This window comes from Arachis ipaensis, chromosome B1 (genome assembly GCF_059453495.1).
Source record: "Arachis ipaensis isolate K30076 ecotype BB chromosome B1, ASM5945349v1, whole genome shotgun sequence".
Lineage (NCBI taxonomy): Eukaryota > Viridiplantae > Streptophyta > Magnoliopsida > Fabales > Fabaceae > Arachis > Arachis ipaensis.
Genome location: NC_142436.1, coordinates 132,490,981 through 132,563,069, shown reverse-complemented (window position 1 = coordinate 132,563,069; position 72,089 = coordinate 132,490,981). Strand labels below are relative to the sequence as shown.

Here is a 72,089-nt window from a genome sequence, read left to right as displayed (position 1 = left end):
ATCTTCTTCCAGGATTTCTTCATTTGCAAGGGTAACTGCCTTACACTCTTCCCATCTCACCTTCTTCATTTTCCTTCTTGGATTTTTCTCAATGTCGCTTGGGAAACTATCAGTGGACTTCAAAATCTGCTGTGAAAGATGTCCTACTTGAGATTTGAGATTCTTAATAACCTCTCCTCGGCTTTTTATACTCCCTCTCACTTCTTCCTTGAATTTTTTCATGTCTTCTGACTCTTTGCAAAGATTTGCAAGCATAGCTTCTATTTCGGCCATTCTGTCCTCATCATGTGGTGATGGTTGGTTGAAATTGGAGTATTGAGAGTGGTTGTTGTGGCTTTGGTATGGTGGCTGTGAATAAGTGTTTTGTATGGTCTGATATGGTCTTTGGTTGGAGTTTTGGTGAGTGGAGTTGTTATACTGGTTTGGATTATGGGGTCTGTGGTCTTGGCCTTGGTTTTGTTAGTTTTCCCACCCAAAGTTTGGGTGGTTCCTCCAACCAGAGTTATAAGTTTTAGAATATGGATCATGAGTTTGCCTAGATGAATTTCCAAGGTAATTAGCTTCCTCCCAGTTAACTCCTTTTTCTGTGTCCAACTCTCCTTGAGATGATGGTTGAGTGTGGATGGCCGCAGCCTGATTCTTCTCCATCTTCTTGGTCAATTCAGCCAGTTGCTTGGTGATCATCTTATTCTGGGCCAAGATTGCATCCATATGGTTTAATTCCAAGACTCTCCTGTTGTTGCTTCTGTCTGAGGCATAAAAATACTCATTGTCAGCCACTGTCTCTATAACATCAATGGCTTCTTCAATGATCTTCTTCTTGTTAAGGGAATCTCCAGATGAGTGGTCTACAGCTTTCTTTGATTCACAATTCAGCCTTTCATAAAAGATATGAAGTTGCACCCACTCATTAAATATAGCAGGGGGCATTTCCTTGTCAAATCTTTGAATCTCTCCCAGGCTTCATAAATAGTCTCACCATCCTATTGTCTGAATGTCTGCACTTCAATTCTCAGCCTGTTTACATTTTGTGGTGGGTAGAACCTTGTTAAGAATCTATTCACTACATCCTCCCAAGTTGTCAAGCTTTCCTTGGGAAATAATTCCAGCCATTTTGATGCTTTGTCCCTCAAAGAAAATGGAAACAGTAGCAATCTATAGGTATCAGGATGAACACCATTAGATTTAACCGTGTCACATATCCTTTGGAATTTAGTGAGATGCTCATTAGGGTCCTCTTGGGCACTTCCTCCAAAAGAACAGTTGTTTTGTACAAGAGTTATGAGCTGAGGCTTCAATTCGAAATTATTAGCATGGATAGTTGGCTTTTGAATGCTGCTACCACAGTTTCCTGGATTTGGATTGATGTATGATCCAAGAATTCTCCTCTCTTGTTCAGCAGGGTTGGCTCCACCTCTTCTGGCATGATTGTTCACCTCTCTTTCATGATGGTTTTTCATATCATCCTCCATGGCTATATCCAAGTCGTCCTCCTCTTCTTCTGTACCAACAACTCTCTTTCCTCTTGCTTCCTTTCTTAATCTCAGTAAGGTTCTTTCCAGTTCACTATCAAAGGAGGTTGAAACCTCTCTTTTACCTGTCATACAAGTAGCACAACAAGCAGTAACAAGCAAGTGAAAATTTTCACAATTAATGAAAAAGTATGGTGAGAGCAATTGAGGCAATTAATCAAATAGTTAATGAGTTAGTGGGTTAATTTTGCTGAAAAGTAAAGAGGTAAGAGAAATTAAAGAGAAACAACTAAAATTGCAGAAAAACAAAAATGAACATTTGAAATTAAAATTCAATTAATCAAAAGATAAGAAAAGTTCTCAATCTAGTTATCCTCCAATTTAGTAATTGTCAATACAAACCAATCCCCGGCAATGACGCCATAAACTTGATTCACTCGAAAACTGTCTCTCAACAATTTCCTACCGACAAGTGTACCGGATTGTCGTCAAGTAAAAACTCACTGTAGAGTGAGGTCGAATCCCACAGGGATTGGTTGGTTGATCAATGTTAATTGGAGAATTGTTCTAGTTGAGCGAAATCAGATCTGGTTGAGAATTGGGATTGTAGAAAGTAAAATTGGCGGGAAACTTAAATTGCAAGAACTTAAATGACAGAAATTAAATTGCGGGAAATTAACTGACAGAAGCTTAAATTGCAGGAAATGTTTAAATGGGAATGGGGGTTTAGCATGAAATTTAAAGAAGCAGAATATAAAAGAATGGGTAGATCAGAGATGGGGAAGCTTATTGGGGTCAGGAGATGTGATAATTCTCCAAATTAAGTTCATTTTTATCTCTTCCTCAATCAATGCATTCATTGATCTCCTTGGAAATCTTAAGTGATTAGATCCCAATTCCTTGGCAATCTAATCTCTCTAAGCATGAACAATTATCTAATTCCTTGATTTAAGTGCTCATGGGAAGAGATAAAGTTTGGTTACTGATTATACCATACAAATTCATAGATCAAAGTGTTGGTAGGATTACATGTCACTATATCTATCCAAATCCCAACCTAATCCAATATGAGAAAGTAATTTTAGCATGATCTCCTCATTCCTCTTCCAAGGTTCAGAGGAGATCCAATTATGAATAGCTTCTTTCCCAAGACAACTATCCAATAGGATGAAGAACGAAAGCTTTCTAGCAAAATCAAGAGAAAAGAAAGAAGAAGTTGAATGAAAACTAATATTGATCCATTGAATTACACAGAGCTCCCTAACCCAATGAAAGGGGTTTAGTTGTTCATAGCTCTCAAAATGAAAATTGGAATTGAAAGATACATTGCTAGAAATTAAAATGAACCGAAAAGTAAAAAAAAGTGAAGTAAAAGTCCCTGCTAACTTAAATTCTAAGCTATTTATACACTTTCTTCCATTGATCTTCAATCTCTGAATTGGGCTTTTGGCTATGATGGAATTGGGTTGAAGTTGCTCCAATTAGTTTCCCTTGCTATTGAAAAGAGATCTGTTTGAATTGCAAGGTTCTGGTGCTCAAGTTGGAGTCAACGTTTGATGGCCAACGTTGACTCAAACGCCCTTCTTAAAAACCAAATAGATTTGCTGTCATTGGTATTGACTCAATGTTGGAGTGCCAACGTTCTTCTACCCACGCGTATGCGTGCCTTGCGCGTTTGCACCCTTGGGATCAGAATGTGTATCCACGCATGCGCGTGCTGCACGCGTGCGCGTGGATGCAAAAATCCCATTTCCAGTTTTCAAAACATGTAGAAGAGTGTTGGCCTCAACGTTGGCCTATCCACGCGTGCGCGTGGATTCTCAAAAGTTAAGCCTGCGCGTACACACCATATACGCGTGCACGTCGTTGCGTGTTTTCAAATTCAGAATTTTGAGATTACAATCGCGCACGTTGGCCACCAATGTTGGAGATAGCGTTTGGGGTCCAACATTACCCATCCACGCGTACGCGTGTAGCACGCGTGCGCGTCACTGCATTTTTTCAAAATCTCCAGAAAGCATATTTTATTACAACGTTGGGGGTAACGTTGGCTTTCCAACGTTCCCTCAAATGTGAGCACCAGCAAATTATGCAGAGAATTGCTCTGCCTTCATTTGAATGTTTGAGGCAACGTTGGTGGTCCAACTTGGCTTCCTTTTCATGCTCCTTCTTCAACTTCCTTCCATGCCTTCCTTCACCTATCATCAACCAATACATGCATTGATGAGCAGATAATTTATACGCTTTTTGGCATTATTTTTAGTATGTTTTTAGTAGGATCTAGTTACTTTTAGGGATGTTTTTATTAGTTTTTATGTTAAATTCACATTTCTGGACTTTACTATGAGTTTGTGTGTTTTTCTGTGATTTCAGGTATTTTCTGGCTGAAATTGAGGGACTTGAGCAAAAATCATATTCAGAGGTTGAAGAAGGACTGCTGATGCTGTTGGATTCTAACCTCCCTACACTCAAAGTGGATTTTCTGGAGCTACAGAAATCAAAATGGCGCGCTTCCAATTGCGTTAGAAAGTAGACATCCAGGGCTTTCCAGCAATATATAATAGTATATACTTTGGCCGAGTTTAGATGATGCAAAAGGGCGTTGAATGCCAGTCTACGCTACAGTCTGCAGTTAAACGCCAGAAACACGTCACGAACCAGAGTTGAACGCCAGAAACACATTACAAACTGGCGTTCAACTCCAAGAATGACCTCTCCACGTGTAAACTTCAAGCTCAGCCCAAGCACACACCAAGTGGGCCTCGGAAGTGGATTTATGCATCAATTACTTACTTCTGTAAACCCTAGTGACTAGTTTAGTATATATAGGACATTTTACTATTGTATTAAACATCTTAGGATTTTTAGTTCATCTTTGAATCATATTGATCACGTTTGGGGGCTGGCCTCTCGGCCATGCCTGAACCTTCATCACTTATGTATTTTCAACGGTAGAGTTTCTACACTCCATAGATTAAGGTGTGGAGCTCTGCTGTTCCTCATGATTTAATGCAAAGTACTACTGTTTTCTATTCAATTCAACTTATTCTGCTTCTAAGATATCCATTCGCACCCAAGAACATGATGAATGTGATGATTATGTGACGTTCATCATCATTCTCACTTATGAACGCGTGCCTGACAAACACTTTCGTTCTACATGCAACAAGCTAGAATGAATCTCTCTTAGATATCTAATACAGGGGACCGAGTCCGAGTTATTAGTATCTTCGTGGTATAAGTTAGAACCCATGGATGGCCATTCCTGAGATCCAGAAAGTCTAAACCTTGTCTGTGGTATTCCGAGTAGGATCTGGGAAGGGATGGCTGTGACGAACTTCAAACTCGCGAGTGCTGGGCGTAGTGACAGACGCAAAAGGATAGTAAATCCTATTCCAGTATGATCGAGAACCTCCAGATGATTAGTCATGCCGTGACAGAGCATTTGGACCATTTTCACAAAGAGGATGGGATGTAGCCATTGACAACGGTGATGCCCTTACAGAAAGCTTGCCATGGAGAGGAGTAGGATTGATTGGATGCAGACAGCAGGAAAGCAGAGGTTCAGAGAAACGAAAGCATCTCTATACGCTTATCTGAAATTCTCACCAATGAATTACATAAGTATTTCTATCTTTATTTTCTGTTTATTTATTATTATTTTCGAAAACTCCATAACTATTTGATATCCGCCTGACTGAGATTTACAAGATGACCATAGCTTGCTTCATACTAACAATCTCCGTGGGATCGACCCTTACTCACGTAAGGTTTTATTACTTGGACGACCCAGGCACTTGCTGGTTAGTTGTGCGAAGTTGTGAAGTTATGTTTGGACTATGGTATTGTGCACCAGTTATTGGCGCCATTGCCAGGGAGAGAACGAACAAGAAATTTTACAACCTCAGAGTAACAATTTCGCATACCAAGTTTTTGGCGCCGTTGCCGGGGATTGTTTGAGTTTGGACAACTGACGGTTCATCTTATTGCTCAGATTAGGTAATTTTCTTCTTGTTTCAACTTTTATTTGGTTTTCAAAAACTTTTTTTAAAAAAATTTTTCTTTGTTTTCGTTTTTCTTCAAATAAATTTTCGAAAAAAAATATATATAAAAATAAATCTTTTCAAAAAAATTTTATATTTTTCTTCAGAATTTTTAAGAATGAATTCTAGTGTTTCATAAAGCATGTTGAAGCCTGGCTGGCTGTAAAGCCATGTCTAAAATCTTTTGGACTAAGGCTTCCAAACCATCAGCATAGAGGCAAGTTAATTTGATAACTAATGAGCAGTATATCTGAGTTACATACTAAAGCTTGACTGGCTATTAAGCCATGTCCAACCCTTTGATTGGAGCTTTGGGCTAATATTGAAAGATTCCTGGAATTCTTCTTAAAGATTTTGGAATTCTTATTTTCTTTTTCACATTAATTTTCGAAAAAAAAATCCAAAAAAATCATAAAATCATAAAAATCAAAAATATTTTTTGTTTCTTGTTTGAGTCTTGAGTAAATTTTAAGTTTGGTGTCAATCGCATGTTTTAAAGTTTGCATAAAATTTTCGAAAAATTCATGCATTCATATTGTTCTTCATGATCTTCAAGTTGTTCTTGGCCAGTCTTCTTGTTTGATCTTCATATTTTCTTGTTTTGTGTCTTTTCTTGTTTTTCATATGAATTCTTGCATTCATAGTGTCTGAACATGAAAGATTTCTAAGTTTGGTGTCTTGCATGTTTTCTTTGCATTGAAAATTTTTCAAAAATATGTTCTTGATGTTCATCATGATCTTCAAAGTGTTCTTGGTGTTCATCTTGACATTCATAATGTTCTTGCATGCATCATGTGTTTTGATTCATAATTTTCATGTTGTGAGTCATTTTTTTTATTTTTCTCTTTCATCATTAAAAATTCAAAAAATCAAAAAAATATCTTTCCCTTTTTCTCTCATAAATTTCGAAAATTTGGATTGACTTTTTCAAAAAAATTTTAAAATCTAGTTGTTTTTATGAGTCAAATCAAATTTTCAATTTGAAAATCTTATCTTTTCAAAATCTTTTTCAAAAAAATCAAATCTTTTTCCTTTTTCTTATTTATTTTCGAAAATTTTAAAAATATTTTTCAAAAATCTTTTTCATAATTTCATCTCATAATTTTCGAAAATATCTTCAACAATTAATGTTTTTATTCAAAAATTTCAAGTTTGTTACTTACTTGTTAAGAAAGATTCAAACTTTAAGTTCTAGAATCATATCTTGTGATTTCTTGTGAATCAAGTCATTAATTGTGATTTTAAAAATCAAATCTTTTTCAAAACTAATTTCAATCATATCTTTTCAAAAATATCTTTTTATCTTATCTTTTTCAAATCATATCTTTTTAATCATATCTTTTTAAAACATATCTTTTTCAAAATTTTGATTTTAAAATATCTTTTCTAACTTCTTATCTTCTTATCTTTTCAAAATTGATTTTCAAATTTGTTTCAACTAACTAACTAACCTTTTGTTTGTTTCTTATCTCTTTCAAAACTACCTAACTAACTAACCCTCTCTAATTTTCAAAAATTATCTCCCTCCTTTTTCAAAATTCTTTTAATTAACTAATTATTTCAAATTTTGATTTTAATTTTATTCCCCCTTTAATTTTCGAAAATCACTAACTCTTTTTCAAAATTTATTTTCGAAATTCTCCCTCTCTCATCTTATTCTATTTATTTATTCATCTACTAACACTTCATCTCACCCAAATTCGAACCCTCTCTGCCATCTGTGTTCGAATTTTCTCTTCTCCCTTCTTTACATTACATTCTTTTCTTCTTCTACTCACACAAGAGAACCTCTATACCTGGGTAAAAAGGATCCCTATTATTATTATTTTTCTGTTCCCTCTTTTTCATATGAGCAGGAGCAAGGACAAGAACATTCTTGTTGAAGCAGACCCTGAACCTGAAAGGACTCTGAAAAGAAAACTAAGAGAAGTTAAAATACAACAATCCAGAGACAACCTTACAGGAATTTTCGAACAAGAAGAGGAGATGGCAGCCAAAAATGATAATGCAAGGAGGATGCTTGGTGACTTTACTGCACCTAATTCCAATTTACATGGAAGAAGCATCTCCATCCCTACCATTGGAGCAAACAATCTTGAGCTGAAACCTCAATTAGTTTCTCTGATGCAACAAAACTGCAAGTTTCATGGACTTCCATCTGAAGATCCTTTTCAGTTCTTAACTGAATTCTTGCAGATCTTTGATACTGTTAAGACTAATGGAGTAGATCCTAAAGTCTACAGGCTCATGATTTTCCCATTTGCTGTAAGAGACAGAGCTAGAGTGTGGTTGGACTCTCAACCCAAAGATAGCATGAACTCTTGGGATAAGCTGGTCACGGCTTTCTTAGCCAAGTTCTTTCCTCCTCAAAAGCTGAGTAAGCTTAGAGTGGATGTTCAAACCTTCAGACAGAAGGAAGGTGAATCCCTCTATGAAGCTTGGGAGAGATACAAGCAACTGACCAAAAAGTGTCCTTCTGACATGCTTTCAGAATGGACCATCTTGGATATATTCTATGATGGTCTATCTGAATTAGCTAAAATGTCATTGGATACTTCTGCAGGTGGATCCATTCACCTAAAGAAAACGCCTGCAGAAGCTCAAGAACTCATTGACATGGTTGCTAACAACCAGTTTATGTACACTTCTGAGAGGAATCCTGTGAGTAATGGGACGCCTCAGAAGAAGGGAGTTCTTGAAATTGATACTCTGAATGCCATATTGGCTCAGAATAAAATATTGACTCAGCAAGTCAATATGATTTCTCAGAGTCTGAATGGAATGCAAGCTGCATCCAACAGTACTCAAGAGGCATCTTCTGAAGAAGAAGCTTATGATCCTGAGAACCCTAAAATAGCAGAGGTAAATTACATGGGTGAACCCTATGGAAACACCTATAACCCCTCATGGAGAAATCACCCAAATTTCTCATGGAAGGATCAACAAAAGCCTCAACAAGGCTTTAATAATGGTGGAAGAAACAGGTTTAACAATAGTAAACCTTTTCCATCATCCACTCAGCAACAGACAAAGAATTTTGAGCAGAATCCATCTAACTTAGCAAGTTTAGTCTCTGATCTATCTAAGGCCACTGTGAGTTTCATGAATGAAACAAGGTCTTCCATTAGAAATTTGGAAACACAAGTGGGCCAGCTGAGTAAGAAGATCACTGAAACTCCTCCTAGTACTCTCCCAAGCAATACAGAAGAAAATCCAAAAGGAGAGTGCAAGGCCATTGAATTGACTATCATGGCCGAACCCACAAGAGAGGAGGAGGACGTGAATCCCAGTGAGGAAGACCTCCTGGGACGTCCAGTGATCAATAAGGAGTTTCCCTCTGAGGAACCAAAAGAATCTGAGACTCATCTAGAGACCATAGAGATTCCATTGAACCTCCTTATGCCATTCATGAGCTCTGATGAGTATTCCTCTTCTGAAGAGAATGAGGATGTTACTGAAGAGCAAGTTGCCAAGTTCCTTGGTGCAATCATGAAGCTGAATACCAATTTATTTGGTAATAAGACTTGGGGAGATGAACCTCCCCTGTTCACCAATGAACTAAATGCATTGGATCAACTGAGATTGCCTCAGAAGAAACAGGATCCCGGAAAGTTCCTAATACCTTGCACCATAGGCACCATGACCTTTGAAAAGGCTCTATGTGACCTTGGGTCAGGAATAAACCTCATGCCACTCTTTGTAATGGAGAAACTTGGAATCTTTGAGGTGCAAGCTGCTAAAATCTCATTAGAGATGGCAGATAATTCCAGAAAACAGGCTTATGGACAAGTAGAGGACATGTTAGTAAAGGTTGAAGGCCTTTACATCCCTGCTGATTTCATAATCCTGGATACTGGGAAGGATGAGGATGAATCCATCATTCTTGGAAGACCCTTTCTAGCCATAGCAAGAGCTGTGATTGATGTAGACAGAGGAGAATTGATCCTTTAACTGAATGAGGACAACCTTGTGTTTAAAACTCAAGAATCTCCTTCTGTAACAATGGAGAGGAAGCATGAAAAGCTTCTCTCAGTACAGAGTCAACTAAAGCCCCCACAGTCAAACTCTAAGTTTGGTGTTGGGAGGCCTCAGCCAAACTCTAAGTTTGGTGTTGAACTCCCATATCCAAACTCTAAGTTTGGTGTTGGGAGTCTATAAAATTGACCTGATCACCTGTGTGGAGCCATAAGAGCCCACTGTCAAGCTATTGACATTAAAGAAGCGCTTGTTGGGAGGCAACCCAATTTTTATTTATCTAACTTGATTTTCATTCTTATTGTTCTTTCATGTTTTATTAGGTTCATGATCATGTGGAGTCACAAAATAAATAGAAAAATCAAAAACAGAATCAAAAACAGCAGAAGAAAAATCACACCCTGGAGGAAGGACTTACTGGCGTTTAAACGCCAGTAAAAAGCATCTGGCTGGCGTTCAACGCCAGAGCAGAGCATGGATCTGGCGCCGAACGCCAGAAACAAGCATAGAACTGGCGTTCAACACCAGAAACATACTGCATCTGGGCGTTGAAAGCCCAGAACAAGCATCAGTTCGGCGTTTAAACGCCAGAATTGCATGCAAAGGCATTTTACATGCCTAATTGGTGCAGGGATGCAAATCCTTGATACCTCAAGATCTGTGGACCTCACAGGATCATCTCAGGATCTGTGGACCCCACAGGATCCCCACCTTCCCTCCTCATAATCCTAGATTCTTCCACATCTTCTTCTTCTACTATTCTTTCTTCTTTTGCTCGAGGGCGAGCAATATTCTATGTTTGGTGTGGTAAAAGCATAGTTTTTTGTTTTTTCATAACCATTGATGGCACCTAAGGCCAGAGAAACCTCTAGAAAGAGGAAAGGGAAGACAAAAGCTTCCATCAAGGGTCTATAGCTCAGTGGTAGGACATTTGACTGCAAATCAAGAGATCCATGAGATACCTCAGGGGATACATTTTCCTCCACATAATTATTGGGAGCAACTAAGGATAGGAGCACCAAGAGAACTCCATCATCCTCCATGAAATTAGAGAAGATCAAAGAGCAATGAAGGAGGAGCAACAAAGACAAGGAAGAGACATAGAAGAGCTCAAGGACATCATTGGTTCCTCAAGAAGGAAACGCCACCATCACTAAGGTGGACTCATTCCTTGTTCTTAAATTTTCTGTTTTTCATTTTCTTATGTTAAATGTTTATCTATGTTTGTGTCTTTATTACATGATCATTAGTGTCTAAGTATCTATGCCTTAAAGTAGTGAATATGAATCCATCACCTCTCTTAAATGAAAAATGTTTTTAATTCAAAAGAACAAGAAGTACATCAGTTTCGAATTTATCCTTGAACTTAGTTTAATTATATTGATGTGGTGACAATACTTTTTGTTTTCTGAATGAATGCTTGAACAGTGCATATGTCTTTTGAAGTTGTTGTTTAAGAATGTTAAATATGTTGGCTCTTGAAAGAATGATGACAAAGAGACATGTTATTTGATAATCTAAAAAATCATAAAAATGATTCTTGAAGCAATAAAAAGCAGTGAATACAAAGCTTGCAGAAAAAAAAATGGCGAAAAAAAAATAGAAAAAGAAAAGCAAGCAGAAAAAGCCAAAAGCTCTTAAAACCAAAAGGCAAGAGCAAAAAGCCAATAGCCCTTAAAACCAAAAGGCAAGGGTAATAAGAAGGATCCCAAGGCTTTGAGCATCAGTGGATAGGAGGGCCTAAAGGAATAAAATCCTGGCCTAAGCGGCTAAACCAAGCTGTCCCTAACCATGTGCTTGTAGCGTGAACGTGTCAAGTGAAAACTTGAGACTGAGCGGTTAAAGTCAAGGTCCAAAGCAAAAGAAGAGTGTGCTTAAGAACCCTGGACACCTCTAATTGGGGACTTTAGCAAATCTGAGTCACAATCTGAAAAGGTTCACCCAATTATGTGTCTGTGGCATTTATATATCCGGTGGTAATACTGGAAAACAAAGTGTTTAGGGCCACGGCCAAGACTCATAAAGTAGCTGTGTTCAAGAATCAACATACTGAACTAGGAGAATCAATAACACTATCTGAACTCTGAGTTCCTATAGATGCCAATCATTCTGAACCTCAATGGAAAAGTGAGATGCCAAAACTATTCAAGAGGCAAAAAGCTACAAGTCCCGCTCATCTGATTGGAGCTATGTTTCATTGATAGTTTGAAATTTATAGTATATTCTCTTCTTTTTATCCTATTTGATTTTCAGTTGCTTGGGGACAAGCAACAATTTAAGTTTGGTGTTGTGATGAGCGGATAATTTATACGCTTTTTGGCATTGTTTTTAGTATGTTTTTAGTAGGATCTAGTTACTTTTAGGGATGTTTTTATTAGTTTTTATGTTAAATTCACATTTCTGGACTTTACTATGATTTTGTGTATTTTTCTGTGATTTCATGTATTTTCTGACTGAAATTGAGGGACTTGAGCAAAAATCAGATTCAGAGGTTGAAGAAGGACTGCTGATGCTGTTGGATTCTGACCTCTCTGCACTCAAAGTGGATTTTCTGGAGCTACAGAACTCAAAATGGCGCGCTTCCGATTGCGTTGGAAAATAGACATCTAGGGCTTTCCATCAATATATAATAGTCCATACTTTGGCCGAGTTTAGACGATGCAAAAGGGCGTTGAACGCCAGTTCTATGCTGCAGTTTGGAGTTAAACGCCAGAAACACGTCACGAACCAGAGTTGAACGTCAGAAACACGTTACAAACTGGCGTTCAACTCCAAGAATGACCTCTCCACGTGTAAACTTCAAGCTCAGCCCAAGCACACACCAAGTGGGCCTTGGAAGTGGATTTATGCATCAATTACTTACTTCTGTAAACCCTAGTGACTAGTTTAGTATATATAGGACTTTTTACTATTGTATTAGACATCTTAGGATTTTTAGTTCATCTTTGAATCATATTGATCACGTTTGGGGGCTGGCCTCTCAGCCATGCCTGAACTTTCATCACTTATGTATTTTCAACGATAGAGTTTTTACACTCCATAGATTAAGGTGTGGAGCTCTGCTGTTCCTCATGATTTAATGCAAAGTACTACTGTTTTCTATTCAATTCAACTTATTCTGCTTCTAAGATATCCATTCGCACCCAAGAACATGATGAATGTGATGATTATGTGACGCTCATCATCATTCTCACTTATGAACGCGTGCTTGACAAACACTTCCGTTCTACATGCAACAAGCTAGAATGAATATATCTTAGATATCTAATACAGGGGATCGAGTCCGAGTTATTAGTATCTTCGTGGTATAAGTTAGAACCCATGGATGGCCATTCCTGAGATCCGGAAAGTATAAACCTTGTCTGTGGTATTCCGAGTAGGATCTGGGAAGGGATGGCTGTGACGAACTTCAAACTTGCGAGTGCTGGGTGTAGTGACAGACGCAAAAGGATAGTAAATCCTATTCCAGTATGATCGAGAACCTCCAGATGATTAGCCATGCTGTGACAGAGCATTTGGACCATTTTCACAGAGAGGATGGGATGTAGCCATTGACAACGGTGATGCCCTTACAAAAAGCTTACCATGGAGAGGAGTAGGATTGATTGGATGCAGACAGCAGGAAAGCAGAGGTTCAGAGGAACGAAAGCATCTCTATACGCTTATCTGAAATTCTCACCAATGAATTACATAAGTATTTCTATCTTTGTTTTCTGTTTATTTATTATTATTTTTGAAAACTCCATAACTATTTGATATCCGCCTGACTGAGATTTACAAGATGACCATAGCTTGCTTCATACCAACAATCTCCGTGGGATCGACCCTTACTCACGTAAGGTTTTATTACTTGGACGACCCAGTGCACTTGCTGGTTAGTTGTGCGAAGTTGTGAAGTTATGTTTGGACCATGGTATTGTGCACCAGTTATTGGCGCCATTGCCAGGGAGAGAATGAACAACAATTTTTACAACCTCAGATTAATAATTTCGCATACCATGCATCAAAGCCTTACTAAAGTCATGAGAATTCTCATCATTTTTAGCATACAAGTAATTATAGCATAACTCTTATGAAATTACATCAAATTAACCATGGTTAGGTGATTCTAGGCATGCATGAATTTTTACCCCAATTGCTTACTTATAACTCAAGAAAGTGCATAAAACCTATTAAAAACAAAGAAAAAGGCTAGTGAAACTAGCCTAAGATGCCCTGGCATCAAATACCTCTCCCTAGCATGACGTGTTTTGGCGAGTGAGTGTGGAGGGTTTCGGCTATCATCCCTATCATCAAAGGCAAAACCGTGAGGCCTTGTGTGCCAAAGCGGACAATATCATGCTAGTGGGTGGTCTGGGCTGTTACAGAATTGTAAGGTCCCACATCGGTTGGGGAGGGGAACGAAGCATGCCTTATAAGGGTGTGGATACCTCTCCCTAGCATGACGCGTTTTGACGAGTGAGTGTGGGGGGCTTTGGCTATCATCCCTATCGTCAAAGGAAAAACCGTGAGGCCTTGTGTGCCAAAGCGGACAATATCATGCTAGAGGATGGTCTGGGCTGTTAGACTTTCTAGGCGTGAAGCTCAGACTTTCTCAAGGCTCATAGATTGGCATCGAAGATAACAACTCGGCGCCGACTTCTAGAAGCCGAGCTCCCCTCCAAGTATCCACACAAGAACACCCGTAATAACATTTTGGGAATATAAATCTTTTGAAGTTATGTCGGTTTTATCCTGACATTATAGATTATGTTAGAAAAAAATTATAGAATCAAACTACTTTTACAAAAAGGTTGTACATGACAAAAGTTCCTATCAACTAAGAAAATTAGAATCTTCATACATAAAAAAAATTAAATAATAAACTTTTTTGTTATTATTTTCATGTGAAAAGAGTTTAATTTTTTAATAATAATTAATTTTAACATTCATTATCTAAAATTTGAAAGAATTTAATGTGTATATTTTTACATTTGATTAGGTGTTGAATCTGTTGCACAAATAAAAATAATTAATTTTCATATTTGTTATTTAAAATAATTTCTCTCTCTCTCTCTCTCTCTCTCTCTCTCTCTCTCTCTCTCTCTCTCTCTCTCTCTCTCTCTCTCTCTCTCTCTCTCTCTCTCTCTCTCTCTCTCTCTCTATATATATATATATATATATATATATATATATATATATATATATATATATATATATATATATATATATATATGTATGTATTAGATATTAATATAAAAAAATATTTTAATAGTTATAAAATTAACTCAAAATTAATTTTTTTTAAAATATTTTGAATCTTGATTCTAATTATTAATCACAATATTAGTATTCTTTCTAGGTTATATATTATATATAATAAATATTTGAAGGAAGAGATGTAAAAATATAGATTGAAAAGATAAGCGATAAAATTTTAAAACTAAATAAATAAACTAAAAAATATAATAATAGTAATAATAATATATTTTTATGTGAATAATATTATGGAATATTTTTAATTATATTTAATTATAAATTAAATGTATTTTTTATAATTTTTATGAATTTATTTGAATTATATTATTTTATTAATTTTATTTTTTGTAGAATAGAAAAGTAGAAAAAAATAGAGCATGAGAGAGAAAAGAGAGGGAAATATAAAGAAGAAGGAGACAAAGAGTTTGTTTATTTTAGAGAGAAATATTTTATTTTATTTGTAATGAAATAATATCTCATGACACATTTTAATTCGTCAAATTAGTAATATAAAATATAAATTATAAGTTATATATAGAGTGGGAAGGATGGAGAGAAATAGAGAATGAGAGATAGATAGATAAAAGGATGGAGGAAGGAAGTTAATTCATTTTGGAGGAAAATATTTCATTTCAATTTTGATCAGAGAGTATCATATGACACATTTCGGTTGTTAACTTAGTAATATAAATATAGTTATATTTTAATTTTAATTTCAATTTTAATTGTAATTAGAAAATGTCATGTTGTACACTTGATTGTTAAATTTGTAATTAGTCATTAATAGTGATATATATATATATATATATAAGAGATAGAGTGGATGAATAAAATGAGAGAAATAGAAAAAAAAAAGAGAGAGAGGAGGAAGAGTGAACTCTTTAATTTTGAAAGAAAATATTTGATTTTGTAACACCCTACCACCTAAAGGTTTATGTTTAAGCTGTAAAACAGAGGTGGTGTGGTATTGCGACCTATATGTAATATTGAAAAGGATGCAGTATACGAGGAGTCTTGAAAACGGGTAAAGCAAAAACGCGAAATAAAAAGCGGAATACTCCAGAAATAAGATTACTTGGGTGCGAAGAAAAACTAAAGTTCATAAGTATAATTAAACAGAAAGTAGGAATAGAGGGTTAAAAGTACAAAATTACAAGCTCCTAACTCAGCCTGCGAAGCTAAGACTGGCCGGAGAATATTTACATATATATGTATATAACCCAAAGTTCAAAATACATTTATAAAACCCTAGTTCTCCATAAACCTCTAAGAGGTACAAAATAAAACAAGTTGCTCGGAGAGTTAAGTACAAAAGATTATATAAAAAAAACTATACACCAAACTAAAATCCCAAAAACCAGTTCGCTGCAGAACTCTAAACGTCTAGCGAAGTGCCTCTCGACCTGCATTTGAAAAATAAAAACATTGTATGGAATGAGAACCGGGGGTTATCAGTATGGTAAAGGTGCCACGCACATAAGATATAAGGTCCTGGGAATGGCAGCGGCAATCCTAGAACGCCGACACTCAGATTATAAAGCTTAAACTACTAAAACAGAAACCATAAACGGGTGGTCTTCTAAGATTCTAACTTAACCAAACCTTAAACTACATTAAACTTCCTAACTTCCCCGCCTTTCCTCCAATCCTCCAACACCAGTGATACCGCACAGACAAACAATCAAACAAGGGCAAACACAGCTAGTATACAAGTATTGCAATTAGCAAAATAGCAATTAACATAATAATTCACTTACGCAATCTCAATTAATGCACAAACAAGCAAAGCAAACAATATGCACATGATGTATGCCTGCCCTATGGCTGATGAGTCTCATCTGTTGGTTGTCAAGCCAACCCGACAAGTCCGGCTACTAAACCCTGGACTGTCCCCCATCGCGTATCCCCATGAGTCTATGCATAGCTTTTTCTCTTATCATTTATAATTCATACATATATATATAACTTTACTCAATGGGGGTTAACCTTCCCGGGAATTTCTAAGTGCCCGGTCACCTTTACCACGCAGGGTCAACAGAGTATCGAGTCTCAACCTGGAACACGTGGTGGCAAGCCACGGTACTTTACCCAAGGAAACTCGTATCTTAGATAATTGAGTGCATACGCCAATAATCAATCATAATCATTTGTAAACATAGCATATTCATATCATTAGAGTCATAGCACCATATGCACTCCAAGAATTTACATTTCCATCTATAATTCATCAATTTCCAACCTTACTTCACCCCCAAGTTACCTCTATTTCCTAACTTCATCTTATTACTAGGCTTACCAATAAGATTTAGGGTTAAAAGAATGAAAATAGAGGTTTAAAAGTTTGAAATTAGACTTAAAAACACAAAATCTATATTTGATGAAACAGGGGCCACGCGTACGCGTGGGCGTGCATTTTACAATGCTCGCGTACGCAAGCACCTTGCTTGCATATGCGAGATACCCAACCTGAATAGGTTGGTCGCGTCGCGTGCAGGTGGTCGCATATGCAACCCCTTGAAATTCACTGCTCGCGTACGCAAGCACCCTACTCGCGTACGTAAGATGCCCAACTCGAATGGGTTGGTCGCGTCGCGTGCAGAGGTTGCATACACAAGCTATGTAGAACAGCAAAAATGCTAAATGTTGCAGAATTTTCAGATTTTCCCTCCAAACTTTCGATGCGCATAACTTTTTGGTTTTAAAACATTTTTTATCCGTTCTTAGAAGGACATAAATTTCACGGACCCAAATTTCATTTGAATTAAGTTTGAAACATTTTAGGGGCCCGGAGGCAGAGTTATAGCTCGCCAAAGTTCGGTCAAAATTCAATTTTTCACAAACACCTCAAACCTCAATTTTCATTACAAACCAAACTCAAATCCAAACTTCTATACCTATATTCAGCACAATAACATGTCATAGCATATCAATACAACACTACAGTCCACTCATCATACTACAATCAATCATGCTTCAATTTTTACCCAATTTCACACCTAAAGTTTCTCGCTTCCATCAACAAAGTCATCAACATTCCATTATATATACATAATCAATGACATCAACTTGTCAAACAGTATTCAATCACCATATGGCATTATATTTCTACTATAACCATAATCACCAACACATTCTCAACTTATATCATCAGTCAATATCACAAAATACTAAACATTCACATACTTAATCATTCCAACCTATCCTAAGGTCCTTTAGCCTAAGTTTTCACAAGACATTATATATTAAATATGTGAAACCTAAACCATACCTTGGCCGATTTTCACTTATTACCCAAGGCAACCCTCTAGGCAAAAAGTAAGCCCTCAACACCACAATTCAGCTCTAGCACCAACCAAGCTTTCACTTAAGCTTCCAACACATCCAATGGCTTCATGTCACATATACATACACACCTAACACATTTTTCACATATCCATATCCAAAATTCAATACCCACACACTAAATCAATGAATTTACTATGGTTGAGAACTCTTACCGTACCCACAGACCAAACGAACCAAGCCCAACAAACCCCGCAAGCTAAATCGAACCTAGAGTACCAAAATCAACAAATCTCAACATGGATACTCATAAATTTCAAAATTCAAGGGGATAGAGAAATTGGAGTGAGATTGAAGCTTACCTATGAAATTGTTACGATAGATTCGTAGAGCTCGACGCGATAGTCTCGTGGCCGCAAATGGTGCGGCAATCGGAGCTCGGAGTGAAGAGATATGGAGGTTTGAAATCAAAGCAAGGGTTTTGGAACCTTCCCTTTCTCACCCGTACGTTGCTTCAACATTCTTGGCTGAATGGAGAAGAAGAGTGTTTCTTCTTTTAAGTGTATGACTAATTGGGTTGGGCCTTGGACCCATTTTGGGCCCGGTTTGTCCGGTTCGGCTCGTTTGGCCTAATCTTGGGCCAAATTCTTTGAACTTGGTATCAAAATTCTTATTTAAATTAGCTCTATCCTATTTTACTATGAAATTCACATTTTTTTTTCTTTTATTAAATATTAATCTATTGGTTAATTATTCACTTATTTTACAGGATTTACAGATTTTAATTGCAATGAGAGAGTGACATGTAGCACATTTTGGTTGTAAAATTAGTAATATATAATAGATATAGCTATATTTTAATTTTAATTTTAATTTAATTTTAACTACAATTAAAGAATAATGTCATGTTGCACACTTTAATTGTTAAACTTGTAATTAGTCATTGATAATGATATATAAGAGATAGAGTGTGAGCGAAGAAATGAGAGAGAGAGAGAGAGAGAGAGAGAGAGGGAGGGATGGGAGAGAGAGAGAGAGAGAGAGAGAGAGAGAGAGAGAGAGGAGGAGGAGGAGGAGGAGGAGGAAGAGGAAGAAAGAGCTCTTTAATTTTTGAATAAACTACCATTTCTATCCATGAAAGTTGAAGACACTGACATATCTATCCATAGAAGACGAAAATTACCATTTGTACCCATAAAAAATGACTTTTGCAAGCAAAATTATCTAAACCCTAAAAAATTAAATAAAAATCTTAAACTATCCTCTCTCTCACAATGTTCTCAGCTACTCCAATCCCAAATTCTGCCATAAGAAGGGTAGTTTAGGAATTTTATTTAATTTTTTAGAGTTTGGATAATTTTGCTTGCAAAAGTAATTTTTTATGGGTATAAATGGTAATTTTCGTCTTCTATATGGGTAGATATATAAGCATTTTTAAATTTAATGGGTAGAAAATAGTAGTTTACTCTTAATTTTTTAAAAAAAATATTTAATTTCAATTGCAATGAATGAGTGACAAGTGGCACATTTTGATTATAATAAAATTAATAATATATGATAAATGATGGTTTATCAGTAGCTAAGAGAATGGCGGGGTTGAATCTTAGCCCATTTTCGCTTGATAACACTTGCTGTCCTTTCAGAGCACTTGAGGATATATTTCTTATTTTTGTCTCGTGCCTAGTCAAGAGACTTTTTCTTTTTGTCTCGTAACCAGCCAAGAGATATTTTTCAGTTTTGTCTCCTACGCAGCAGAAAACAGAAATGTAGTAGAAGAGAGAGAAAATCACACCAAGGTGTATCTTGGTTCAGCTGCTAAGTGCACTGCAGCCTATATCCAGTCTCCATCACAACAATGATGGAATTTCACTATAATCATCATGATTACATACACCAATTCTCCCTATGAACTACCCTTCCTATCCGGGACAAGTCCAGAATCTAATCCCCAATCCTGAACTTGACTTGGTCACTGCCAAGCTCTCAACTGCCAAGTGCTAACCCAACTTGCAAGGAAATTCCCACAGAATCATGAAACACAACACAGATGTACAAAAGATCTCTAAGGACATCTATGGCTTTTTCTTTTAATTTTGCACTCTCTGTCTTTTTCCGCTCTATGGCTTTTTCATACAAACCTCACTGTTTGCCTTTTTTCCATGAGACTCAAGACAGACAAAATTAAACAGAAAAATACAAAATAGAAAATATTGAAGGAGAAGAACTTCTGTTAGCTTAGGTAGCTATGAGAACTCTGTGCTTTGCACTCTTAACTCCTTATTTCAAACCCTAGTTGTTCTCCCTTATTTATAGAAGGGGAAGCCTCCAAGATTGAAGTTCTTGAACCGAGCCAACTTCTTCTTCTTCATGCAAACCGGTTCGGCCAGAGAGAGAGGAGAGATAATCGAATGTAAAACCCAACATGCAACACCTCTGTGTCTTCCCTTCACACCAAGCTTCACCAATCCGAGACATCCATCTTGACTTGCACTCCAAGAAGGATTTCTAGCCCTTGATGAGTTCTTGATGATGACAGCTTCTTCTGCTCTAACTTCTGCCTCATCCTCCACGTAGCTACAGTAGCTACCTCCTGTGGAAGTTGATCAAAAGCTGAGACAAGCCATCCTTCCAAGGATCTTCTTCCTCTGACTGAATGGATCTCTTCCATTTTCAGGTATGGAGAGCTTGAGCTTACTTCACCATTTCTTACCCATTTTGGCAAAGATCTCAGCCACTTCATACTTCATATTTTTTTTTTCTTGGTGCCATCATCATAATGGATTCTAGCTTGTTTCTAACTTTCTCTTCTTTATTTTGATATCTTGCAAAAGCTTCCATGCTTTCTCTGTGAAGTGACCGAATGCAAGAAGAGCGATGAGAGAGAAGAGTGAAAACTTTTAATGGATTTGAATGAAGAAATCAAAATGAATTAATTTACTTCCCTTTTTGCTTTAGGTAACGTGTAGTACTAATGATAGCAATCAAATCAATTGCTAATTTCTCTCTCATGGTTCCAATGCAATTAAAGCAAGTTTAATAACTTTGAAATCCACCATAAGAAGAGAGTGGGATCGGTGGAAGCATGCAAGGTTCCCTTTTTCTCATTTTTCAATTTGGATTATGCTAGTGGATTTTTTCTTCAAAATGATTTGGGCTAATAATAGTTAAGTTTGGCCCAACAAGTATAATAACAATTCAGCCACAATACTTTAAACACTTTTAAACAAAGACTGAATATTTGATTTACATTTGGGCTTGCAAATTTTTCTTTTCTTTTAGCCCAACATAGAATCTGCAAGTAATTAAAATTATTAATTAGCAAATTGGAAATTAAGGCTCAAATTAATAATTTTACAATTAATTCAATTAATAATGTTTGATCATCACTAATTTTAATGTGAAGTTTTCCAAACTTATCAATAAATTTTTATTGACTAATGTGAAACTATCAAAGTCTAAAACGAATTAATTCTAAAAAGTTAGTTATTGAATTGCTAAAATACTTTTATGAATATTATTATAATAAATAATTAAATTTTCATATAAAATATCTTTAAACCCACAAATACTTATGATTCATGTATACTTTTTTTTATAGTTATTACAGCAAGTTTTCGACCTCAATAAAGTGAAGAGAATTTCATTATGAGTAGTAGAATAAAACAATAAAACATATATAACACATATTTTATTAGATTTTTATTTTTCACCTACTCTATTATACACTCTAAAACACTAAATATTAACTACATATGATCCTTTTAGCATGAATTAGAATTTTATTATTATTCCCATATCCTTATTCACTTCTGATGCATGTATACTATATATACACATTTATTGAGTCAAAAAAAGAAAATATAAAACAAAAATTCATCAAATTCTTGATTATTATTCTCATTTTTCATAGTAATGTCTCAGCAAAATGATTGCTTATCCAAAATTAAAAGATGATTCAAACCATAACAACCATCCCGGTGCCCCAGCTTCCATATTTTAGATCCGTTGGGATCAAGAGGGGTAAATTGAATATCTTATATTAAAGTTAGGATAATGTTGATTTGAAACTATATAGTGTACTACAAATTTGGTAGCATAATAATAAATTAAAAGAGGATTGAGTTTTTCTAGCTAGTTCTACTTCTAAGACCATATAAATAAAATATGGACCACTAGGTAGCAACTCAAAAAACCTTTTGATATGCTGTTCTTTTAAGAACTCAAATCGCTGCAACAACTGAGTCTCCTTTAATTTGTATCTTGGATCGTGTGACTGCTTACAAGTTCAGTCTGTGCTTCTAAATTGTATGGTACTTCGTTTTCATGCTCAGAAGAAACTGCACATTCGATATAAAAATATTTTTCCTTTTTTTTTCATTTTCTACATATGATGTATTTGTTTGTTGAGAGATTGTTAGCAATTAGCATCCATCAGTTTCATTTCCGTGCTTCCTGTATTCATTGTCTTGTTAACAGAGTTAAATAACTTTGACTTTACATATAATGAATGTTACACCACTAATAAAATTTATTATTTTTAGTTAATTCTAAATTTTATATATTAAATTTAAAATTTAAAATTTAAATTCTAATATTAATATTAATAAAATGTATGGACCCTTATTATTTCTGTTAAACTATACTGCTTCACTCGTTATGAACCTTATTAAGATTAATGCAATGAACTTAAAGATCTTTAACTAACATAAAAAATGAAGCTTGTTAAGACTAATGCAATGGAACTTGTTTGTTGATTATTCCAAAGTTATAGTGGCCAAAAATAGCCTACTTAAATCTTTGTAGTAAGTAGGGATGACAATAAAAATCTATGGAAGCATAACCTCTCTCTAATCCTATTTCCATTAAGAAAAACGTCTCTTTGCTCCTTTAGTTTTTGTCATATATTTCTATTTACGAGTTTCTGTGGGGAGACAAATTTCTAGAATATCCATGAATATTAATTGAAAAAATAAAAAAATTCAAAAAATAATATAAAAATAAACATAATACAATATAATCTAACATAATCTAATTTAAAACATAAATATTTATTTATTAATTAAAAATAAATATAAAATTAAAATAAAATATAAAAATTTATTCGTATTATTTTAAAGTCAAATCATTTAAAAAATATAAGATTATTCATATATTGTCTATCACACTTTTATTATAATTATTATATTATTTTATAATAGATAGTATTTTTGATACCAAAAATATTGGTATCGCATGTTTTGATGCCAATATATAATTAAGTATATTTTTCTCTTCTCAAAATATTTTCAAAAGATATCTTTTTTAAATATAAATTAATATCTAATGACTAAAATTATATTAATTATCAATAATTTTAATAAATCTAATTCTTATCTTTCTTATATTGTATAATAGAAATAATAGACATTTAATTGGAGTGTGAATCAAGTTTTAGACATTTAATAACTAATAAAAATAATAGATATTTATTAAATTTTTGAAAATCGAATTTTAGTAAAAATAGACATTTAATATTTTCATAAATCATGTTTTAGACGTTTAATGTTAATAGAAATAAAATAATAGACATCTAATAAGATTTACGTGAATAAGACTTTAGGAAAGTATTTTTGTGCCCAATTTCTATTATTAATTTTTATATAATTAAATTTTATATATAATATTTTTTTTTATCATTCATGAGTGTAAATTTTAATTACTTTATATCATAAGAACGTATTCTTTAATTTTTTTTAATCAAAATTATCCTTTTAACATAAAAATTATATTTTTTTTATCTTTTATCGATGTAGTCATACTCTTTTTTCTTTTTTGATTATATGATAATTGTTCTTACTCAAATTTATTTTTTTAATTGTTTTCTCCTTAGAAAATCAATTAGAAAATCAAATTGAGATATAATGAAAATTGAACCATGAGAATTGAGATTTTGAAAAAAAAGTAGGATTCGAATAAAAAATTGATGATGTTTTTGAATTGATTTTCTCATATTTATCTATTTAAGAAAATAATAATATAGGTATTCATTTTATTTATAATTACATCATTATATTATAATATAACATGTTAATTTTTATTAGTCATATTCATATATGAATATATGTAATATAAATTTATATTTTTTAGTAATTATTGAAAAATATTAATACAAAAATATAATATGGAATAAGAAAATATATGAGTAATGATTAGAAGTTCTAATTCATTCTCTAATTTTTTTAATATTTAAATGAGTAAGAATTTAAATATATATGTTATTTTTTTAAAATATTAAAAAGATACAAAATAAAAAACTTTTTTATTTAAAAATTAAAAATATAATTAAGAGAATAAATTATGACTCTTAATTATTTTTATATAAATTAAATATATTAGTAAAGAATAAACTTAAAAAATACTAAAAAAACATAAATTAAATAGATATTTCTCGTATATCGTATGGATACATGGACTAGTAATATTTAAATCTCATATTAACAAAACTAATAACTAGAATTCTAATTTGACTCTATGAATTCCTCAGTTTGTCCTATTTTTTTATAGGGACAAGTTCCACTAGCTCCTTTTTCTAAAATTCATCAACTTTTTGCTCAAACAGGAGCGAGAGATCTTATGATAAAAATTCAAGAATTTGTCTTTAACAATTGAAAATTTTACTTTGATCTAGTGTATTGTGAAACTAATAGTGTTATTGATTGGATGGCTAAGCGGAAAATTCGAGAGTCATTTGATTATGCTAAATGAATGTTTTGGGAGGATGAACTCGATGAAATCATTGAAGTAGAAACAGATGTTATTTAGTAGACTAATTTTCTATTTCTTCCAACATTGCGTACTTGCATACCTCCTTTCTTTTTCTTTTTTTTTTTTTTTGTCTTTGTTTCCTTTCTCAAGTAAAAAAAAATCCTGCTAACACCCATTTTAATGGTTTTGTTTTGCTATATATCTAGTAGTAAGTTATAAAATGATCTATCCACAAATGAGTTACTGATAATTAATTATTTCAGTGAAGGTATATAGATGTATAACTGAAAATTAAGGACTCAACTTCAAATCAAATGATTCTAAAAGCATTTTTGCCTCATTATTCAATTTTAAATTTTCCATTCTTCTTTTCTTCTCATTTGATTATATATTTGTCTTTGATTTACTTACATCTCATATATAATAATTTATATACATTTATCGAATTTGAAACCACTTGTTTATATAGTAGAGTTTTTATGATAATATCATCCAAATACTTTAATTTCAATAGAATTTTTATTAAAGTGTTTTTGATAAATCCTAAACTTTAAACTTTTTGAACGGTGCTATAGACCCACTCTGAACTTTACACTTAATAAGCATTAGGTAGGGATATTATTTATTTAGGTTATTCTAGTACGGTGATTTTGATAGTTATGGTATTTTAAAAAGTATTACTAAAATTAAAATAATATTTTTTTATTGTTAAATAATACTTTTTAAAGAATGATATTTAAAAAAATATTATCAAAATATAAAAATATATAATTTTAATTTTAACAACACTTACATAATCACCATAATATAATCATATTAGAATATATTTTTTTAGATAGCAAAAATAATTATACTGGTAGAGAAATATTTTAGTAGCAACAAACATATATGATTCTAGTCACCAAAAAAAACATATATAATTCTATCTACATTAACTACTGTGTATATGCCTATTTATGTGGCCAGTGAAATTTGTCATCCTAAATCTGTAGAATGTTTCTGATTCTTCATATCATTTAGAAAGAATAAGATTGATAAATTTTATCTGAGGGAAATATTGTCAGATAATAAATTAGAATACTTATCTCTAACAAAAGAAATCGATTGCAAAATGTGTATATACACTAACAACAAAAGAAAACAATTGTAAAATGTGTATATACACACCAACAACAAAAGAAATCAATTGTAGAATGTGTATATAGACTAACAGTTGTATGTATATTTGCTATTATCACCATTGGCTTATCAGACATCATCCAATAAATCAATAGAATTTATTTTTAAATAAAAGATGATTTATATAGTTTGTAGTCAATAATTTTTATATGAATAGTGATGTTAATAAAACCTAATAAAAAAATAGGAATACAGGTGAAGAATTGATTATTCTAGAAGCATTCAGACATGCACTAGAATAAGTATATCCGAGTAACCTTAGTTCTACTAAAATTTGGGTACATACAAGTACTGAGTACAAGTTAAAAAATTTTGATAAATATGCATGTATGTATTAAATAACAAAATAAGTTCGAGATAAAAAATTTAATTAATTATTTGAGTTGTAGAGATAAGATCACAACACAAGTTGAAACTATATTGTTACAATATTTAAAAAAAAAAGTATATAATTATATATAGCAATGAAATATAATATAGCTATAGAACCTCATGTCATCTAAATGCAAATTAAATACTTAGTATACACATCCCGTATAACTTTAAAATATATGCCAATAAAATAAGCATTATATCAGGAATTTAGATAGATCTATGATTATAAAGCACAAGCTATATACATATCAAACAAATTTTTCTGGAAAAAAAAACGAGTATCTATAAATCAAACCCAAATATAAAAAAAAAAAAAAAAATTTCAAAGACAAATATTCAACATATATATGTATAGCAAATGCTATACTTACAAACACATATTCATTCACTTCTGAAGTGTCAGATTGTGTGAAAAACATTGATAAATATAGGTTATGATGATGTTTAACTTCATGAACTAGTGCTGCTATATACCTTTATGATCTTGTTGGTTACTCTTCATCTATCTTAGCTTCATGAACTAGTGCTACTACGTACCTTTATGATCTTCCTGGTTACTCTCATTGTTGTTGTTATCTGAATCAAGAAGCTTAGAACTAAATGGCATTGGAATACGCCTGATAGTAGCAGCAGCTGAGTTATTATCATTATTATTATTACTATTGATTGAGTGAAGAAGAGAAGATGATGGAATAAAGGGATGAGGCATCACTTGAGAACTCAAGATCTGAATATGGTTGAATTGCCTTAATGCATCACTATTATTTTCCACCATTGTTGTTGTTGTTGATGATGACGAATTAGCTAAAAATGGAGCATAATAGGGAGTGAAAGTTGATGGTGTTGTTGCAGAAGAAGATGAAAATTGAGGCACGCCATTAGAAGAATGGGGATCCAATAACTGTTGTGAAGGAAACAATAATGCATGGCTTCCAAATTGTGAAGATGAGGAGGATGATGATAAAGTTAATCCTGAAGGAGAATTATATCCCATAGCATTGTTAAGCAACAACAATCCGTCTTGATTTTCATCAACATGTTGATTTGTTTTGATCCATTTTCCTTTCTCAGATATCACACCAGCTGGATGAGTAATAGTATCAGATTCTTTACCTTTTAGGCTAATTGAAGAAGAATCCAGATCCCAAAACCTTGTGGAATTGGCATCATAGAAGCCGCCAAGGGAGAATTGATGATGATGAGAAAGGGGAATTAGGGTTTGGTGATGGTGAAATTGAGCAAAACCGGGAGGGATTTGAAGGGGCGGTAGCTTATCAATGTCGAGTTTGGTGGCTTGAAGCAACCAATCAATGACCTTGCTGGGTTGACCCAGGCCGAGTCGGTCTTGGAGATCATACAACTGAATGGCGGTGGGAACGGAGAGCCGAATTCTCCGGTCCCTTAGACCTCTAATGGTGCAAACCTTGCTGTGCCTGTCTTTCCCTCCCAAAGACCGCGAAACTCGAACGATTCTTGGATTCCTGAACGCTGTCCACTGTCTTGAAGAGCTAGTGCCTCCACCGCCCTCGTCTTCTTGCTTCGCTTCATAGCTGCTTTTGCTTGAACTCATCTAGTCTTCTTGCTCATATCTTGGAGTAAGACTAAAAGATTCTGAAAAAACAAAAACTTAATCATTTCAACTGTGTTTGGGAAACAAATAATTCTGTTGTCTCTCAATTTCATAATTATGTTGTGAAACCAAATCTAGAAAACATTTTTTTTTTCCTTCCAATTTTTGCAGAAAAAATAGGATTGTTTTCAGTGAAAAGAGTAGAAGCATTTACCTACCATATACAAGCTAAGAGTAATTAAAAACTTACATAGAGAGAAAGAGAGAAGAAGAAGAAGAAGAAGAAGAATCTGAGGAGAATTATTTGACAAAAGTTGAAAGCTTTTCATTCACCATAGGGAAGAAGAAGAAGAAGAGGAGGAGCAGGAGGAGGAGACAGCACAAGTTGAAGTATGCAATGTATCCTAAAAAAGGCTTCTCCTTTTTGTCTCCTCCAAAATGAGGTAGCTAGCTGCTCATCTTGAGTAGTGTGTTAGTTAAGGCAGATGCTGGCTTCAAGTCCTTTAGCCTTTCATTCAACTTTCTTTTTTTTTTTCTTTACCTGCACAAGGGAATAATTTACCTCTGAATTGATGGGAACTTTGCTAAAGTAAGGTTGTAGATCTCATAGCATCACAATTTTACATTTCCATTATATATATAAATTCTTTTCTACTTATAAATTTTTTTTGTTTAAATTTCCTAAAAATAAAGATAGAAAAAAATAGAATTTATTTTTAATTTTTAAATTCTATCAATAAAATTCAGGTATCATAAAAAGAAATATATATATATATGAGAAATTAGAAGCCATAAGAATTTATTACTTTTTGCTACTAATTAGTCATTAATATTTAGATTATTAGATTAAAAAATTAAACTAAAAAAATTGAATTAATGACTAAATAATAGTAAAAAATAATCAATTTTACTGTTTTCTTAATATTTTATATATACTTTATTTTTTATATTATCATTTAAATTTTATTTTGTTTTAGATATTCTTTATATTATTGAGAGTAAAATCTTTCAAATATAGGAGTAATGTTATAATTTATTACAAGTGATATTATCCGCTTTCTAAAACAAAAAGGTTACATCATTACATTTTTACATAATATTACATTTTGATCTTCTATTTTAAAAAATACATATTAATTTTTCTTTTCATTGAAATTAAAATATATTTAGGATTTTCACTCTATATCCTTTCAAATTCACGTATACCTTCTCCTCCTCCTTCGTGCACGCAGATTCTTCTTCTATTTCTCCTCCTCCTCCTTCTCTTCTTCTTCTATATCTTCTCCTCTTTCGTTATCATCATCACCAACATTTTGTTAATAGATTATTTTTTCAATCGAATTGAATAAAATGTAATTGCTAAATTGAATTGAATGGGCGCGGGTGTTTTAAATTTGAATTGAATTGTAATCTCTAAATTGTAGATAGAGGTGTTTCGAATTTGATTTTATATAATGATTATGTTTCGTTCATTTAGAACTATACGATTGTTTCACCATGAGTACGTGTTCGGTTTATTATGCAGAAAGCTGTTTGAATTTGATTTTATATAATAGATTATATTTTGTTCATTCAGTACTATACAATTGTTTCACCATGAGTACGTGTTCGGTTCATTATGCAGAAAGCTGTTTGAATTTGATTTTTATATAATGGATTATGTTTCGTTCATTCAGTACTATACAATTGTTTTATCATGAGCACTGTTCAATTCATTATGCAGATAGAAAGCTGTTCGAATTTGAATTTATATAATGGATAATGTTCCATTCATTTAGTACTATACAATTGTTTCATCATAATAACATGTTCGGTTCATTTCTGTTCTGCACAATTCAAAACTCTTCCTCCTCACCTTCTACTACTTCTTCACCAGGGAAAGAAGGAGGAAAAGACATAAAAATACAGCAGCAACAATAACAAAAAAATGACCATAAGGAGAAAACACGTGAAGAAAAAGAAACACGAAAAAGAAGGAGGAGAATGAGGAGGAGGAACGCGAAGAAGAAGATGCTCCGTGCGTAAACGAGCATGAGAAGAAGCGCAGGAGAAGAAGAAGTGCGGGGAAGAAGATAAGAAGAAGAAGAAAAGAAGCGTGAAGAAAGAAAAAATTAAAGCGAAAAAAGCATGTAACCTAAAATTACTTAGGTGAACTTGGATGCCAAAATTACTTGGACGTGGAGAATATCTGTTATAAATAAGAGACATATAAATTTTTTTTACTGAATTCAAACCAACGTTAAAGAGACCTACATATTTTTAATTTATAATGGTTAACTACTTATTTGTATTTTAATTTGGTGAAATATTTATTTATTTTTATAATAAAGATTAGACATTATTTTTTTTTGAACTTTTGTTTAAATCACAGTTGCTCTTAGGACGAATTTAAGTTTTCTTTTCAAGTTTCTATCATCCATGGCGATTTATTTGAATTTTTTCTTTCATCCATGGCAATTTATGATTTAGATATCACTGACTCACTGTGATTTATCTATAATAAAGAGAAATATTTAACAAATAAGTTATTTTTTTAATCAAATTTTATCAAATTTTTTTTATGTCTGTCCTTTTTTTCTTTTTTTTTTCTTCAATTGAAATTTTTAATTATCAATTCTTAAACTATTAAACTAACTTAAATTAAATTTAATTGTGAAAATAACTTAATCCTATGACATAACCAATAAAAATAGGACACAAAGGCTAATGAATTATAACTCAAATGGTATAGTATTTTTATACTCATCTAAAAGATCGCAGATTCGAATTTTTTTAATTTTTATAAAAAAAAAAGGACACAAAAATAAATAATATTAAATTAGAGGATAGAATTATAATAGTGAAAATCCTATACATTATTAATTATTAATACCGGCGATCTTACCGACATTTAATTAGTTTAATTTTATATTTTAGTTTTGGAATTTACAGATAGTAAATTAGTAATTGAACGTAAAAAATAATCAAATTTTATTAAAAAAATATTAAAAAATTATTAGAATTTATTATTTTTTTGTTATTATTTTTAATCATTAACCTAATTCATTTAATTTAATAATCTAATAACATATTTTAAATTATATTTTTAAATATTAATAATTAATTAATAACTATAAATAATAAATTTTAATGATCTTTTAATATTTTTTTTATTAATAAAATTTTGGTCGACACACTTTTATCGACACTCGGACTCTCTTTAAAAATGATTATTGTTACCTTGACTATCTACGATGCTAAACATTTTTGCAATTTATCTAATTATAACAAGAATTTAATTTTCATATATTACCAGTATAAAAAACTTTTACACAAATACTCAATCATATTTTTCACACTAACAAAATAACTAATTTTTAAATCTATTCCTTAAAAAAACCCTAAATGCATGAATAATGATCTAATTTTTTTAGACTATCAATGTATAAAATTAAACTCTTAAAACAATTTGGTGTCCTTGTGAAAAACGTCAACCAAGTTGAACAACATAACTTCTTCGTTCTACATTTTATGCCACATGCTGAACAATACTTGCTTCAACGTTAATAATATTAACTCTTTCAAACACAATTAATAGTTGCAGATAGCTTCAAATTTTGGGCTGGTGACTGCCGGCACAAAATGACAAAAATTAAAAGAAATAATTAAGGAGAGAAGAAAAAGTTACCTCCAATCCATCGCTCACATAAGGGGTAAAAAAAACCAATTTAAATTGGTAAAATAATTAACTCACTTCTCTTAAATAAGTATTTGACAATTTGAATTCTGTTTTATATATGTAATAATCCATTAGTTAATAATAAATTCTAAATAAAATTTAGATCCATAATAAATTAATTTTTTGATCTGCCAAACTAAAAAATACTCTAAAAAAATTACAAGGAATTAAAAACAAAGATTTTCTCCGTCTTGAAAAAAGCGACACATTTTTTTCCTATAGTGCTAAAAAAGAAAAGAATTATAGTTATTGATATAAAATTAATTTTCTTGCAATTATAACTTATACTAAATAATATACTTTATCTCATTCGAATATATATATATATATTAGAAACTTAGTAAATTTATAGTTCTACATATCTAAATAGAATTTATACTTAAATTAAATAAGAAGGGATGAAATTTATATAATTAGATTAATTATCAATATACACAACGACAGTTTAATTAAACATATTTTTATATTTCAATTAATAAGATTTAATTTTTGACAAACTTAAACAAAAGTAAAAATATAATCTTTTACTATATGAGTTATACAAATTATGAAAATATTTGATAAAAAAAAATTTAACCAAAATCAGTCAGAATTTATTTTATTTAATATTTATACTAAATAAAATAAATTTTAACTGTTTTTTTTCATCTCTTTAATGTTACTGTACAAATTAATCTCAAATTGATATATATAAGAATATCCAATGTTAATATTGTTGGTGATGGTGATTACTTTGGCAATTGCAGTTGCAGAAAGCTAAGTGGGTGTGTAAATTAAAGAATAGGAGGAGTATTATTATTGAGGGAAGAAACTGAAGTAAAGCTATAATTAATCACACAAAATTGATCACAACTCATCTTTGAAAAGTTGGTGCGATGAATTGACGCAATCAAATTGCAATTGGAGTGCTGTGATCTGATGAATTTGGATTAGATAACAGATCAGAATAGAATAGGTATAGCAGCAGCGCTCTCTATCTCTATAATAATCTATATATATAGATGAGGGACCAAACCAACTTAGTAGGCTCTTAGAAAGTATCCACTCAAAACTTTCATAGGGACCACCGTATATATATATATATATATATATATGCCATGCCACTGAGATTTGCATGGCACAATTTCAATCTAACATCTTCATCATTGTCTAAACAACAATTTATGCATCTGATTATTAAGAGTAATCCCAGTAAGCGGAAACCTGTGTAACGAACAAAATTTATTATTTTAGACTTGATTCACAAATATATTTTTATATGTAATATCTAAAATATATAATATTAGTTAGACTTCAAATTTTAGATACTAGGTTATAAATTTTAAGATCTAATAGTATAAAAGAGTAAACTATCAAAATAGTACTAGAAAATTTATATCGTTGACAAAATTACTAACAATAAATAGGAATTATATATTATATATTAAATTTATATTTTAAAAAAAATTTAAAAAATATATTTTAATATAATTTTTGCACGTATTATTAAAAAAATAATATTTTTTCATCTTTAAAATTTAGTAATTTTATACCAAATGAATTTTTTTAAAAAAAAAATTATATGTGAATGACCAAATTATTTTGAAAAATAAAAAAATTAGAGATCAAATTTTGCTTTAAATTTTTTATATACTTTCTAAATATTTATTCAAATATCGTTACAAAAATTTAAATTAAATAGATAAGTCGTTGGTTAAATACAAAATATTTTGTCATTTATAAAAAATTATAATGTTTATCGTTTATTTTTTTATTTTTAAATCATTTAGGAGCTATTTTATTGATAACATCTTTTATAAAAATTTTTGTTAATGGCTGAAACTTTTAAATAACAAATTAATATTTAACCCTAATATTAAAATAAGATATTGATTCAAAGTGTTAACTAGCTAATATTGATAAAAAAAATATTGATCTTAATATTTTTTTAGTAATAATAATCTTTTGATTATCCTATCCATTCATATTCTCCTCAATGTTATATTTGGACATATCTGCCCAAAAACATGTATATTAATCTATTAATATCTAGTAATAATTCAATTGAAGAATTAATATTGTTGTTGAGTCTAGCTAGCTATAGTTAACTTTTCTACATACCTTACTTTAGTTTGAATCTCATATATATTCGGCTCTCATTCTCATATCTATTTAATATGATTGATTTAAGAATATTCTTATAATTAATTTCCCAATATTGTTATTTGCAACCGTAGTAAAATTAAAGTGATAATAATTTAAAGTTATTTTATTACTAAACATTCATAATATTTATAAATATATATTTATTATATATAAAATTATCTAATTATTTTAACAATAATTAAGAAATATAAAATAAAAAATTAATACAAAATAAGATAATTTTTAGTTATTTTGAGATGATTTTTTATTGTCTCTAGAATACTTTTGTATTTTAAGCGACACCATGAGGTGAATCTTAATATTTAATTATTGTTTTGTTTATGAAATTCACCCGTTTTTTTTTTCAACAGACTAACTGATTTTTAATTATTTTAAAAGGGTAAAAATCAATATGTCTTGTAAAATAAATCTAAACAATATTGAAATCAAATACTAATTAATAAACACTACTGGTCTACCAGAAAGATAGTAACAGTAATAATAAGGGTTAAGTATGATTTTGGTCCCCAACGTAGGGGCTGAAAATTTATTTCGTCCCTCGGCTTTTTTTCGCTCCAAAATGATCTCCAAGATTTCAGTTTGTTTTAAAATCGTCCTTTTTACTAATTATATTTTTTTTATTACCAAATTATCCTTTATTAAAAAAATTATAAAATAAAATAAATATAAAATAAAATAAAAAAAAGAAAAAAAGAAAGAAAGGGGATACAGAAGCGGGGTGGAAGAGGAGGGGGGCGAGAAAGAAAGAAAGAGGGCGGGGGAGGGGGGCCGAGAAAGGTGGGGGGAGGGTGGAGGGGAGAGAAGAGGGACGAGCTCACCGCCGCACCGTCACTGTCCGCCCGCCGCCGCCGCCTCTTCTTCTTCTTCTTCTTCCGCCATATCCGCCGCCGCACCACCGACCACCGCAGCCTTCTTCCATACCCGCCGCACCACCGCCCGCCGCAGCCTCCCCTGCTTCACCACCGCCAGCGAGTATCCCTGCTTCCCCTCCCTCAATTCCTGTCACAGAAGGAATCAGAGCTCACCACCGCTGGCGCTCCACCACTGCCTCCCCTGTCTCCTCTTTTCTGTTTTCTATTTTCATAATTCAGGTTATCATTTTGTTGATTTTAATTTTCTGTTAGTTGATTTTAGGTTATTGAATTGCTGAAAGTTACTGTTAAATTGTTATTGTTGTTGTTGAATTAGCTTAGATTTGATAGAATTAGCTTAGATTCTGTTAATGGTTAATTGTATACAAGATCCATGGTTGTTGGTGTTGTTCTTCTGCATCTGGTTGTTGTTGTTGCTGTTCTTCCGCTTCTGGTTGAGCTTGTTGTTATCCATTGTGTGTGGTTGCTATTCTTCCATTGTTGTTGCTGTTGGTTAACGTTGAGGAAGAAGAGGGGAGGGAGGGAGGGGTATTTTCGTCCGAAGGACGATTTCAAAACAAACTGAAATCTTGGGGACCATTTTGGAGCGAAAAAAAGTCGAAGGACGAAATAAATTTTCAACCCCTACATTGGGACCAAAATCATACTTAACCCTAATAATAAATACTGACAATAACATACACAATTACTAATAAGTAATAACCACAAGAATTTTAGAAGGCAGATACAATTGAAAAATAATTTGGCATTCTATGTAGTTATTCTTGTTAACAGACGTACCTATATAATTAGATTTTTGCACTCATGTAGTACTTTACGAATATGTAGCCTGCCAAACAAGGTGGGGAAAAAAATAACACACAATTATTGCATGCTTATATTATTACTTATTACTCTAAATTATTAATTTCTTTTATTAAAATAAACGACATGCATGGGCACATTTTTTTATTTCAAAGTGTCATATGCATAAAATCCACACCCAAAAGAAAAAAAAAAGTATAAAAAGAATAAAACAAATAATGCCAAGCAGAAGAAGCCAATCTCTTTATAGCTAGTAGATAACAAAGAACTAATTAATGAATATTCTAGCTAGTAAATGTGTTCCTATCTAACTGTTTACATTTTAGAATAAATAGTTTCATTATTATTATTCGAACGAAAATAAAAAAATTAGTTAAAAATAGTTTAAATTTATCTTATTTAATTATTGTTAGAATTAATGAATGCTAAATTAAAATAAGTTAATTTTTTTTTTGTTTCTCTACCATTATCGTTTTTCAAAATAATAATAATTAAGTTTTCAAGAGAAAGAAACGGTATGATGAATGGTATGTGGGTGCAGAGGGAGAAAAAGCAATAAGAGGGTGCAGCTTTTTTTTTTTTTTTTTCTTTTTTTCTGTCTTAATTGAAACATATATGTCTCTTGAAAATAGGAATTATCACAGAAATAATTGAGATTTTCATCATCAGAGACACAGCAACAATAGATATGTGTATGTACTACTTCAAAAGCTGATACCTACTTTATAATTTATATACATATAGCTTCTTTTCATTTAATTTAAACTTCAATAAACCTAATAAACCCTAATTTGATTTAAACCATACATACTGTGAATTAAAGTACAATAAAATCTAAGGTGAAATTCTTTTGCACTGTTCATAACTTAGATATTTTTTTATCCTTTATACATTCATACTCAAAAAGCTAAGACAACCATATATATATTGAAAGAAGGACTTTATTATGATATATATGCCATATATACAAAACCCTAGAAGGCACCACTAAATATGAAGAGAAAGAAAGTTAATGGAATATAATATAATATAATATATATTTGTGGTTAGGGAGACATAAACGATGATGACTTTGACGTACAGTTGTCTGTTGCTCAAGGGTCGTTGTTGAAAAAGTCATTCCACATAAAATTAAAGTGGTAAATTAATCAGGGGAGGTTTAATTTCTCAAAGATATATATATTCTATGGTTACTATTATTAATATTTATAGTGGTTATATTAGAAATCTAGAATTAAAATTTAACAGGTCTAATACAGTTTTCAAAAGTTAATTTAAAGGGTGAGTGATTTAATAATATTGGATTAGATAGTTGATATCATATTAGAATTGAGATCGAATGAATTTAACTTAATTTAAAAAAAAATCTAAAAACTAACTCAACAAATAAAAATTGTCTCACATTTATAAATAATTAAAAATTATATTTTTAAAAGATATAAAACTTGTAATAGTTTATTTTAATTATACAATTTTAGTAACACTTAAAAAATATTACAAAAATTAATAAAATGACACTTTTTTATATTTTAGCAATATTTTTTATTTTTCTAAATTGAAAACATTGTCAAATAATAAAAGAGAATTGTTTTATTTTTTTATAACAACTTTTAATATATATATATATATAAACGAGTTTTATAATGTTATTACCAAGCTAGAAGCTTATATTTGTAGAGGTATAATTGAGTATGAGAAGACTATGCCATTTGAACTATAACTTATTGGCTCCTTTAATTGCCTCTTTAACTAATTGACTAATTAATTAATTAACTAAGATTCTGATTTTGATATAGATTAAGATTTTCAGAAGTATTAAAATAAAGAGTTAGTCACTCTTAATTAAATTAAGATAGTAGGATTCACATATATAGAAAATACAAAATTAATAGCGTAATTAATCTCTTATTTTATCATTTTACTAATTTTTCTAATTTAAAGGATCTAAATTCTCTCTATAACATATATATGGTTCTAAATAAATCAATGCTTGCTTTAAATGTTTGCAGGGGGTAAGAAGAGCTAATTAAGATGATGATGATTTTTTTTTTTTCTCTTTGACTACTACATACACTGTATTATAAATATGTATGTTGATGATACAAATAATTAAGGTAACGTTGTATCACCATCAACACTACTGTCCACACTACTACTGAGAAACTCTAATGAATGAATACATACATATACTATCACCATCACAACTGTTATATATATGTAGAAAAGGATATATTTTAATTTTAGAGATGCTCGCTCTCATTATGTCTCTCTGAGTAGTGTGTAACAATTGACAAATAATTCCCATGGTTTAATTGTTATTAGTCATGTGAAAAATGTAAGTTTATTCTCTAGTCATGAATAATAATAATTTAAACCGTTAGATAGATACGGATAACATAATTAAATTGATTAAGGTAAAAAGTACACGAATGATTTTATATGTGTAATTATGCTATTTTTTTTTTTTTTTACCAAAAGATATGAGACTCGAACTCGCAACCTCTTAATTGAGTATGGGGAGTCTATGCCATTTGAGCTATTACTCATTGGCTTAAAAATTTAGAAAGATAGGAGACTCGAACCCGCAACCTCTTAATTGAGTATGGAGAATCTATGCCATTTGAGCTATTACTCATTTTATATGTGTAATTATGCTATTGATTAATTATATTTTTGTGACTAATATAAAAAATTTAAAAAAATTAAACCAATTAATTGAATTCTTTTTTCTTTTTGTGAAAAGGAGTAAAAACAAAATTATTGACTCTATATGTATTAACTAAAAAAATTATTAATAGTCTAATTCTCTAACATATACTATCACGAGAAGTATTTTTAAAATTTTTTAGCTAACATGTATTTTAAAGGTATATTTTAAAATTATTATTAATAGAAGTTTTTAAATTTTTATTTTAATAAATTTAAAATCATATATTGAAACTTAAACTTTGTATATTTTTTGTAAAAATGGTGTATATTTTAGCCAAGCATTTTTTTTTTTAAACTTACATCGTGTCTTATTTTACTTTTCATCGAGTTCAATACTTAAATAGAGGAATGATCAATAAATTATGGATTTGTAAAAGTTATACTATATATTATGTGATGATGAATAATATTTTCCTATAACCGAAAGCAAATTCTTTATTGAAAAGGACATATCAATGTTCTTAATTATTTGCATATATATGTGTGTGTGATCCCAGATGATCAGGTGATGAACTTATAATAACGAAATTTACATAGCATGCATATACTACTATACACTGATGGAAGATGTGATACGGAATTATTAAAGTCAGACTATAATTAAATTTCCTCTTGAACTTATGCAATTATGATTTTTTTCTTTTTTTTTCTGAACTCATTCATAGTTATTGCACTGTGCCGATAAACTGCAAAAAAAGCGACAGCAGCAGCAAACCCTAAGAGAACAAAAACTATGATGCCAAATATCATACTTTATATATTCTCAATTAAAAAAAAAATTGAAAAGATCTATTTTCTATTATACTAAAATAATAACAAAAAAGTGTTAAAAAAGAGATAAGTATAAATTAAATTATTAATTTTATTCTCATTTCCCCCTCTGCATAAAATCCACAAAAATGAAATTGTTATTCTCAAATTGCATGTTTAGTTGTATTGATTCAATATTATTTAGGGGTATCTTATTTATTAGTAGATTCTAGACATTTACTTCATGATAGGCTGAGTTTGATGTATAACTATATCTTCAGTACAGTGTAAGTTGAATCATATTAAATAGAAAATTAACTATTAGCACACTATTATGAAAATAATGCTCAACAACTTTTGAAAAAGAAAAAAAAAAGAATTTATAATACCAAACCAAAACCATGGCTTAGTTTAGTTTCTCTACTATGAGTCACTTCATTAATAATTCTTTGTTTTTATTTACAATCAGCAGCATCTAACATATCTTTAATTAATTTGATGAGTGATAATTAAGAGTTGTTTTTAATTAATTAATTAATTCAGAAGTGACCGTGTGAGTTGGCAATTAACGTAAGTGTGTGCACGTGATGAATGAAAATGACTAAGAGAGTTATTTGCTGTGCATGGTCTCAGTTCTGATCCATATGAGACACTAATACATAACAACCATTATTTATTGCTATCCATCGAAATTAATTGAATAGATAGGTCAACATATACATACATATATATAAGCTAAGAGAGCTCAAATTTTCATGCTATAATAATAATAATACATATACCTGTTTGCATTGTACCATTTTACCTTCTTCGGGGTAGATCTTATAAATAAACTTACCACCTTCGGTAACTGCCTAGCTAACTGCATTTTATAATATATAGATACTACACGTCCAAATATTTTTACGAATTAACTTCAACTAAGTTAAATAATAAGATTTAAAATAATACTAGTCATAACTGATTTTTATTATTTTAGATCAACTTGATTAAATTTTATTAACAAAAAGACTTAAATATGTAATATTATTTTAATATATAGTGACTAATTTATTTGATGATTTTTTTTTGTGTATACATAACAATTTTTTATATTAAACCTAGATTTTAATTTGTTTTTGGGGAAGGTGTGTACCTTTTTATTTAAAAAAAAAAAGAAATCGAAAGAAAACTCGTATAATAAATTTATCAAATGACATTTAATTTAATTTTAAAATGTTAATATTGTTCATTTATTTTTAATATTTACTTGAGAGGTTAAATTTTTAATGTAATTACTTTTTTTAGATATATATTGAATTAAAGTACTTTTCTAAAGGATTATAATGTAATAATCATCATCTATAAAAAAACTACTACGAAATAATAAGTTAGATACAAAAAAATAATAGAAAGAAGTGAATAAATCAATTTTAGTATAAATCATATATACATCAAACATTGGCTTTGTTGATTTATCTAATTTTTCATACAATTTCTATTTTCATTTTTATTATTAAAAAAGCATTAAAATAAAATATTATAAAGGGAAAAATAAGTTAAAATATCAACTAATAATTTTATTTATAATATATAAAGTAAGAAATAAAGAAATAATAAATTATTAAGTCAACCGTACAATAAAAGAAGGGGCATTTTGAATGCAACTAAACAAACATATTTACATTGCCATGATCCCAAACTTCAAAGATACTCATCTAAGACACCGAGATATCACATAAAAATGTGACCGTGAATATATGAAGATGACACACATTTACATTAAACATGAACTTGTACTCATATGAGAGTAAAATGTGAAAATCATTAGATGATTTAAAATATTTAATTAAATTATTATTTAACAATTATTAACTATCATTTTTACATTCAGTGTTGCAATGCATTGCCATCAAAATCATGGAACATGGAAAGAAATCCCTTTTATTTAATTTCCTAAAACTAAAGGGAAATGGTGGATGGGCCTTTGAAGAAGGACTATATTATAGCTACATGATTCATTATTCTACATTTCTACTAAAGAACAATTACATGCTGCATAAAAATAATGGCACAAAAAGGACAAAAGAACAATAATGGATGTGGTCCTATCATCAATTTGGAAAAAGAATAAGCAAAGCTTATATGTTCGGTATGGACTATACTCTATAGATTAAGTTACTCAACAATATCGGATCCTTCATTTTTCTTTTTCTCCCTCCTTATCTTTTTCACTGTCAATTCTTCATTTTTCTTTTTTCCCCTCCTTATCTTCTTCACTGTCAATTCTTTTCATGTGAAAACACCACTATGATGGTGATGCGTGCACATTAAATTCTTGTTAAGTACTTGCTAACAATCTAAGTAGATCAAATTCCAACAACTTTCATCTCCTTGGAGAATTTCTTTAGCTTAAATCCACACAATATTTCTTTTCTTTGGTTGACAGATCCACACAATATTTCTACTACAATCACATAATGTACATGGCCCACCTAACTAATTAGATGGAATTGTGTCATTTAAACATGTAAATGGAAGAAAATAAAAATTTAAAGTGATAAGGTGAATAGTGTTAAAAAAAAAAAAGTGTTTAAAAAATATTTCTCACTAAGTTACAAAATGACCAAATTTCTTGGATCATATATTACTTGCAACAGATAAGTAATCGGTTGCTACTTGCTACTACACCATACAAAAAAGAAACAAGACCAACAGTTAATAAGATTAAATTTCAAGATATGTTTTAGTATCACATATGATTCTATCTCATGTAGTAAAAAATTTTGTAAGGGAACTTTATGATTTGATAGAGACTAGAAAAAATTAACATCAACTGGCATCTTCTAAATTATTTGACTGACAATGGTGCTTTGCTGTCCCTTCTAAGTTTCCTTTGACAGATAGGATTGATATAACCTATTTCACTTAACCAACTTTGCATTCCAAAGAAACTTATTATGTCCTATTAACAGTTGATTAATTACAAGACACATAAGAAGAAAAAATAGAATTCAATTATTATCTATAGCTAGCTCATGTAAGTAAGATTTAAAAGGACTGGATCAGAGAGGACACTGAAAAAATTATGGAGTCCATAGATGAGTGTGACACTGTGACATTAATTTGATCAATGACACGTTTGGCCGCGTTATTTGGTACTTGAAAAGCACTTTCTTATGGCTCTAATAGTGTATGGCTAATAATACAACACACCACTCAGTAAAGGCCTAAACAGAGTATAGAGGGACTGTGGTCACATGCACTTGTTACCTACTCCTGAGTTCTGATCTTTAACACATTTTCAAATTAAATAAAAAACCAATGCACTTCCACTTAATAAATTCACTTAATTTAAAGGGTAATTGCACCTGCATATTTTGGAAAAGAAGACAAGGACAAAAATCCAAGACAAATTTAAACTAATAGGTAAAATACCTGTCTCTATTGTCCCACTATCTCTATCATTCATGTCAAATGACTAGAACTCAAAGCTACCTTATGACATTACCCTTAACTTATTGTTTATTACCTTAATAAGCGATGTTTATAACGGGAAGGACAAAAGCACCATTTTATCATATATGTTATGAGCAAATAAGATTGTAACATCAGTAGCAAAACCATATATAAACCATACAACAAAGGCCTGATGCTGCAACATACTAAGAGTATAGACCCACTGCACATTTACATAATCAAATACCAAAAGTAAAAGTACCATTACCTAACTATCTCAATCAAAATTTTGAATTCATCATGGTTCCTGCTTCCTAACAATAGCTTAATAATCAACTTCTTTCTGTAATAGGCTACTACCTATAACTCCAATAATTGAAAGAAGTCAATTGGCATTATAAACATTTGCAGGCAGTGCTGAATTATGAATAATCAATTATGCGGCAGGTGACTAGGGTACCTCATCAAAATCATGAAACAAAGCCAGTAAGAATAATTTAAAAGAGTATGATTGTGTGTTCAACAATCATATTTATGGTAACAATGCCCTTATGGTAGTCATAAATCATAATGCTATTTATATTTAATATTTACTGTTATACGCTTCATTTTTAGCTGCATATTCTTTTTTTCTTTATCTATGTGGGAGCACCTAATTAGATGTTAGTGTAAAAGTATCTTTTTAGGCTTAGCATAGCAATTAAACTCTAAATGTGTGTGTGCTTACGGCATGGATAGATTGTAGAATATGAAGCCAAAAAATAATGGACTCCAATTGCAAGATGTGAGTGCTGCATGCTCATCTAATTGCTTTGAAGACACTTCAAAATCAGAACAAAAAGCTTTTCATTAAAAGGTAAAATCAGGAGAGAATTACAAGGCATCATCAAGTCACAGATGTAATTTACGTTTTGATTCAAGGTTCAGAAATAAGTAAACAAATGTTCAAAGTTAACTGCAGCCAGCTACCCTTTATTGATATGAAAAGCTTACACGCTCTTTAATGGTTGAACATTATGCAAAGACTATTCTGATAATTTCCATTGACAGAAACAGAAAAGTTGACCGGATAATAATGTCATCTCATGGTAGCACCAACCTGGTCACATGCAAAGAAAAGTAATCAATGATAGTAACTTGAACCCAAACAAATGCATAAAATGTTGTACTAAACAATCCTGTGCACACTAAAAAGGGTAAAAACGGACATTATTGAGCATCTTCAAACAGTTAGAGTGAATGCAGAACGTTCAATATAAACACCAGAGCTATACAAGAAAAAGGAAATATATATTCCTAACAATAAAGAAATAAAAAATGTGGAACCCAGCATGAATTAATGATTATAATGCAGTGTGAATGAAGAGTATTTTTCCTCGTCTTCAAGGGAGAATTCATCAAGGCTGTGTTTGGTAACTAAAATATGACACAAATATAAAGATTGAGAGATAGAAAAAATGTCTTCCCTTCGTACTCAGGTTTTAGAACAGAAAATAAAGGAAGTTTGTGCACTACAGAATACTATTTTGTACATGTCTCTAGCATCAAACACATTTTTGTTTCTCTCTCCTGCTCTGTCTCAATACCAAACTCAGCCCAAGTGTGCAAGTTGGTTGCATATATTGAAATTATGTCCAAATCAAGACATAAAAACTGCTGAAGAGTCAAGCCAAACACAACCTATATAAAACTTACTTCTAACACAGGTGGGACAATAGGTGTATCTTTAAAAAGTTATAACGATATGGAATATATTATGAGATTTAAAATCTCAATTTTCTCCAGACAGTGTTTATTCTTTTGAACAGTTAATCCCGTGACAAAATCGGCCCCATAAACTGAAACTGTTCCAGCAAATGAACATACATGTGATGCTGGGCCTGAATAGAAACATAGTTACATAACCTCACTAAGATATGACAATATTAATGCACTCAAGCTTTAAGATATGGCAGCAGAATTCAATTACTGCTGTAGTGTTTTTCTTGTTTTGGTCATTCTAAAAGAATATCATGCCATGACCCATGAGAATGATGTTACCCCCCTTACCCTACATCAGAAAGGCAACTGATACCCACTGCTTTTGTCTTCCATTGGAGTATAACTCCTTGTAGTCACAGACTTCCTCAGGTCTCTTCCAACATGGCCAGTCATATTTAACACCTAAAAATATTATTTTCTGATAGAATGTTGAAAGGAGTTTCTGAAATTACCCTTAGAAAACCTAAAGGTATCAATACTCTTTACTTATTTGTAGTTAAGAATTTTGTCACATGTCCCATGATCTTGGAGTTATATTTTATTATTTACTTTTAGACCTATTAAACTTGTTACGAAATCACAACCATTAAATACAAATGGGATACAGTACCTTTACGAAGACATGGGTATCGAATAAAATATTTTCTCAAAAAAACTCGTCCAAATCTTCCCAAAATTGCAGTTTTGTTATTTCCCTGTTATAGTAACCTGGAATGCTTTCTCTAATTTCTCACTCCATCTTTACCATTCTTCCCAGGTTACAGATTCTGAAGTGTCTAAATTACATTCTCAACAACACACTTCCATTTGATTTCTTGAAGGCACATAGATCATTCATTTATTCATGGTGTCAAATGCAATATTTCAAATGCACAAAAAAAAAAAAAATTGAATCCAATTCTTGCAGGTTGTAGCCCACCTTGTTTACCCACATTTGTCCAAGGAATGAGAATTCTTAATTATTTCTGTGCACAAAATTGGTTGCCTAACTTTGGTAGACCTCTAAGTAAACATGCCAAAATCCCAAGTCTATCACCCCAATGCCAGGTCACATAATGATACTCTTGAGATCTTGCAGACCATAGCTCTTTGGTTTGATTACTAAGTAATGCAGCTATCCATGAAAGGGCACACCTACCATTATTCAAAATTCCCAAAGAAAGATACACATAAGGCACTAGCAGCACTCTAGAGCAATTTAAGAATAGACAAGGAATAGATTTGGAACTTTTGGATATTATTCATTAACAGCTTCCAAGTCGATTTTCGACATACTAATCTTCAATCCATAGTTAAAAACCTACGGAAGAGTGGAAGATTTGAAAAATGGTCCTTGTTCTTTCCTAAAAATTAGTGTCATCAGCAGATAACAAATGAGAGCCTACAATCCATTCTAAGCCCAAGTTTACACCTTCGATAGTCTTATTCGCAACTGCTCTACAAAGTAAGTAACTAAGCCCAAAGAAGAGAATAAAAATGAGGACAAAGGATCTCCTTTGCCTAGCCCTCACACCCTTGACCACGAAACCAACATTTTACTCAACATAATAATGAAAAAGTCCTGGCTGAGAGAGGGTCTACAATCCAACTTCTCCTCCAAGAATCAACCACCTTTTTCATGTAAAACCTTGTTCAAGAAACCCCCAAGTAATCTGATCATAAGTTTTATCAAAGTCCAATTTACATAATAGACTTTGTCTTTTCCTTTGCTTTAAGTCATGCACCTCCTTATTTGCTACTGAAATAGCATCCAGAATTTGTCTACCAAAGGCATTCTGATTTTGAGAAATAGTATCTCAGGACAACCCAATCAAACAGATAAATAAATATTTGCAACAATTTGATATACGAATCAGTGGCACAACAGATGGGCTTACAATCTATAATGCTAACAGATCAATCTTTGTAAGTCCTAGTAAACAATCAGATAAAAGTAGAGCTAAACATTAACCACAATTTCCACAATTAAGGAATTCTGCGAACACCTTCAAAGGGTATATTGTTTTCCTCTTCTTGAAAAGTGTCTCTCTCTGAAAGAGAAACCTTCTCCTAAGTGGTTGCACACCTTAACTAATACAGTTTAAAGTTTAAACTACTCACCATTTGCAGAACAACTAATACAGTATTGTGCTATAATAAAGTCATAAAGATATCACTAAATAATGAGCTCTCTTCCTAATATACACCACCTATCATATGAAACAGTCTTCATATATAACACCCAATGAACACTAAGATTCAAAATCAAGGTAAATAAGCCATTTAAGAATATGATAAAAAAGGGACTACAACTTGCTTCCACAGAAGCATGACGGACTCAAAAGTTAAAAACTCCTACTGGAAGGAAGGTCCAAAGATGCATAATTTCATCCCCATCCTACCACAGAAAGCTACAATATAATCAATCTCGTCTTGAAAAATGTAATTTCAACTAAAAACCTACACAAGCAACCATCCAAGCACTACAAAAAAGTAAACCTTCAAGTCTGCTCATTAGCTCACGTGAGTTCACGCGAGATCAAACGCATTTATGCTACTCTTTCAATTCATTCAAGCTAAGCATGCCCGGAAGCAATGAACAATGAAAAATGAACAACCAATTAATCATCATAAACACAAAATCAAGGTGTTTTTAAATCCCCAATCCCCTAAGTTCCGGCGATCAGAGCAAGTAACAACAATCGAGAGATGCCAAAACACAATCGAGAAATTCCATCTTCCCATTATTCAAATCACACAGACTCCACATACCCAAATAAGAAAGGGGGCAACGGTAAGAACACCTATTTCTGATATCCACCGCCGATGGCATCCATGTCCTCCTCGATCGTGGTGTTGAGGTAAACCGGAGGGAAGTCAGACGGCGAGAAAATCTTCTCTTTCTTCATCTTCTCGAGTTCTGGCTTGCGGAGGACGGTGCGGCGGATAGGGGGGCGGTTGCGGCGCTGGTCGCGGCTGTAGTACTTGATGTCGTACACTGTCTCCGGCAAGGAGGTTGGGACACAGGCCTTCTCCCTTGCGGTGGCGGGACAGAAGACACGGTACTCGAGGGCGCCGGGGAGCGCCGACTTGTACTCCGGGTCGGCGCAGGGACCCGTGATCTCCCATGGCTTCTTGATGTAGCGCTTTAGGGTTTGGAAGAGGGAGCTTGAGGATGCGGGTTTCGCCATTGGTTCTGCTGAAAAATGATCGATCGGAGTGGGTGGGGGTGGTGGTGGTGGCGATGCCGAATTTTATGTTGTTCTGATTTGGATACTGCGATTGGGGTTTTTTTCGATTTGGTACCGAGTCCGAAATTGACCCGAACTGGTTTACGCTATCCGAAATATAGAACAAAGGGCCTTCTATTCATGCACGTTTTTTTTTTTGGTGACTTCTATTCATGCACGTTTAGAAACAAATAGTAGCTTACTAGTTTGTTTAAATATATGTTAGAGATTCAAATTTTGTCTTGTATATGTAATAATTTATTGACCAATAATAAATTCTTAAATAGAGCTCAATACTGCAATAAATTAATTCTTGACCTATCGAGTTGATAGATACTATGAAAAAAAAAAAGAAACAAATAGTTAGAATTTTTTTACCGTATAAAAGAATAGCGTTCATTTATGAATATGACTCGAAACATCCAAAATAACGAAATTACAAATATGTTTTGGAGTATCTTCTATTCACATTGAGTTTGAATTGGTAAGTGTCATCCTAACCAATTCATGAACTATTTTATTATCACTCTTTTTCACGTGAGAAAAAACTATTGATCTAAGTTTTTTTAGCTACATGTAAACAATCCTTTATATAGGATTCAAAATATTTTTCTGGCTACTAGTTTTCTTGAGAGACTAAATTACTTCAATGTTATTGCCTTTAATAATTATATAATAAAAAATAACATTCTTGGGTTTTTTCTAACCTGATTAGGCAAGCAAAAATCTCGACTTCATGAGCCTGAATAGTCACACTCTCTTTCCTTGTAGCTGCCATAAGAATTTTTCCCTTATAATCTCTAGCCACTATGCCAATACCCACCTTTTTCTTTTTTTTTCAAAGATAGTAGGTTATATTTCATTAATTATTGAAAAATAAAATATAAAGATGTCCAAAAGCAAGACAGCATAATGAAAGGTGAAAATTTCCCAAAAACACTACATTGAAGGTATTCATCCAACGGTGTATGGTCGAAAAATGAAGAAAAATCTTAAAGAAGAAAGAATGATAAATTAAATTGAATGCAACTAAGAGCTTGCCTCATGGAGATGACGACCTAAACTGTGAGTTCTTTGGATTTCACGGAGCAACTTGACAGATCTTGCTAGAATGACAGACGACATTGAAGTAGAACATTCAAAAATCAACTGGTTGCGAGCTTTCCAGAAGTTCCAGCAAATGATGGCAAGCAATTGAGGATTACGGTCAGCATTCTTCAATGGGTTAAGCATCTCTGTTGATGCAGTCCACCATGTCCAAAAGTTGTTAGGACTCTGAGGGGGAAGACAGTCACGAAGATAACTCTGAGACCATACATCTTTAATTCTAAAGCAATCGATCAAACAATGAGTGACTATTTCGGTTGCTTCATGACAGCAGGGGTATATTGGTGATATAGATGGGATGCGGTGATGAATCTGAGCAAGCACCGGAAGCCGGCCATGGAGAGCTTTCCAAATAAATAGCTTAATTTTGTGAGGCAAGTTCAACTTCCATAGATCAATCCACAGCTTTTTCTGCTGCATATAATTAGGACAAAGCTCCAGAGGCAGATGGTAAAATAAATAGCCAATTCTGTAACCTGAAGCTGTATCATATTGCTTGGATTTGTTCAAATTCTATTGCGATTTGTCCCTACTCTGCTGAATTTTAACTGACAAAATCCTGTTTGTAACGTCTTGGAAAAATAATTCTTGAATGAGATTCTGATTCCAATTCCTATCTTCAGTAATTAGATCTTTAACTCTTGGAACCAACTCAGAAATAGCCTATCTATTTGGCATGTCAGAAATCATTAAAAGATACGGAGGAGGCAGCCAAGGATCCTCAAAGGTTCGGATATTCTCTCCAGTACCCACAGCCCAATTAAGACCTTTTTCAACAATCTTTCGGCCTTCCAATATGCTCCTCCATCCCCAAGAAGGTAAGACTCCAATTTTCTGCCGTTATAGCATTACCATTGCTAAATTATTTACCTCTTAGGATTTTGGATAATAAGGAAGTAGGCTGTGTTATGAGTCGCCAAAACTGTTTGCCTAAAAGCGCCAGATTTTGGATTCTGAGATCTTTAAATCCAAGGCCTCCTTCTTTTCGTGGGCGAGTCATAGTGTCCCAGCTAATCCAAGCCATCCGCCTTTTAGAATCTTTTTGTCCCCACCAGAACTGAGAAAGTAGAAAGTGAATTTCCGAAATTAAACCATCAGGCAACTTGAAGCAAGACAATGTATAAATAGGAATAGCTTTTCCCACTGCTTTAAGCAATACGTGTCTACCACCTGACGATAGAAGATTGCGCTTCCACCCTTGGATTCTTTTCCGAACCTTTTCTTTGATCATACTAAAAGAAGCTTTTTTCGATTTAGAGACTGTAGAAGGCAAACCAAGGTATTTATCCTGAGCCCCAATATGATTAATATTCATAGAGTTAGTCAGTAGTGTACGAGTAGTGGAGGAAGTGTTGTGGCTAAAGAATACAGCAAATTTATTAAGATATACCCTCTGGCCACTGATGCTTTCATAAGAATTCAATAAATGCAAGATATTTAACATGCTTCAGGATTAGCCTTACAGAATAAGATGGAGTCATCAGCAAAAAGGAGGTGGTTGACCTTCGGACATCGCCTATGTATCTGAAGACCCTGAATTAGTCTGTTTTGTTCTGCCTTGTGTAGCAAGAAGGAGAGACCTTCTGCATAGAAAAGAAAAGATAGGGAGATAGAGGATCTCCTTGTCGAATAACTCTATTTGGTTTGAAGAAACCATAAGGTTGTCCTTCCACAATAACAGAATAAGAAACAGTTATCACTAATTCTCGAATCCACATGATCCACCGGGAGTCAAAACTAAACTTCTCCAATATAAACCAAAGAAAGTGCCATTCCACCCTATCATATGCCTTACTCATATCTAATTTTAGCGCTATTTCATTTTCGAGTCCCCCTTTTTTTGTTCTTCAAGTAATGCATACACTCGTGAGTAATTAGGATATTATCAGAGATTAATCTGCCTTTAATAAAAGCACTCTGCGTAGGGCTAATTAGTCTATTCATCATACCCTGAAGTCTATGTACAAATACTTTGGAGATAATCTTATAAAAGACTGAAGATAAGCTTATTGGTCTTACCTGAGTCATATCTTTAGCATCAGAAATCTTGGGAATAAGACAGATTTGAGTGTGGTTAAAATCCTTTAAAATTCTGCCCCCTGAAAAGAAGCTCGTAATTGCTCGAAACACATCACCACTAAGTATGTTCCAGAAGCTTTGAAAAAATTTTGCTGTCATACCATCGTCTCCTGGAGCACTTTGAGGATGAATGCTAAATGTTGCACGTTTCACTTCCTCCATAGTCACTGGTCTTTGAAGCCTACGATTCATGTGAGCTGTAACCTTAGGTTCAAAATCAGTAAACAGAGGTTCAGGATTCTCATGACAAGTGGAGGAAAAGATGTTCTTGAAATAAGATTCAGCCACAGAAGCAATACCAGCATTTGAAGTAGCCACTTCACCATCACTGCCAGTTAGTAGCCAAATTCTATTCCTTTGGATTCGATTTCTAAATTTCTGATGGAAGAAAGCTGTATTCTGATCACCGGATTTGAGCTATTTGACTCTAAACTTATCTTTCCAATAAGATTCCTCATTTTGCAATGCTTTTTCAAGTTTGTCCTCTATTTCTGAAATGATGTCACCTCCATGAATTCCTGCTAAACGAAGTTCCTCTAATTCATACTGTAGTAAATCAATCTCCACCTTCGAATTAGATCTGTGTTCTTGCTGCCATCTGACAATCTTATGCCGACAACGCTTTATTTTTTGAGCTAGGATATACATGGCTGAACCATCAATCTGTTCGTGCCAAACTTCTCTAACAATCTGCCTTATTTCATCATTGGAATACCATCTTTCTTGGACTTTGAATCGGCGTTTAGATCTCTCAGTTCTTGGATTAGAGTCTAAGAGAAGAGGGGAGTGATCCGAGCCTGATTCTGACAGTCTAAGAACCGTTGCATTGGGATAGAGTTGCTGCCAATCAACTCCTACCAGGAATCGGTCCAGTCTTTCCTGTATCAACTCATCACCCCTCCGTCTATTCGACCAAGTGAATGGTCTTCCGACCATATCAATATTAATCAGAGAATTATCATCAATAAAACTGTTAAAGATTTCAATAGAAGAAGGAGATTTAGCACCCCCACATGCTTTCTCCAATTGATTAGAAATGGCATTAAAATCACCCATTAACACAACCTTACCATCAAACTGTTGGGTGACTAAAGTTAATTCAGCAAACTGAGCCATTCTATGTTGATCATTTGAACTAAGATAAACACCTAGAACACCATAGGGATCATTAGAACCAGCTGTCAGAACTGATGCCGCAATGAAGAATCTACCATGCTGTAAAATCTGAACAGTGCAACCATCCCTCCATGCCATTGCCAAACCCCCTGATAATCCATCCGGATCCACAATAAACCATTCCTTGAAACCACAAGATCTTAGTTTTCCTTCAACTTGTCGAGATTGCTTTTTCGTTTCACAGATAAAACCAATCTCGGGGGAGTAAGATTTACAAATCCCTTTAAGATTGTGGATTATCAGGGGTCTCCCCAAACTCCGACAATTCCACGAGAGCAGTTTCATATTTCTTTGGGTGCCACTTGAAGGCTGGCACCCTCCACCGTCATAGCATCAGAGACAATATCATTGAGACAAATTTTCTTTAAAACATCTTTAGTACCATTACCTCCACTCCTCCATTTGAAACCTATGACAGACTTTCTGGCAAGTTGTTTCAGGTTTGGCTTTTTGTTCTCTTTTTTAAACTTGGATATGACGTTATTATTGTGTTGGACATTATTCATGGGATAGGATATCTCCAATAAAGCATTAGAAGAAGAATTAGTATTAGTAGCCGTACCAGTATTTTCTGATTCACCCTCATTTTCTGCTCTAGAATCCGAATTGACAGCAATTTTTTCATTATTCTGTTTTTTCTGATCATCTTGCACACTCATTTTTGAAAAACTATCAAAAAGCCAAGCAGGTGGAGATTTTTTCTTCTGTTGAGCTGGAATAGAACCATCTCGAGGTTGGTTAGGATTAAAGGAAGCTCTCTTTTCAGTTAAACGCCTACCGACTTGATCTGCCTTAAGCCATTCACCAACTCTATCTTCCTTGATATTATTTTGGGCATAATCATCAATAAACATTGGCAGTTCTTAGATTCATGCCCCAATTTTGCTCAATAAGTACAGAACACACCTATACGTTCATAGCGTACTCCAATTTCCAGCATTTTCTGATTAGGATCAAGCAATTTCAGTGTATCCCTCACTCTTTTATCACCGTTCAGTTCCACTTTAGCCTTCACTATGCGTGTATCTTTGCCTCTAACTTCAAATAGAGCAACATCTTCAATTTGACCAAGTCTCCCACCCAATTTTCGGCCAACCTCAAGTATTTTGTATTGTTCAGGCAATCCCAAAATTGTGCCCATACAGGAAAAGAAGAGATGTGATTATCCTCTATGTTTATTGACTGCTTCCATCTGCGAACATGAATAACAAAACTCTTGAATAACCAGGGTGAACCCCTCTCAAATTCGATTCACATCAGAGTCATTCTCAAAGAAAAATTGAAACTGGTTCCTGGATTTTTTGACTACTCTGAATCCTTCTGGTTTATTCCATATTGCATAGAGAGCTCCTTCCATGGTACCTACGGAAAAGATCCGATCTGAGAAAATTCTTCCGGACAGGCTCCGTGTATAGGCTTGAATTCCTTCAGAAACATCTTCATAAGCTAAAACGATGAAGTCATCCTCCTTATCACTATCAATTATATGAGGATTCTGAGTCTCTGATTTGTTACTCATGGTGTAGAGAAAAATAGAATTAGTATTTAATGATTTCAGAGAGAAATAAGATATATGGAATGAGTGAATTAGAAAACGGAATGAGTGAATTAGAAAACGGAATGAATTAAGAGAGGAATGAATTGGGAGAGAAAACGGAAATTAGGGAACTAAGTGTAAAAGAAATTAAGAGAAGAAAGTAGAAGAAGATGGAAAAGACTTTGACGAAGAAAAGACAAAAAAAGGTGTAACCATGGAGGTGGCGCAATGAAACCCTAGCAGAGCGTGAACGAACTCATGGGGCGTTAGATGAGGAGTACGTACTCCCGCTAATTTGATTCTACTATTATTTAAAATTGCCAATACCCATCTTTCGCTAATTAAAACAGATGCATCAACATTTATTTTAAGGAAAAGTATATGGAACTAAGAGGTTACTAACAAAAAACTAAACAAAACCATATTAATTTATATTTATTCTTAATTAATTTAATTTTTTTTAATTTATAATATTTGTTATTAATTGGTGTTTAATTAAAATCAACTTTTGAGTAATATCTTTCCAAAACTGCTCCTAGGATCACCACGCAAAATCAAACCTGTTTTTTCACACCTCACACTCGAAGCCAATACAAAAAAAATTCGGAAAATATATAAAAGAACGTCCATTTAGTATGAAAAAGAAACATTCAGATACTTAGCAGAAGAAACATCCATATATATTAACTCGTACCATTTTGATTCCGTACCATTGTTGTTATTTTAATTATGTGAGTTGGTAGTTTCACCCACTGATTTGAAATCATCGAGCCTTGGGCAGCCTCATGCATTTCGGAAGCACCAATATGCAGCGCCCTGAGGAACTCATCATGACTCTTCTTTGCTGATTCTGCCACATCTCTTGGGTTCGAGTCCTTCCCTTCGAAGAGGAGCAAGTTGCGCACTGTCTAGAGCTCAATGAGACAATAATAGAAAAGGCCTTGTGATTCGGGCTCCAGAGCTTTATGCAAACTTTCAATCCATTCGAGGGCCTCCATTCCTTGGTTCTCCGACGATCTAATCGCAAGGGAGCAGTTAAACCAGAAGCTCCGAGCGAATTCGCAGTTCTTGATCAGGTGAGTTTCTGATTCCTCCTTCTTCCAACATCTGGGACAAAGGGCTGTGCAATTGACATACCTACATTGCAGGTTTAGTCTTGTTGGCAGTGACTTGTTGAGGATCCTCCAAGTATAATTGATGGCTCTTGGGTGAGCCGAAGCCTTCCAGAGACTTTTCCAGCGGGGTGTTTCCTGGCTAGAGGGATATGCTACTATGTTGGGACCTGTTGTACTTCATGATTCTGTTGTATGTTGTTCTAACTCTGTATTCTCCATTTTACACGAATTTCTAATAGAATTGGTCATGCTGTATTGTAATTGGTAGATGAATTTCTAGTATTTGTTGAGCTTCAAAGTCTAGAAACATATTTCTAATCTTGTCAGCGTCCCATCTCTTACCCTCTTCATCCATTAGCTCCTCTAACCAAAGCATTGTCTTCCAAAATGTTGACCGGACTCCATAACTTGTGTTCGTTCTGGTTGGGTATCCAGGGTGACCCCCAAATCTTTACTGACCTTCCATCACCAATCTTCACGGTCCTCCTAATTACAAGATCTCCTTTGCCTTCCAGATGCTTCACCACGTGTAGCTCAGATTAAAGCCCATAGATGCTTTTAAGAAATTAGTCCTAGAAAAATACCTAGCATTGAGGACCCTCGCAGTTAGAGATTGGGGTTTTGTCATCAGCTTCCAACCCTGTTTTGCTAGCAGAGCAGAGTTGAAAACTTCAAAATTCCTAAAACACACCCCATCTAATTTGCTTGAGCAAAGCTTGTCCCATCTGATCCAGTGAATTTTTCTTTTTCCATTTTTACTTCTCTAATAGAATTTTCTGGTCATAGCATCCAAGTGTTGGCATAAACCTTTAGGGATTTGAAAGCATCCCATGATGTATGTGGGTATAGCTTGAACAACTACGTTTATCAGCGTTTCCTTTCTCACTCTGGATAGATATCTCTCCTTCCAACCTTTTAACTTCTTCCAAATTCTCTCTTGGATAAAATCAAAGACTTCCTTCTTGGATTTCCCTATGAAAGTGGAGAGTCACAAGTACTTGGTGTGTTGTTCCACTGCCTTTATCCTAAGCCATTCCTGGATCAGAATTTGTCTGGTATTTGGTACGTTTCAGCTGAAGGAAATCTCAGACATGTCCAGGTTGATTCTTTGGCCCGAAGCTGTCTGGTATTGGATGAGCACCTCTTTAATTCCCATAATATCTTGGTCTGATGCTCTAGCAAACAGAATACTGTCATTTGCAAAAAACGCAGTTAACTTGTGGAGCATGTCTCGTCACTCTATTTCCCCTGATGACTTGATTCTCTTGCGCCCTTATGAGAAGACCCAAAAGTACCTAGGCGCATAGCACAAAAAGGTAAGGAAAAAAGGGGTCCCCCTATCTTAAACCTCTGGTTGGGGTAATCGGTCTGCTGGGAATGCCATTAATGAGGACCAAGAAAGATACAGTAGACACACATCTCATTATCACATGCACCCACTTTGTTGGAAAGTCCATCGATGTCATGACCTCTTGTAGGAATCTTCATTCTATACAATCATATGCTTTGGCCATATCACGCTTTACTCCAACGTAACCCTTCTATCCTGTGGTATTTTTTTCATGTAGTGGAATATCTTAAAGGCCACTAAACCATTGTCTGTAATAAGCCTATCTTGCATGAAAGCACTTTAGAACTCTCCAACAATATACGGAAGGATTTGTTTAAGTATGTTTGCAATAGTTTTAGTGACAAGTTTGAATATAACATTACATAAAGAAATTAGCCTAAAATCTTTGGTGTGACTAGGGTTCTTAATCTTTGGAATCAAACAAATACGGGTGACATTAAAATGGGAGGGATCAACATCATTATTTAGGATATTTAGAACAGAATTGATTACATCCTTATCCACTATTTTTCACATTTTTTGGTAAAAAAGTACTGGCACTCCATTTAGGCCTAGAGCATTGGTTGGGTGCATTTGTTTGAGGGCTTGAATGACCTCTTCGGCTGTAAAAACCTGATTCAACACCTCTCTTTTTTCATCATTAATTCTTGTCAAAATATCTCAACATAATGTCTTCAATATTCTCCTCATCTTCATGTATGACTCCGTTATCATCCCGAATACACTTCACCTAATTTCCACTCTTCCTTTTGTGACACTTTTTAGTGAAAGAATTTGGAATTTCTGTCTCCATGCTTGAGCCAGTTCGTTCTTGATCTTTGGGCCCATCAGATTTCTTCCTCCTTAAGTGCTTCATCCAAATCCGCTTCCACTTCTTTGATATGAAAAATAACCCCCTCTTCCTGTTTTATGGAGTTGAGGTGTTGGAGCTTGTTTTGCATTTGTCTAATTTTTTTGGGATGTCACCAAAATTCCTTTTTCCCCACCTGTCAAGCTTTCTACCACATTGCCTTATCTTCAGGTGGAAATGCTCTTCCTTGCTTCTCCAAGTCTCCTTTACAGTTTCTTCACACTCTTCATTGCCAATCTAGCACTCTTCAAATCTGAAGCGATGTATCTGCTTCATCTTACTCTTATTCTCACCCACCAAATCCACTAATATTAGATTATAGTCTGATTTGAATCTATTTAGGTGTTAGACAATGGTCTTGTAGAAGGTTTCTCTCCACTCCATGGTTACCAAAGTTCTGTCCAACTTCTCTTGGATGTTTGCATCCTCTACTTGTCCATTAGTCAATGTGAAAGAGTGTCTCAAAAAGTCTAAGTCGAGTAGTTCATTTATTTTAAACACTTCTCTAAAATTCTGGACTTGTGATAACAATACCAGATTACCTCTTTGCTTCTCTTCTTGACCCATGATTTGATTAAAGTCTCCAAAAACTATCCATGCCAGCTGCGAGTTTCTCCCTAGAGTGCTTAGGAGATCAAGGCTGAATTGTTTATTTTCGCTCTTTGGGCAGCCATAAAAACTGGTTGCTCTCCACCTCTGGTCTGGTTCTGTCATTCCCACTTCCAAATCAATGTAGTTTATAGATAATGACTTGATTTCTACATTGATCATGATGTCCCACATTACCGCTAAACCACCATCTCTTTGTCTCCTATCTCCTCACAATCTACCGCTACAATAGTCACCATCCCACCTTTGTATCTCAGTCTCATCATCTCTATCTCCTTTCTCCTTGTCTCCATAAAAAAAACAAGGTTGGGTCCTTGTTTTTTAACGAGTTTTGTTAGAGCTCAAACTGCCCATGGGTTCCCAAGTCCGCAACAGTTCCAGCTTATAATTTTTATGGTTCTCGGCAGGGCTGCCTTGCAGCTTCTGTCATTGTAGTTGCTGTTTTGATTGTGCTTTTCTTTGCTTTCGAATCTGGTACCTCAATCTCCATGTCTATGATCTCCAGTGCTTTCTTTTTTTCTCCTCCTGGCTCTGCATTCTCCTTCTCCATTTTAATTGTTGCTGCTAGTTGTCTTACTTGTCTCTTCCATGTCTTCCCTCCCATATTATCCATATCTGTCTTTATATTTGTTGCATCTGTGAGTAATTCTATTCTGAGCTCTTCTTTTCCTTGTTCTGGTTTCTTATTTCTATCCTCCCCTCTTTCTTGATTGTTCTAGATGGACAGCAGGTAATTTCCTGAAAGTTCTTTTCTCATCTCCCTTCTTTGACCCTTCATCCCCTCCCCTTATCTCGTCGTTCTTCCTTTCCTTATTTTCCATAGTTAGTCTCTCCAGTTTCTCCATCAATTTCTCTATCAGTTTCTTCTGATTCATCTTTCTTTTGACTTGGGGCTCCGCCTTCTCCCTTGCTTGATGCCTATTCTCACCTGTCATTATCGTCCCCACAATGTTCACTTTCAGCCATGAGCCTAAGTCTTTGAATTGCTTGCATCCCTTCTCTTCGTCTTCTGTAGCCCTCTCACAATAGTAGCATAGGGGAGTTTTTCATACCTGAAATTCACCCAAACCAATCCATCTTGCTTGCTTTATATTCACTCCCTTCATGACGGATTTGTTGATGTTTAAGGGTTATAATGGCCTTTAGAAATCGTGCTTGGTCTCTAGTATTTACAAAAAGCTCGCACTCTTTTACCTCTCCCAACATTAAAGCTATTTTTCTCCCCAGTTTGGTGGCTTTGTAGTGCTCGAATAGGTGCCAGAGTTGTACCTTGATGTCTGCCTTGTTTAAACTCTCCTCTGTTAAGTCTTCACTTTGCTCCCATTTCTTCAGTAATAGCCAAGAGTTTCTGAATGTCCAGGGGCTATTTTTGAAGGATCTTTCCTAGTCTATTTTTTGTTGAAAGAATATTTGGTAGATATTGGGTTTTAGTTCCACTATTCTCAGACCTTGTGAGATCCTTCAAATGTTTTGCATTGTAGATTGAATCCAGGCACTATTAATATTTTTGTCTGTCAGCAGCTTCCCCACGAGACTGGTAGCACACCCTTCCAATCCTTCCTTTACATCTTCATTGTTATATATGATCAGGGGTTCATATTCTTATTGGTTTTTATCTCCGTGGTCTTTTGTTGTGCCTTTTTATGCTTTTGACATATTCGGTTGTGTGTAAAACTGAAACATGTTTTTGTGCCTCTTTTGTAGTGGTACGAGGTTTGTGGTTGAAAGATTAATGAAACAGGATCAAATTGAGAAAAGCAGTACAATGGCGGGATTTTCACAATGGACGGATGAGGCACTACACTCCTTATTATCCTAGGAGGGAATTGGCTTTAGAGGAGAAAAGAGTTTTTAAAAATTTAGAGAACTTTGATTTCTAAGTGTGTTAGTTAGAGTTCTTGAACTATCTACTATTATTAAAATCTATAAATGATTTTACGAAATTTCTAATCTCTAAGTCTAAACATAGTAATTCCATAGCCTTATTTTGTAACAAGTTTTTTTCTACAATATCCTTCTGTCTCAAATACCAAAAACTACAAGGTATATTGGTTTGTGAAAATATTTTTTATTTTTATTTTAAAAAAAAATATTTTTAATTTTTCACATCTCATCAAGAAATACGGTTGATTTGTAAAATGATGATTCATTTCTAAACGTTAAAAATAATAAAAGTATGTTTATTAATCTATTTTTAAAATATAGAATTATTTTTTTTATTAAATATATAATTTTAGTTATTTAATTTTTTTATTAAGTTAGTAATTTATTTTTATCCAATATCAAATATGAAATAAATTATTATTTTAAAATAATTAATTACATTCATATGGACCTACCATTAAGAGATAAGACTAATAATTAATCTATTATTCATTATAATTTTTATAATTTAATGTATCTACTGTTTAACAAATACACTTGTTCAATCTTAAATCTACTTAATATACTAAAATTGGGTTTTTTCCTTAAAATTGGGTTTTTTTTCCTAACTAATGAAAGTGAGGTGTCGATTTCTCATGAATCCATTTTTCTGCCAAAATGGATGTACTATTTTCTCTTCTAAATTTATTTTATGAAAATATCTTTATTATAATTATACTATAATTAGCATTTAAGTAATAATGCATAATTATACTAATATAGAAAAATATTTTTATTATAGTTATATAAAATTAATTTTTAATGTATTATTAAACTACTTATAAATTGAAAATCTTTTTAATTATTTTAATAATAATAATAATATGATAATTATATAATAATGGCACTGGTTATTAATAACTAATTTATTTTAGAAAAATATCTTTATTATAATTATATTACAATATTACAATTAATATTTAATGAATAATGCATAATTATACTAATTTAAGAAAATATCTTTATTATCTAACTATTCTATCTATTTTATTATATAAAAATAAGATTTTTACACTTAATGATGGAACTGATGTGGCATGCTCTCGAGGTGTTTTCTTATTTATTTCATTTAATTTGTTAAAGTAAATCAATTATAATTAATTAATTATATCAATTAATTAATTTGATTAGACATTCAAATCTCACCATTTATTATAATTTATATGAATTAATTAATTATATTAATTATTTGATTTGATTAGAATAAATATCATATTATTTAATAAATAATAAATATGATAATAAAATATATGAATTAATTTAATTAGTTTATTTTTTTAATATCATCTATTTAATATAATAATCTGGAAATATCTATTCTATTATATAAAAATTAAATTTCTGCATTTAATGATAAAACTGTCGTGGCATGAATCTGATGGTGTTTTTTTATTTATTTCTTTTAACTCCTTAAATTCAATTTATTATAACAAATTAATTATATCAACTAATTGATTTGGTTAATTATTTAAATATCATACAATTTATTATAATTTCTATCAATCAATTAATTGTAATTCAAATTGAATGATTATAATAATCTATCTACTTAATATATTAAAACTGCATTTTCCCCTAACTAATGAAAGTGAGGTGTCGATTCTTCATAAATCTATTTTTCCTGCCAAAATGGATATACTATTTTCTCTTCTAAGTTTATTTTATAAAAATATCTTTATTATAATTATACTATAATTAGCATTTAAGTAATAATGCATAATTATACTAATTTAGGAAAATATCTTTATTATAGTTATATAAAATCAATTTTAATGCATTACTAGTATATGTTTTCGTGTCTTGCACGGAATAATACATAAAATTATATAAAAAATTTTTATTAAAATTTAAATAAAAAATATCTAGAGTAATAATTATTATAAATATTTTATAATTTAAAAATATTAAAAATAATTAATATTTATTTTAATCAATTTGGATTGATTGAATGGTCACCCTTAATAAATAGAGTATCAATATGTGGTGAGTTAGTCATCGACTTGTTGAGTTAGGAAATCCGTAGAAAAAAAAATTGTATTTATCTTTAAAATAGATTAATTTTTTATTAATAGCAATACTCAAGGACTTTTGTCTTCGTTGAAATTTATTTGGGACAATTTTATTGTTGGTATCATATTCATTCTTGAAGTCAAAACAATATGATCAACCTTGTTACTTGTTAAAACTTCACATTTTATGAAATGATTTCTAAATTTTCAAATTCATAAACTTATGTCATTACAAAAGTTATTAGATCGATTAATATTTCTTGGTAACATAGTGTACCAAAACACCATCGTTGAGTATTAGTTAGCGTGAAGAGAAACCAATAACAACTTTTGTTCAATATATAATTTATTCTATTGAAAAATAAATTAATATTTTCTAAACTTGTAAATATATTTTTTTCTAATTTTTTACACTATTTTATTTGACAATATTTACCATTAAAAAATAGCAAATGACTATACTATTTTACAATATATATGATGTACAAAATAATTTCTTATCTTGAAATTAATTCTGGTTAGTGAGATAGAATTTAAAATATTTTTTTATTTTCTTACTCAAATTTAATTTAAATTTAAAATTGATTAACAACTCATTTTTTTAATTTCAATAAAAAAATAAATTGATTAGATACAAATATTCGATATTTAATAATTTCAATTATTTAAATTTTAATTACCAAAAATTGGATTAAAAATTAATTATAAACTTAGTAATCGATAATATATATATATATATATATTAGTATGTAAATAATAATATCAAATATATTAATTATTTAAATTTTTTGACAGAATTAATGTATAATCTCTTGAGGATTGATTTATTATCCAAAATTTTTTTTCTAAACTTTGTAATATGTAAATATAGTGATATTATTTTTTATTATTATTTGAAAAATTCTTCATAATTTTTTAATTATGTAATTAACTTAATCAATAATCTTTATTATTGCTTTTATACTAAAAAAATATAAATTTATACTATTTACATATATTTCACTACTGATAAATAAATAAATATTTGTACTATTATACTTATTGTCCTAGATAATGACTTAAGTTACTTATTTTGTATGTTAAATAATATTTTGTATGTTAAATTTATTAAATATTAAGATGAAAAAATTATTCAATAAATTATATAAATAGTCATTATAGAAACAAATTATATATCATATATAATAATTCTTGATATATATATATATATAGTGTCATGTTAATATTAAGATTATCTATTTTAATTATGTGAGTGATTATTGTTATTTTTACTTTTTCGTTAGATTAGAAAATAATATTTAAAACTAAAAAAGAGATAGTTAATTTTTTTTAATTTGAATTAAAAAATATCTTGTAAATATTAAGTGTTATAATATTAAAAAATTTCCAACTTTTACATATAATAAGTGTTATAATATTAAATAGTATAGTATTTGCTATAACAATGACTCAAAATATTAATCCAAAATATATTTGGGCCTATTAAGACCTCAATGCAAGCAAGATCAACTAAAATCCATTGTTAGGGTTTCAAATCCGACTTACGTTCATTACCTTAAATGCCTAATGCAGATAAAGTCCACGTGTCCCCTCTTAAATCGGCTCAGATTGGATCCCGTTGCTAGTTAGATATGGTAATGAGTACTCAGGAGAGCGTGAGAAGCCCCCTTCCCATCCCTCACTTTTATTTAAAAAAAATGCCCCCGTTCCTTCTCTGTCATTGCAAGTTCCTGTTTAATTACCCCTTAGGGAACGCAGATCTCCTCGAGTATCTACGAATATTCTTTGAAATTTTTGAAAAAATTAACACAAAAAGATATAATATAATAATTATAAAATAATTAATTCAATATAATTCAACACAATTTATAACATATTCGTTATAAAAGATAACATTTTAAAAAGTGAAAACATAAAAATATATTCCAACACAATAACATAACATAATTTTTTGGGACGATACTGAACGACATAGTGACAGACTTGAGAGGCAGAGAAAGTGAGTTAGAGAGAGAGAGGATTGAGGCTGAGAATGACTCTAAAAGAAAAAGAAAGAATTTGAATTAGAAGCAAAAATTAGGGTTACTAAATTCAAGAAATAGATTTATGTATATATAAATTAGGATAAATTAATAATTTTATATTCCCGTATATTTATTAAGTTCTATGCGGCGGGTACTTATGTTCATGTCTCATTAGAAGTGACAAACGGGAAAGCCCGCCATTTGATAGGCTGGCCCGCCCCGCCCCGCGTAGTAAGGCGGTCCTAAATTTCTCCCCCGCCCTGCCTAATGGTACGGCGAGTTGGCGGGTTCTCTTTTTTTTTTTATAAACTATTAAATATTAAATAATATATATAATTTCACAACAATTTCAATAAATTTATAATTTCTAAAAACATAAAAAAAATTATAATTTTTAAATTCACATACATTAAAGTCTTTATAATTATAAATATGTAATAAAAATAATTATAAACCAAATTTATTGAAACAAAATAATAAAACCAACATTGTCCAAAGTAAAATAAATATTGTCCAAAATATATAATTAAGCATCTTTAAGTTTATAATCAATCAAACATAAAACATAATCCAAAATATAATAGAAAAAATTATATATAATAGAGTAAAATTATATTAATATTTTTATATATTATATATAAATTATAATTCAAATGGTAACTCTGTATTTTTATCCATGTTTGCACTTCTATATCAGTTTTCTTCGCAACTTTGAAGAGAAAAAATTTACACGAACTCCACATATACTTTTATGTTTTTCATTCAATTTATTTGTTGATCCAAACAATGACAAAATGATTTTTTTTGTCCATTTTCTTCTCCAACATTTTATTTCCCTACAAATTCTTCTAATCCAAACAATGCATAAATAAGTCACATTTTTCATATAGCAATAACTTATATTTCACTAGTAAAAACATACGCTAATTAAAAAATTCTATGTAAATTCTATAATTCCACGTGTATATAAAAATATTTTTATTATGAAAAATAAAAATTATGATAAATATCTCATATATTTGTTAGTAAATTATATACAAATATTTTTTGAAGCATATCACTTTTATTATATGAAAATAACTTAAATACCTTTAAATGTGATTATGATAATTCATTAAGTATTATATTTTTTTATTAATTTATATTTAATAATTTATCTCTAAGTTTTAATTATAATTAAAATGTAAGATATGATGTCAAAAAAAAAAAACTAAAACGACATAAATTTTTTTACTAACAAAAAAAATATATTTTATTTTTTATTTTTTAGACATGTCTCTATTTTTTTAAGTTATACATTTTAATTTATATAAATTAATGACAATTAAATGTACAAAAAAATACTAATTAATACAGAAATAAAATTTAAGATAAACATGTCCTGAACAAATTGAAATAAAATAAAGACTTTTAATTATGATCATTAATTATAATCACATATATTTACTTCAAGATTTATAATTCAAAAATTCAGCATATTAATATTTGTATTTTTATGTCTCAATTTTAGACTATCACAAATATTAGTTACTCTCCAATAATAACAATATTTTTAAAAAAATAAGCATAATTAAATTATCTTAAAATTATATAATAATTTTCAAAATAACAAAATAATTATACAATTACCTAAAATATAATATTTGTATAGTAACTGAAATTTAATTGTCAATATGAAAGTAACATATAATATCATTTCGTAATCAAATAAGTGTTTAATCAAAGAATTGAATATTTACATAATAATATGACAAAATAAATTAAAGTTTGAGTTTAACCATAGCAAGCGCTCAAGTTTAAATTTTTATAAATTAATTTATTTTTGTTAAAGTGAATTGTGCAATAAAAAAATTCATAAAAAATTCATATATTAAAGTAGAAAATAATTTATTTATAAATACAAAATTAAAAAAATTATTCTTAAAAGTCGAATATGCAGGTAAAAAATAAATTATAACTTGCAAAAATTATCTCTAGAATTTATTATAATAAATAATAAAATTGTAAAAATTATGTATCTATATAAATTAAATTATATTAAATTATAAGATATCTAGATATTTAATCAACCTAATTAATTAGTTTGTAACTGATTTAATTTAATAATTTAAAAAAAATTGAATAACCCCTTTTAAAAATATACCAATCTAAATAATATATATTGAAGATAAGAAATATATAACTAAATTAAATAATACAACATTCTATTCCTAAATATTTGTTTTATAGCAGATCTGATACCAAAATATTAATCATCATCTATGGTATAATTTAATTTCACAATTATTTAAACGCTGTTTTTATGAAAAAATTGCATTATTTATTTTGAAAAAAATATTTACTCACTATTATAATTTAAATAGAATATAAAATAGATATTAAACCAATTTCTTTTAATAATTACTCAGTCATAAATATTCATCAAGGACATGAGTTTTAAGAACATATAAAATAATATAATACCTACAACTTTTACACTACTATGATAAAATGATTATCATAAGTCTTTTTAGCATAAATTAAATAAATCTTTTTAGCATAAATTAAACAGAACAACATATAATAATAAAGAAACAATTAAATCCAAAATAGTTATAGAACACCTATCATACACTATGCACTTTATTTACGAATATGTTAAGAACTAAACCTATACAATTTAATCTTTCAAAATCCCATATATTCTTGCCAAATACAATATTATTATGTATTTTTTTTAATAGAAACCATTGAATAAAAGAACCGTTGGTAAAAAGATAAGGTTCTCTTATAATATATATGACTTTTTATGATAATAAAATAAAAATGAAAAGTATGAAATAATATTGTGTATATTTAACTTAATTTTAATCTTTTTTAATAACCAAATTTGCCATAACGTAATTGATAAACAATAACAGTTAATACGGATTGGATATATTTTGAGTATGCTATACATTTTATAATTTTGTATAAAATAATATTAGTTTTAATTTATATATTTATTATTGGGTATTAAAAATAAAAAGTATTTGTATTGTTAGCATTTTTCAAACCTTCCTCAATTCTTACCGTGATTGGACCTAAAAGATCACCTACCTCATTGGAAATAAATGTAATCCAATCAATTTTATCTGATAGTGCTATATATTCACATAATCATAGGTGAATTAACTTTAGCGAGATAACAATATGGTATTTAGTTATTACATAAGTATTTTTATATATAGAATTATCAATCAATTATGTATAGCTTCTGATAAAAATAATACAACATGGATATTGTTTGTTAGGTAAAAGATAACAGATTGACAAAGAAAATTAATTATAATGGGTATATTCATTTTAAAAAATATTTTTCTATGTAATACTATAAAAAATATCATGGTCACCCTGAATTATTAGAGGGTTCAACTACCATCGACAGCAATAGAATGCTTAAGTTGAGACATTTTCAGACTATAATATTTATCAAACAAATAATTAATGAAACACTCATCCATACCTTTTTATTTTGAGCACAGTTATACATAAAAAAGGTTGAAATAGCAAAAGCGATAAAAATAATGATTTTTTTATAATTTTGTGTGGTTATCTATATATAGAAGACCAAAAGATCATGATTATCTTACAAAATTAATTTTATTTATTGCATTCAATTTGAATAATTAAAAAATTATTTTATTTTAATTTAGTCCTTAATTCACATGATATAAATTTAGATTAAAAAATATGATTTGATTTAATTATTAGTAGAAAATATCTCAAGAACCTATTTTATTCATAGTTTTATTATTTTAATAATTAATTAATTAATCTAATCTAATTAATTAATACAGATAATTAGTATAATTAATTTTTTTTAATAAATTAAAAAATAATATTAGAATATTAAAAAAAATAAATTAAAAAATACTACCAAATTAAATTGATATAAATTATAATAAATTATGTGATATTTAAATATCTAATCAAATTAATTAGTTGATATAGTTAATTTATCATAATAAATTATATTTAATGAGTTAAAAGAAATAAATTGCTACACACTCTCATAAATAAACATGTCACGTCAACTCTATCATTAAGTGCAGAAACTTGATTTTTATATAATAAAATAGATAATAAATAGAATATATGAGAATATGATATGTGACCTATTTTAATTATGAAATTGGTATTATATAATAAATTTTTTCTAAATTCTAATTGCTTGTTCGTTGCTAATTTTTACGTAATTACTTAATAATTTTCGCTTATGAAACTATCAACTACCTAATATTATGATTTAATTAATAAAAATGATGACATTAATATTTTTTCACAAGTCTTGTTATTATTTATAGTTAGAAAATAGCCATAAATAAATTTATTTTTTTAATAAATATTAATTTTGTCGTCAAATTCTATATTACCTTTAAAATTTTAGCGTAATTGAGTCTAATCTCTACATTTTGAAATGAATTTATACGAAAAAATTAATATGTAAATTATATTATTATTACAAAATTATTTTTTTAATGTAATTAGTGGTGCTTATTTAAACCATTAAATTTAGCTTCTAATGATATTAAAGTCAACCTATTTTATTATTTTGTACCTTCAAATAATTTATACGACTGACATAAAAATATAACAATTGAAAAAAAAATTATTACAATGGGTATATTCATTTTAACAAATATTCTTCTATCTAATACTATAAAAAATACATTGGCCACTTTGAATTGCTACAGGTCAACTTCTATCCACGGTAGTAGAATGTCTAAATTGAGATATATTCATCAAACAAACAATCAATAAAACACTCATCCGTACTTTCTCATTTTGGGTACATTTATATATAAAAGAAATTAAACATAAAGCGAATAAAAAGAAGAAAAGAAGAGTTGAAAACTTGAAATAGCAAGAGCGATAAAAATCACGATTCTTATAATTTTGTGTGGTCATCTATATATAGTAGACCAGACAATTATCATTATCTAACAAAATTAATTTGTATTTATTGCACTCAACTTGAATAAGTAAGAAATTATCTTATTTTAATTTAGTCATTAATTCACGTAATTTGAATTTAGCTCAATATATATGATTTGATTTGATTTAATTATTAGTTGAAAATATCTCAATTACCTATTTTATTCATAGATTTATTATTTTAATGACTAATAATTAATCAAATTAATTAATTAGTACACACAATAAATTTAGTTTAATAAACTAAAAGAAATAAATTAAAAAATACTAACAGAATATTAAAATAAATAATTTAGGAAATATTACCAAATCAAATTGATATAAATTATATATCTAATCAAATTAATTAGTTGATATAGTTAGTTTATCGAAATAACTTGTATTTAATGAGTTAAAAGAAATAAATTGAGAAACACTCTCAGAAGCATGCCACATCAGCTCCATAATTAAGTGCAGAAATCCGATTTTTATATAACAGAATAGATAGAATAGATTAAACTACTTATCAATTATCAATCGAAAATATTTTTAATCATTTTAATTATATTAATAATAATAATATGATAATTATATAATAATAGCACCAGTTATTAATAACTAATTTATATTTTTTCTAAATTAATTTATTTTAGAAAAATATCTTTATTATAATTATATTACAATATTATAATTAATATTTAATGAATAATGCATAATTATACTAATTTAAGAAAATATCTTTATTATCTATCTATTTTATCTATTCTATCTATTCTATTATACAAAAATAAGATTTTTACATTTAATGATGGAACTGATGTGGCATACTCTTGAGGTGTTTCCTTATTTATTTCATTTAATTTGTTAAAATAAATCAATTATAATTAATTAATTATATCAATTAATTAATTTGATTAGACATTCAAATCTCATCATTTATTATAATTTATATGAATTAATTAATTATATTAATTATTTGATTTGATTATAATAAATATCAAATTATTTAATAAATAATAAATATAATAATGAAATATATGAATTAATTTAATTAGTTTATTTTTTTAATACCATCTATTTAATATAATAATCTGTAAATATCTATTCTATTATATAAAAATTAAATTTCTGCACTTAATGATAAAACTGTCCTGACATATTTCTGATGGTATTTTTTGATTTATTTCTTTTAAATCATTAAATTTAATTTATTATAATAAATTAATTATATCAACTAATTGATTTGGTTAATTATTTAAATATTATACAATTTATTATAATTTCTATCAATCAATTAATTGTAATTCAAATTGAATGATTATTTTGGTACGAAATTATTATTTCTGGCAATACATATATTAATTATAATCGTAAATTAAGCTATTTTACAATAAATCACTTATATAATGGTCATCTCATTTATTATCATAAATACTGAATTAAATAAGTCATTATTACTTTTGATTTAGAATTAAATGAGAATAAAACCAGAGATACTATTTTATTTGGCCTTTCGAGTTTAATGGGTGTCACACTCAAATATAAATAGTAACTTCTGGATTTTGGTCTCCAACACATCAAAGCCACTTCCGTAACTCTTTTTTCATAAAAGAAATTGCGATTCAACTCTATCAGGGATACAGAAGATTTTCAAAGAACAAGGGAACGGTCTGAATTTACACGAATTCTAAATGTTTGAACTTACGATGTTGTTTCAGTTGGTTGTTGTTACGAGAATGACTCTAATCTATACGTGTCTAAGGAATAAAATAGATTAAATATTATTTAAGTAATTTATTTCTAAATATTGGTATTTGATTAAATTAGTTTTAGAAAAATTTAAATTGTTGACTCAATTTATATATTACGACTATTCTTTTTGAATATATTATTTTTACATTTTTTAATATAAAATTTTTTTAAGTTTATTTTTTTCTTGGATATATGTATCACTTTTTTTTTTTTCATTTTGTATTTCAGATTAGTAATGTAATTATTAAAAAATGTATTTAAAAAAGAAAAAGAAATATTAAAACATCACTATTTAATAAAAAAAGAAAGATACGTGAAAAAAAGGAAAATAAAAAATTAAAACATCACTATTAGAAAAAAAACTGTTAATATACATATGAATAGGGTCGGAATTGAGGAATATATATGGATATAAAAAATAAATTTTTTTTTGCACGATTGTAGAATAAAAAATAATCATATATATAAAACGAAATAATTATAACAAAAAAATAATTAATATATGTGATTTAAATATTTTTTATAACCGGTAACATAGAGTTTAACAAAATATAATTCATATATTTTTTTTATTTATATATGTATAGAATTATTTATATATATATATATATATATATATATATATATATATATAAAAGGTTATGGAAAATCTCATCTAAATTTGACAAGAACAAAACGACTTACATAGAAATGGTTCTTATGGATAATAAGGTAAGTTGATTATTTTCCATGATTCTTTCAAGTGATGCTAGGTCTATTTTATAAATATTTTTGGTTCATATTTTAAGTTTATTTGATAAGTAAACCCTTGCATGAATCAAAAGATAGTGCGATTTTATAGATTTATAAATGCTAAAACCTTTATATTTAATTTGTTTTATATTGTGATAATAGCCAATATATTTGTTGGTGAATTTAACTATTACTGTATAATTTATGATCACATTCAGTATATATGTCTGATTTATTGAAGAAAGTAGATTATTAAAATAGATTAATAACTATTTTAAAGTTAATCTAATTAACACTAGATTAAAAAAAATAAATAATACATAACATGTTACTTTTTTATTAATCAAATTATTATAATTTAAAATAATTTTAAAAAAATAATTTAAAATTATAATTTTAATCTTATCACGTGTATGATACGGATAATTACACTTGTTTTATAACTAAATTCTAGTATTGTTTATTGCACGTGTCTTTTTTTAGTTGAACTTGAAAGATTTCATCTTCTTATTTTTATATTCATATTAGAAAATTATGTTATTTTTTTATTAAAATGAATTAATAAAAATTTATTTTTAAAAAAATTATAGTAAAAATTTTATCTTCACTTTTTTAAAAAGATGTCTGTGTAAATTAGTTAGAAAACAGAAAATTTGACAACACTTAGCAGAAAATAGTTAAGGAGTTAACATAAAACTAATAGTAGAAGAGGGGGAAGAAAAAAAATCAACGCATAAAATGAAAAATTCTAAAAGTTTTATGTTTTGGAGTGAAAACGTTTTCAAAAGTAAAAATTCTGGAAACAAGAAAAAAATATTTTTAATTTTGTTTTATTTTTTAAAAATATTTTTATTAAAAATATTTTTAAAATGTTCGATCAATTATATTTTCATATCTTATTTTTATTTTCATTGAAAATGAAAGAGCTCAAACCAACTGTCGGCATGTAATCTATTATAGATTTAAATTTTTTTAAGAATTTATTATTTGGTTAATAAATTAACATATACAAAATATAATTTAAATTCTTAATACTTACTTATGTAAAAAAATAAATAATTACTCTGTCAATTCAAATTAATTATTTGGTAACAAGTTTAATAAAATGATTTTAAGCATAAGCCTTAGCTAGTAAGGAAGCCAAGCCTTGGTTTTGGAAGGAGGTTCACGACAATTTCATGGTTAAGGGACATATTTTTTTAGGCACCTACTCAAATGAAGATGTTAAAAATATCTTCTTATGAAAAGTTTTGTAAAGTGTGTTTTATTTGTTTGGCCATACTTTAGAAAAAGATAATACTTTTATAACATATCAAAATCAAACCCTTCAATTCATCATTTAATGGTAGAAAAAATACATCTTCACATAAAGACAATTATAACATCTTCATAGTAATATCCATCATTTTTTTATGCTTTGCAGTTTGCACCAATCGTTTAAAGTAAATATTCGGAGTAAGATTGGTATTTGAGAACAAGGTTTTTTTTATTGGGAGATTCTATGGTGCTTACAGCTGAAAAAAAAACATACTATGTTGACCATATGTGTCGAAAGAAGAAGAGTGTTGCGTGCGTGATTTTGTGTGCTTGTTTCTATCTCACATTA

The 72,089-nt window shown here is 30.7% G+C and overlaps 2 protein-coding genes, 1 long non-coding RNA gene and 2 other non-coding genes across 7 annotated transcripts; 2 read left to right on the top strand and 3 right to left on the bottom strand.

Moving 5' to 3' along the window:
- The first annotated feature begins 912 nt into the window (after positions 1-912).
- LOC148578422 (small nucleolar RNA R71) lies at positions 913-1,019 on the top strand. The gene has a single exon (XR_015902827.1). It is a non-coding gene; the product is annotated as a small nucleolar RNA R71 (small nucleolar RNA).
- Positions 1,020-7,894: 6,875 nt separating this feature from the next.
- On the bottom strand, positions 7,895-8,002 carry LOC148578421 (small nucleolar RNA R71). The gene has a single exon (XR_015903108.1). It is a non-coding gene; the product is annotated as a small nucleolar RNA R71 (small nucleolar RNA).
- An 18,483-nt stretch (positions 8,003-26,485) lies between these two features.
- Positions 26,486-28,438, bottom strand: TCP17 (TCP domain protein 17). Of its 2 annotated transcripts, none has more exons than XM_016338089.3 (2): positions 28,212-28,438; positions 26,486-27,919 (listed from the first exon to the last, which is right to left on the bottom strand). In XM_016338089.3, exon 2 carries the CDS (start codon positions 27,876-27,878, stop codon positions 26,838-26,840), a length of 1,041 nt encoding a protein of 346 aa, XP_016193575.1. In that variant the 5' UTR covers positions 27,879-27,919; positions 28,212-28,438; the 3' UTR covers positions 26,486-26,837. The 2 variants fall into 2 exon arrangements, with proteins under 2 accessions (XP_016193575.1, XP_016193569.1); XM_016338083.3 differs by having other exon boundaries at positions 28,129-28,371.
- A 14,705-nt stretch (positions 28,439-43,143) lies between these two features.
- On the bottom strand, positions 43,144-47,429 carry LOC107634640 (furry). Of its 2 annotated transcripts, none has more exons than XM_016338064.3 (2): positions 46,827-47,429; positions 43,144-43,413 (listed from the first exon to the last, which is right to left on the bottom strand). In XM_016338064.3, exon 1 carries the CDS (start codon positions 47,243-47,245, stop codon positions 46,859-46,861), a length of 387 nt encoding a protein of 128 aa, XP_016193550.1. In that variant the 5' UTR covers positions 47,246-47,429; the 3' UTR covers positions 43,144-43,413; positions 46,827-46,858. The 2 variants fall into 2 exon arrangements, with proteins under 2 accessions (XP_016193550.1, XP_016193560.1); XM_016338074.3 differs by having other exon boundaries at positions 46,859-47,423.
- Positions 47,430-53,927: 6,498 nt separating this feature from the next.
- Positions 53,928-59,065, top strand: LOC107619338 (uncharacterized). The gene is made up of 3 exons (XR_001615620.3): positions 53,928-54,259; positions 54,332-54,488; positions 58,813-59,065. It is a non-coding gene; the product is annotated as an uncharacterized LOC107619338 (long non-coding RNA).
- Positions 59,066-72,089: the final 13,024 nt, after the last annotated feature.

What these genes read in the sequence shown, in the direction of transcription:
- TCP17 (XM_016338089.3), bottom strand. Translation starts at nt 27,878, where the DNA reads ATGAGTTCAAGCAAAAGCAGCTATGAAGCGAAGCAAGAAGACGAGGGC.
- LOC107634640 (XM_016338064.3), bottom strand. Translation starts at nt 47,245, where the DNA reads ATGGCGAAACCCGCATCCTCAAGCTCCCTCTTCCAAACCCTAAAGCGC.